The sequence below is a fragment of the Lathyrus oleraceus genome, chromosome 1 (assembly GCF_024323335.1).
Source record: "Lathyrus oleraceus cultivar Zhongwan6 chromosome 1, CAAS_Psat_ZW6_1.0, whole genome shotgun sequence".
NCBI lineage: Eukaryota > Viridiplantae > Streptophyta > Magnoliopsida > Fabales > Fabaceae > Lathyrus > Lathyrus oleraceus.
In genome coordinates this window covers 172782982-172855070 of record NC_066579.1, presented here as the reverse complement: position 1 = coordinate 172855070, position 72089 = coordinate 172782982, and the positions used below count along the sequence as shown (strand labels likewise).

Here is a 72089-nt window from a genome sequence, read left to right as displayed (position 1 = left end):
ACCATGGATCGATGCAAGGCTCGTATGGATCGATCCATAGAGCATTTTGCCTGTCCATGTATCGATACATGACTCGTATGCATCGATGCATACTAAACAAAAGAATTTTGTGATTTATAACATACTGTATGGATCGATGCATAGGATTATGTGTTGATGCATACTGACACAAAATGGATTTTATGAGTTCTTTTAAAGAGATGTATCAATGTAGGTCTTTATGTACAGTCACGCAACAATAGAATGGAATAAAAACACAATAAAAACACAAATGTATCATGTAAGGTAATGCACAACCAACATTTGGATGATGATCACACAATTTGCTATCATTCAAAATTTATTCAAAGTAAAGAATTTTCTCACAAACTCCCCTTTTTTGATGATGGCAAATTTTTGGCAACATGTGTGATACTCCCCTTGAGTTTGTGCATATCTGCATTTCTCCCCCTTTGTCAACATCAAAAAGAGGAAGAAACAGGTTTATCAAGGCAACATAAAAAAGAGTTTGTAGTAGGACATGGCAAAAATTGATAAAAAAGCTAGCAATCACAAAGAAGGAAGTTTCAAGGTAAAGAATCACTCACAAAGAATGACAAATAAGGGCAATAACAGTAGACGTAAACAGAAAGTGAAAAGCATTTGAGGATTCGAACGAGTTTAATAATTACATAAGCTAAACCATATATTGTGCAACAAAATAAGACGTGAGCAATATGAGATGAAATGCAGTGAAATGAAATGATGATGGGTTAATGGGGATTGTGGCCACCACAGGACTCCTCATCATCTCTATCATGATCTCTGTAGCTTGGCGGAGGCGGAGGAGGAGGCATGGTGATGAGAGATTTAGGGTTTTAGAATGAGGGATGATGAGGAAGATTAGGGTTCGCCGCTGGTTTTGGGGTTTATGAGTACTGATGATATGAAGTATTGGGATAGGAAGTGATAAGGGTGGCTGATGTGTCGATGCATGAGAGAGAAAAAATATGCATTTAATTCAAATAGCATCAGTATGTGTCGATGCATGTGGCCATGGGTCGATGCATATCAGACATTTTTGTTTTAAACAGGTCTATGTATCGATGCATGCGACGGATGGATCGATGCTCCTGAACTAGTTTTGAAAAATTTGAAATGCAGAAGATATGAATCGATGCATACATGTTTGGATCGATACATGCTGATGCCAAAGCAGATTTTAATGAATTTTTATGCAGTATGGATATGCATTATGAAGTATGTCATGATGGTTATGCCCAAGAATAATTCACAAATCAGATTGTTAATGTGCAAACAGTATAGGCAGACAATATATGCATCCAAATTTACCTCAATGGGAGTAAGAACTTTGGTTCTAACATACACAACTACTTAGTAGTAAAAGAATTGTAGAAGGGAGTGATATTACCTCTGTTGACGTAATCTTGTGATGGATAAATGATATCTAAGACGAATCTCATCAACCAAGGTGAGGCATAATATAATTAAGAACCAACATGCTTAAGACATCAAATGAGAAAGATCTAGGATCCCTAATTCACGACGAATGTTGAAGAATGGTTCCGTTGCCAAAGGTTTAGTGAATATATCAGCAAGCTGATTTTTGGAGTCAACATGCTCAAATACAACGTCTTCTTTTTCAACATGGTCGCGAAGAAAGTGATGTCTAATCTCTATGTGTTTAGTGCGTGAGTGTAAAACAGGGTTTTTAGTAAGGTTTATGGCACTAGTGTTGTCACATTTTATAGGAATACGTTTGAGTTGAATGTTAAAGTCTTGTAGTTGCTGCTTTAGCCATAAAATCTGAGCGCAACAACTACCGACTGCAACGTATTCTGCCTCTGCAGTTGACAAAGCCACAGAAACCTGCTTTTTGCTATGCCAACTTACCAAGGAATTTAAAAACAGGTGACATGTACCACTTGTGCTTTTCCTATCTGATTTGCAGCCAGCAAAATCAGAATCGGAGTACCCTACTAAACTACAATCACTTCCTTTGGAATACCAAAGCCCATATTTAGGTGTTCTGTGAAGATATCTAAATATGCGCTTAACAGCTTTTAGGTGTGATTCCTTAGGATTTGATTGATAGCGTGCACACATACAAACACTAAACATGATGTCAGGTCTAGAAGAAGAAAGATACAAGAGAGATCCAATCATACCTCTGAACTTTTTGACATCTACACACTTACCATGCTCATCCTTACCTAGATTTCCGTTGGTAGGCATAGGTGTGTCAATCGATTTTGAGTCATTCATTCCAAAGCGCTTGAGTAGTTCTTTGCAGTATTTTGTTTGACATACTGCAGTACCCTCATCAAGTTGCTTAATTTGCAGTCCTAGGAAGTAATTCAGCTCCCCCATGAGACTCATCTCAAATTCACCCTGCATAACCTCAGAGAATTCTTCGACCAAGTGTATGTTAGTTGAACCAAAAGTTATATCGTCTACATAGACTTGGACTAGAAGTATGTGCTTTCCCTTGTGTTTAATAAAGAGAGTATTATCCATCTTACCTCTTGAATATCCATGATCAATTAGAAATTTGCTAAGCCTTTCATACCAAACCCGAGGGGCTTGTTTAAGACCATACAAGGCTCGTTTTAATTTGTAGACATAATCTGGATTTTCAGCATTTTCAAAACCAGGAGGTTGTGAGACATATACCTCTTCATTTATGACACCATTAAGAAAAGCACTCTTTACGTCCATTTGGTAAAGCTTAAAATCATTAGAACACGCATAGGCAAGCAAGAGACGTATAACTTCAAGGCGAGCAACTGGAGCATAAGTTTCCTCATAGTCTATGCCCTCCTCTTGGTTATACCCTTGTGCTACTAAACGTGCCTTGTTCCTAGTTATCACTCCGTTTTCATCAAGCTTATATCTAAAAACCCATTTAGTACCTATGATATGATGATCTCACGGACGAGGGACAAGTTCCCAAACGTCATTTCTTTTAAATTGATTAAGCTCTTCTTGCATGGCCATTAGCCAAAATTCATCAATCAAGGCCTCTTTGGCATTTTTAGGCTCTACTTGTGAAACAAAAGCGAAGTGAGAACAAAAATTACTTATCTTAGAACGAGTCATTACTCCCTTTGAAATGTCTCCCAAGATGTTGTCAATAGGATGGTCTTTTGAGGATTTCCAAGCTGTTGGAAGATCATTCACTTCAGCTGTCTTTTCTTCCTCATTTTCTTCATGACTAGTATCTTCCTCCTTCTCTTCTTGACTAGTATCTTCCTCCTTCTCATGGGCAGCTGTTTTGGACTGATCAGTTTCCTCAACAGCTTCCTTGAGTATGTCTTCAGTAGATACACCTGCGTCATCAAAAGAAATACCTTTTCCGACATTTTTCGGATAAGACTCATCAAAAGAAACATGAACAGATTCTTCAACAGTAAGTAAACGCTTATTATACACTCTATATGCTTTACTTGACAGTGAGTAACCAAGAAAGATACCTTCATCTGCTTTTGCATCAAACTTCCCAATATTTTCCTTACCGTTATTCAAAACAAAACACTTACAACCGAATACGTGAAGATGTGACAGGTTTGGCTTTCTTCCTTTTAAAAGTTCATAAGGAGTTTTATTTAAAGTAGTGCGAATTAAGATTCTGTTTAAAACATAACAAGTTGTGCTAACAGCATCAGCCCAAAAGTATTTTGGTAATCCACCCTCATTTAGCATTGTTCTTGCCAACTCCTCTAAAACACGATTTTTACGCTCCACAACTCCATTTTGTTGTGGAGTTCGAGGAGCTGAAAAGTTATGCTCAATACCATACTTGTCACAGTACTTCTCAAAGTGATAGTTTTGAAATTCACCACCATGATCGCTACGAATTGTAACTATTTTGGAATTCATTTTGTTTTGGGACAGATTTGCAAAATTCTTGAAAGCAGAAAAAGTTTCATCTTTGCTATGAAGGAATATAGTCCAAGTAAATCTAGAGTAGTCATCAACTATTACAAAGCCATAGTAATTTCCACCTAGGCTCTTTGTCCTAGAAGGTCCAAAGAGATCCATATGGAGAAGCTCAAGGGGTCATGAAGTTGAAATTATATTTTTAGATTTAAAAGAGACCCTCGTTTGCTTTCCCATTTGGCACGCGTCACATAGGTGGTCTTTTGAAAATTTCATTTTTGGAAGACCGACTACTAGATCCTTAGATACAACCTTGTTAAGCAAATCGAAATTAACTGGCGCTAGACGTCTATGCCAAAGCCAAGAATCATCATTCAAGGTGACTAGACACTTAGTACTTGTTAAAGATACATCAAAAAGGTCAAGCATATAGATATTGTTTACTCTTATTCCCTTAAACACAACGTTCTGTTCAGCATGTTCAATTATGCAGCAAGTTTTTGTGAAAGAAACTTTATAGCCCATGTCACACAATTGACTTATGCTTAACAAATTATGTTTAAGTCCCTCTACTAGGTGGACATTAGAAATAGTAGTGGTGGAGGGATTACCTACACTACCTTTGCCGAGTATATCTCCTTTGTTATTGTCTCCATAAGTAACATATCCCTTCTTCTTTGCTTTGAAGTCTATGAAAAGCGATATGTCACCGGTCATGTGCCTTGAGCAACCGCTGTCAAGAAACCATCTTCTATCTACGAAAGCAAGACACTCATCCTACAATATCAAAAGAGAGAAGTTGGTACCCAATTTTCATTGGGTCCAAGTGGGTAAGTGCTAACATGGTTGCCTTTTGGCTTCCATTGATAAATACCTTTAGGAACAAGAAATCTCCTAAACTTGCATTTCTCAATGGTATGGCCAGCAGGACAACAATAATGACATAAACCATGATGATGTGTTTGTTGTTTCTTGTTCAATAAATCCTTTAGAATAAAAGAGTATTTTGCATATGGTGGATTTAATGACTTCTTAAACAACCTAGAGTCAACGACATAAGTAACTTTAGGTTGTAAGGCTTTTTCCAATTTGACCTTGAGAGTGTTTACCTCTTTTTGCCAAATGTGACAAGCTTCACAGTACCTAACTTTACTACATCCGTCAATGTCAATAACTTTTGAATTTTCTGCAATACTAGCTTTTAACCTTTCTAAATCTGTTTCAGCTTTGTATACTTTACCTTCCAAAAATGAAAAAATCTGTTTATCGGAAGATAGTCTTTTAAAAGCATCTACAGCTTCGTTATGCAGTTTTTCAAAAGCTATTTTCAATTCGGAAAAAGACATAGAAGAGAAATTATTATAATAGGCTTGTTTTACCTTTTTATCATTGATTTTCTTCTTGTGGTAGGACAGATTTTTTGTGTGAGCCATAAGACACAGATTTGCGGCTTCATCACCATCACTTGAGCTTTGTGTGCTTGATGAATCACTATCACTTTCCCATGCAATGTACACTCTTCTTTGTTTGTTGTACCCTTTTGGTGAAGCTTTTCTTTGATCCTTATATTTCATAGGGCAGTCCGTTTTATAATGTCCAGATTTACCACAACTAAAACAAGATCCCCTTCCTCTACTCTTCTTGTTCTCTTCCTGTTTCGAATCGGTAGATTGTCTTCGAAACTTCATGAGGTTTTTGTCGGAATGCTTGACTCCATTCTTTTGAATGAATCTATTATATCTCCTTACAAACAGTCCCATTTCCTCATCATCTGAATCTTTGTCACTACTTGAATCATTGTCGCTTTGCTCTTTTCGTGAGGACTTAGAGCTAGAGGCCACAAGAGCTATTGGCTTCTTCTCTCCCTCTTTGTCTCTTTTCTTCTCCTTTTCTTTCTTACTCTTGTTCTCAAACTTTTCAAGACTTTCTAATGCTTGCTGATGTTCTTCCAGCTTTCCAAATAGAGTTGTGATTGTAAGTCTCGTTAGATCGTTGGCTTCCTTAATTGCTGTTACTTTAGGTTGCCATTCCCTGCTAAGACACCTCAGAATTTTATTAGTAGAAATTTCATTGGAAACAGGTTTTCCAAGAGCATTCAACCTATTAGTGAGATGAGTGAATCTCTTTTGCATGTCGGAGATAGATTCTCCTTGTTTCATGCGAAAGAGCTCAAACTCTTGATTGAGTGTGTTAATGCGGGACTGTTTTACTTCAGTAGTACCCTCATGGGCAACTTCTAAGGCATCCCACATTTCTTTAGCTGTCGTGCAATGGGATACCCGATAATACTCATCAACACCAAGTGCTGAAATTAGCATGTTTCGAGCTCTCCAATCACACAACCACTTTTTCTCATCTTTCTCATTCCAATCATCTTCTGGTTTAGGAACTATGGCGCCAGCCGCATTTGTCATAGTAATTTGAAAAGGACCATTTTCAATGGCAGCCCATACTAGCCTATCCACAGAATTTATTTGAACTCGCATGCAGTCTTTCCAGTAGCCATAATTTTCACCGTTGAAAATAGGCGCTCTATTATACGCCCCCTTTGGTTCAGAATCCATACTGTTACAGGCAGCCACAGAGCACCAGCGAACCGGCGCTCTGATACCACTTGTTAGACGGTGTGGCTAGTGATCGAGAGGGGGGGGTGAATAGGTCACCTTTTTAAAATTGAACGGATTTAAAATTTTATCAGAGTTTTTAAACTTGGCGGAAAATTTCAGTCCCGAATCGACTTCCGTCTATTCTGAACCGCTACTAGAAAACCGGACACGCGAGTTTAATGCTGGATTTGGATAAGAATGACAAAAATTATTAACACCAGAATCTTAGCTAGTTGAATGCACTTATCATTAAAGTCTATTTCCAATGAATAAAACCTGACTAACAATTTTGTCAAACAGTTGGTGTGTATGTGCTTAATGATGAACAATGGTGGACTTTAGTTTGAAGGTTTTCTTGCCACTATTGTATTGCAAAGGGTTCAGCCACAACACACAAACTGATATTGCAAAACTGATGAAAACGTAAAGAAAAGTAAGGAAAGAATACGATACGCAGAGATTTGGTAAGGAAGTTCCCCACGTCGTCCTCGTGTGTGGGTACGTCTCCCTCTCAATTTCAAATGAAATTGAGAACTTTGATTATCAATTATGCCGAATTCGTAGATACAAGGTTACGATACACAGACAGAATTCTAAATTCCAAGAACTTCTTCTTGTATGAAACCTCCACTTGATCTGAGCACGATCAAGAATTTCCTGCACGAAATTGCAAACAATTCACCGGTTCCACGACCTGTTTGCGAAATCCCCCGATCTCCAAACGCAACGCTGCAGCTGAATCTGTTCTGTAAACGTGACTTACAAACCCGCAAGAACACTCCAGTTCTTGAAGGACAAACCAGTAGGTTTTTCCTCGAAACCCCCTTCAATCTTCAACTCAGCTAGATCCTCGATCGTTCCACTGAAAACCTCAGCTAGATCCTTGATCGCACCACTGAACGTTATCTCGTTGATCCTTTAATCCAAAGAACAAGAATGATTATGTGTTGATGTTCTTGAAGAAAAGTGATTGAGAAGATGAAGAAGATGAAGTCTCTTTCAGGTTTCTGATTGCTCCAAAAACAATTGCTGCTACACTCTTTTGATCTTGTGTTCAACTGTTTTTCTTCTCAGAATTCGTGAATGCCCCTGCTGTCACAACATTTCTTATATATGCAAAAACAGAAGTTGTTAGAACATAAAACAGACTTACGCATTGATACCTGAGGGTATGCATCGATGCATACTGTAAGATAAGTGAGTTTTTGGTGAATTTAAGTGAGCATGGATCGATGCATAATTCGTATGTATTGATGCATATGACATTTCCACTAACATGGATCGATGCATAATTCGCATGCATTGATACATAGGACATTTCAACTAATCATGGATCGATGCAAGGCTCGTATGGATCGATCCATAGAGCATTTTTCCTGTCCATGTATCGATACATGACTCGTATGCATCGATGCATACTGAACAAAAGAATTTTGTGATTTACAACATACTGTATGGATCGATGCATAGGATTATGTGTTGATGCATACTGACACAAAATGGATTTTATGAGTTCTTTTAAAGAGATGTATCAATGTAGGTCTTTATGTACAGTCACGCAACAATAGAATGGAATAAAAACACAATAAAAACACAAATGTATCATGTAAGGTAATGCACAGCCAACATTTGGATGATGATCACACAATTTGCTATCATTCAAAATTTATTCAAAGTAAAGAATTTTCTCACAGCTCTTTCCTTTTCGTGAACAGTGGACGCGCCCCCTCTTTTATACCCACCCTGTTAGGGTTTTGGATTTTGCTATGGAGATAAAAAAGGCATCCCTTTGGAAGTCCTTTAAGGTGCTCACAGTTGTCTACCTCATTTGGTGTTTGGTCTGGAAAAGGTAACATGAGCTCTATACTTTCTTTTTTTTGAATTTGTCTCAATTCCTCTTTTGGACTTTTACCGCCTTGCTGAGTTAATGTGTCTTTTTACTGTAGTGAAACGCGAGCAAATGAATGGAGAGGTGTCTTTGCAATGCATTGAGGTTCGGTGTTGCTTTACGACGAGTGCAGGTCTTTGGTCGAGTTTGGCTTTGATTTTTCGTGTTAATGCTGTGATTTTGTGTTGAAGTGATGAAATTGCCTTGATTGAGTAACAGTTGGGTTATATATGTTGAAGCTTGTGCATCATGATTTTCCATTGGTTATGATGTAGTAGTGTTAACTGATGCAAATTGTTGGCAATGTTGCAGGATCGTGCTATAATGAGAGACCAGATATAACATCTTCACTTCTTGTTGTTTGTTCCGGGAAAGTGATGTCATGAAAAATTTGTGAAATTCTAAATGAATTGTTATCATTATTAACCAGTTGGGTCTAGGACTCCTTTTGCATCCATGAAGAACCTCTGCCGATTATTTTTGGAGTCGTCTTGTGCTGAGTTTCAGCAGGTTCTTCTAGCACTGGTGAATTGGTAGATTGAGATTCAGTATGCTCTTCTACCACATGTGCATTGGTAGGTTTAGATTCATCACTTTCCATGTCTTCAGGTTGGGTTTATGTTTCTTTCTTTCACCATTTTCAATCATTACATTGGTAACTCTTTGCTATTGCGTAATTTGTTTTGTAGGTTCACAACCATACTCGCGGTTGACTTATCACTGCTGAATTTGCTTGGATATGACTTTATTGTTTTGCTTTTTCTTACTGCAGTAACGACTATGAAACGAGAACGACTCATTGCCACGCTCTCCTTATCTTTTCTATTCGAACTTCCTTTTACAATCCGTGTCTTCTGTTACTTTGCTGACTTGAGATAAACCACTTTGTTACAGGAGAATGCTATATGACGTGCCTATCATCATTAGCGGTATCTTCATCCGTCGCTGTAGAGGAACTAATGTCCACTGAATATGGAGATTTAACAAAAGCCAAATCCTACTCAGACTTTGAGGCAAATAACTGTATCCTGAACGGTGTTCCTTCCTTGTCCAATGGGAATTGAGCCAACATAACTGGATTGAGCTGGACTATTCACACTGTTTGTTTTGGAAGTTTTATGAGTCTTATCTGTTGTATTCGTCTTTTGATGTGGCAAACAGATTTTATCTTCATGGCGTACCAGAGTTTGATGTGGAAAATGCTTCTCATCAGCATAGTGTGCCAGCATAGTGTATTGTTGTGGTTAATATCGTGCAGGAGGTTTGTTGGAAGAAAATGAATCAGTTCCTGAATCAAAGGCTGGAACTCTAGGGAGAGAAGCTTATCAGCCTCGTCCAAAACCAGCATCGAGCAATGCTTAAGAAATGCAAACACCCTTCTTAGTAAGATCCAATATCCTTCCTGCAGTACCGACAAGCAGATGAACTGGTTGATATAAGTGCATTATGTCGTCTTTTAGACTGGTACCTCCTGTTGTAACCATAACTTGGATTTTCAAATGCTTTCCAAACTCTTTACACACTTGAGATGTTTGCAAAGCCAACTCACGGGACCAAAATAACAACTTGAATAACATTATTATCCTGATCAATTTTTTCAATGCAGGAATGCAAAATGCAGCTGTTATTATGCAGGATTATGGATGATAGAACTGCAAAAAAGGATTGCATATGTTGCCTCTTCAAGTGTCAGGCTTTTAGTGTTTCCTGCACCTAGATATTCCACTGTAACCGTTGATTCTTCAGATCCATGGGACTCAGGTGCACTGAGCTCTGAATCAGAAGCAGTGTGACAATCATTGGAAAGATTTCGAGCAGAAAGTTTGATGTTGTAAATGAATTTTCCAGAATCCTCCATTTTCTTTCCTGTGTGCTTTCTCTCTGATACTTGTTTATCTCGGCTTCTATAGGGTATGCTAGAAGTTTTAAGTTGTTGCATGCAGCAAGTGCGGCATTGACTTGTTCAGTCGTCTTAATATCTTTTGTATGCCTTCTTCTGCATGACACCAACATCCTGCAATGCTGGCTCTAATACTTCAAATAGTAAATCAATATCCTTCACATCTAATCCAGGCAACAATGAAACTGCGAAATCAAGAAGTCGTGCCTTGAGAACTGGTTGAGACACGTCATTTGATGCACTGTCAATCTGCATAGATCTTTCTGAATCATCTACCTTTGAGGATATCTCTCGTGCCTTCAAATTTCTGTTGCAACCTGTTGCAAGTAATTAAACAAAATATGTTTTTTGCCATATCTTGCTCAATAATGTCCTCGTCATTCGAGTCCTTACCTTGCTTTGTGTAATTAGAAACTATAAACTAGTTCATGTTATTCTATGAATATCAACTTCTTCTTTTACTTTAATACGTAAATGTTTCTCTAGAACTTTGAAACTCTCAGCTGTGTCCGAAGGATAGTTGCAAAACAAAGGGTAGCTAGAAAAAACTCCTTTGTAAAATGTTTTATACTCGCACCAACAAAATTCTATTTTAGATTTGGGAAAAAAGCCATGTGTTTGCAACAGATAAATCTTCAGCTTCCAAATTCAATGGTATAAGGGATAACAACGTTTCAGGTCCCATTACGGCAAGAGCTGATCCAAGGCACACATGAAGTTGTTTCCTAAAGGGAAAATCTTCACCAGGCAGCTTCTGCATATCTTCCAAGTTTTTTCGAGAAGACCTTTCATGAAGTAAGGAGAGTCACTTCCTAAGTTGTGAAACATAGCTGAAACAACATCAAATACTCTATCCCATGCAACAACATAGTGATAATCAAGTAAGCACTCAACAATTGCACACATTCTCTCAATAATGGTTGGTCATGCGATCCTTGATTCATCCAAAGTTATCTGACCCACACCTTGTTTAATCAATGTCCCATCCATGCAATAATTGATCACGCTCTTGAGTGCATCAGCATCAAGTAAGCGGGCATCAAAAGTTATTCCATCCTCAAGCATCAGATTCGATGAGGTAGAAAGAGTCGGTAACGGGCATAACACTTCAAGTAGCACTTCAGGAAAAACTTCTTGAACATGAATGAAGTAATCGAGACATGAACGAGTAGGTGGGAATTCTTGAATATGCATGCAAAATTTCTCAATGTGAATGAAGAAACATGAATGCAAATTTGGATGTGAAAACGTAAAAAAATATGAAATAGTAAATATGAACATGAATGATGAAGTATGTATGGAATTTCTTTGAATTATGAATGAATGAGAAAATGAATATGAATGATGACCCAAAACCAAATGTTATGCACTTTACATAGGAATTCATTAAAAGAGTGGGTGAGAATTAAAAAATATACCAATGAAAAATGAATGGTACATGGATGAATAATTGTAATAAAAGATGAATAATGTTTTATGAGGGAGACAAAATATGGATTGAAATTGGACATGAGAATGAAAGTCATGACATTCCAACTGATTCTGTCAACATCTAAAGCCAAATAGAGAGGTAAAAATCTAATAGTCATGGAATGGCAAGTAGTGGCAATGTCTAAACAATCAGTGTAGGTGGATAGATTCATGACCGGATGAAATGGTCATGAGGAAGAAAGAAAATGAATGATTGATGAAAAAAATACAGGACCAAAATCAGGGTATGACAGGATGCCATTTCATATATCTCGACTGAGATGTCCAAGATACTATTCAGACGACTCACAGAAAGTCTTGACTATTCCATTTTACTGTAGGATAATGTCTTTTGCCATTTCTCACCGCATTTTCTTCCTATATTTTCTTCCTTACACTTCCTAGGACAAAATTTGGGTTTTCTTCTATTTAATTATCTCCCACCGTGAATGCACGAAGCCTGCTGTCATTCTTACTTTCCGGTTTAAGGTAATTAAATAGGGGCAGCTGTCATACCCCAATTTTGTCCGGGTAAGAAAAAATATTCAACCAACATTCACTACCCAATGTTATAAGACATGTATTTTATCTTAAGACACAAGCTTCATCTTAAAGTTTTCTCAGCCCTTAGTGACAGCAAATCTTCAGTGATATTTTCATTTGTTAAAATCCTTAAGAAGACATTTGTTGCTTTTGTCTACTATGGCTATTAAACTGAAGCATGGGATAGTATGTGCACTTTGAGACTTTTTGGTTAGCAAATCCCATTTTAGTTTATCCATGAGAACTTTTGGTTTAAAAAAGGGAGTCCATTCACATGATTAATATTGCAAAGTGTAGTGTGAATCTTTTACATGACTAATCCAAAATCATTTGATTATTAGTAAGTATTAAGAGTCATGGACATTTTTTTTATGATCATTTGTTTAAGCTCATTTCCACATGTTTAGGCCAAAGTTTCAATCCTTCATAAATCTCAAAATTCAAATTGCATTTTTAAACATATATTTGTTTTAAGCTAAGGTGGATTGTTGAAAAACTATGACAATGGACAATGTTTTAAAGCTCACTTTGGAATTGTTTCTTTTATTGCTTATGATGCACATTTCATATTGATTCATTTAAGTAAATAATAAGCATGATTAGAAGTGACCAAGTGGAAAGTCCAATTTTAATTGATATGGCCCAATCCATTTTTCAGTTTGAGTTAGAATTTAGGCATTTTTGGTTAACACATACAGAATAGTTAAGACAAAGTTCAAATGTTAATGGCATAATTAATTTTAATCCAAATGTTACATAATAACCCAAAAGTATCTACATAAATACCAAAAAAGCTTAAATTAAAATTATGCAAAATTTGCAAATAATCCAAAGGGTTACACGCCTAACCCAATTTTTTACAGTTTAAGATATCCTAACTAATTCCAAATTCCTAATTATCCAAAACAGTTACATAACTATCCAAAAAAAGAAGTTTCAAATTGAATTCCTACGTATTACAAACAGTCCCTAACTTCACAATCCAAAAGTCTCTGTTACATCAGAAATAATTTTTTTTTAAAATTGAATAAGCTGTAAAATACAGCAGTTTGAAGCAATTCTCCAAAGATTTTTCCAGGAGCTCTTCTTGCAGCGCCTCCCCAATTCAAAAAGCTGGTGCCACCCCCTTTCTCAAATCAACATCACTTCACCTGCAAAACCAATTCAAAATTAAAAACAGCTTATCAAATAAGCACTTAAAGAACTAGAAAATAAATGGTAAAATAAACAGATTAATTGGTTACACGATGAATCAAAGAAAACACCCAAGGCCACATTCCAATATCCAATCAAACAACCTTAAATCCATAAGGAAATTATCCCACAAAATCTGGAAACAAGATCCAACAAGTTATAAAAAACAACAACATTCATATATAACAACAAATCAATTAACAGTAAAAAAAGGAGGAGAACATTTTGAAAATCCAGAAGAAATTGTCAAAATATTTTTTCTCTGATAACCACAAACCAAATAGAAAACAAGTTTTGAATATCCCAAAAGAAATCATCAAAGTGCTTTTTGTTAACATCCAACATTGAACAACAAACACGTTCTTTTTCAGATCCAACAGAACAATCAAAAAAATAGTTCACAAAACATACAAAACCCTAACAGTAAAACGAAGCAACAACAACAACACTGAAAGCAAAAATAAAGGAAAACAGAGAATAGAAAGAGACGAAGGACTTATCTTAAAGGAGGGGAGCGTCGCCGGAGTTTGACTTCGAAAAAAGTAAGTCTTCCATTCTCGTTCATCTTTCCATGCCATCATCCCCGCATCTTCGCGTGGATTAAAACCCCTCTTTCAATTTCTTTAAAACACGACTGTAGAACTTTGAATCTTGAATTTTAGGGTTAGGTTTTGGACGAATGAGTTTTGTTGTTTAGGTTAAGAACGAAATAGGTTTCGTTTGGCCATGTGAGAGAGAGATTGAATTAGGGTTTAGGTTTTCTCTTCCTTTTGAGTACCGATCCAGACGTTTGAGAGGGAGTTTGAATAAAACAAGGCCGAATTTGGAATCTCCGGCCAAAATAAGGTAGGGTTTATGTTTGTTTTTTTTGGATTGGGGTTGTTGGTCACCAGAGGAGACGGCGGCGGCGCCGCGGTTGGCCGGCCCCCACCGTCTTCTCCGGCAAGGTTGGCCGTGAGGTAGGACAACGGTGATGATGAAAAGTTGCAGAGCAACTTGAATTTGGAAACGAAGAGAGAGAGTGGGAATGAGAGAATGATTCTCTCTCTCTCAAAATTGGGTTTTTATATGGTGGAGTTGGTCGCATGGGCGCCACATGGCCCCTTCTGATGACGCCATTTGGATGGTTGACCCTGAGTCAACCATGGGATCCTGTGTGGATCCCCTCACCACATGGTGGTGTACCCTCACGCACCTCCTTTGATCTTTTGACCAAGTCAAAGTATGCTGATCATGTGGCCCATATTTCTCCCTGTTTAGTCATTATTTGACCAAGCCATTTAGGGCTTTGGTATTTTTGTTTGGGCCAACTCTGGTTGGGTCCAAAGACCTTTTCTCTATTCAAACTCCCAGTTCTATTTCCAGCAGCGCCCAGTGTTGGGCTTTTCTTTTACTTGGCCCATTTTCTTTCATTTTTTAATTTATTTCACTTATTTTATCTTATTTATATACATATAAAAAATATATAATAGATTTGTATGGATATCAAACAAAAATAAAACAATATTTTATTTTACTTACTTTCTTTCAAAATTATAATTATATTATTATTATTATTATTATTATTATTATTATTATTATTATTAATATTTAATAGTAAATATGCAATTATATTGTTATTGTTATTACTAATATTTAATAGTAAATATGCAGTTATTTGGTTATATCATCATTTTTTAATTACTCATTATTTAATCAAAATAATCTACTAAATATTTAATTAATTAATTATATTATTGTTAATGTCATTTATAACTTAGATGTTTGTTTATTTTTGTGGAGTGTATGTGCATGATTATTCTTTATTTATTTATTTATACCGAGCCTTGAGTGCACATGGATGGCATGTTATAATTGTGACAAAATTCTATCGTTTTCACCGATTTAAAATCATTCGAGCCAATTTCAAAAATAAATCACATACTTCTCGATTCAAAGTTGAGCCCATTTTCAAAACACCTTTGTAAGTTGATTACTTGTAAAAGTATCGCCATCAACCTCACATGGCTTACTCTTGGGCCTTCTTACAATGAGACCTATTCGGTTTTTATTAATCGATTAGATGAACTATTCACTAAATAAATTCAATTCATTCATAAAAAATACAAATATAAAACCTCGATCCAACATCGAGCATTCTTTATTAAGAATTAAAAACACCTAATCACAATCGAATACTATTTTACTTAAGAATAAAAGAGACAGTGGTTTTGAGTTTTCAACTCCTATCCTCGATTATTTAAACACAAACTCTTGTACTCGATTAATCGAACAACCGTCATTTCTAATCCACCTAAGTGCGAATAAATCAAATCCTTCTACATTAAGGAATAAAAAGGGAGATGACTTTGAGTCTTCAATTTTTATCCTCGACTATTTGAGTACAAGTTCTCTTACTTGGTTAGTCAAATAGTTGTCGTTCCTCTACAAATCTCCAAACCCCGATTAAATCAAAATATTTTCACAGTAAGTTAAATGAAAAAGGAGTTGACTTTGAGTTTTCAACTTCACTCCTCAATTGGTCGAATACGAGTTCTCTTACTCGGTCAGTCGAACAATTGTCATTTCTCCACAAACATACAACTTAATCAAATCACTTTCATAACAAATTATACAAAAAGGGAGATGGTCTTGAGCCTTCGATTCCTCTCCTCAAAGGCTTGGATATGAGTTAATTTACTCAGTCATTCAAGTATTTGTCATTCATTATAAAAATATGTCAACCATATACACCCTTATTTTCATAAATACTCAGATGAAGCAGAGAGCGGTTTAGAGTCTTCTATTCCCTTTCTCGATTATTAGGATACGAGTTGTCTTACTCGATTATCCGAGTATTCGTCAGCCTTCCAAAACACCTTAACTATTATCATATCTTTCCCATAATTAAAGATGAAAAAGAAAGTGGTCTAGAGTCTTCTACTCCCTTTCCCGATGGTTAGGATACAAGTTGTCTTACTCGATTATCCGAGTGATCGTTATTTAACCAAAAACATCTCAACCAATCAAAACATCCAATATATTAATCTAACTTGTCACCCTCGTGTGATCAAAACTCTTTTCAGAAAGAACATCGTTTAATCCTTTCTAATGCGCACAACAAACTAGCGCTTAAGCCTCCGCCGAGAGTAGACAAGCCAACGTTTAGCCTCTAGGATACGATCTAAACCATTTTTCATTAAAAAACACCAACCAACCGTAGTTCCCCGAACTACGAATGCTCTGTTTTCCTTATTGCACCATAAGGATACGTAGGCAGGAGATTGCTGTATCTTCGCGAGTACACTAATAAAAAACCTCCTTTTTCCCCTTTCTGAGGTTCTCATCCATTTCTATTTTCAATATTTTATAACCCAGAGATAAACAAACAAACATAAATTAACACTCAAAACACAAATTAGAACTAAAAGGTTCCCGTTGAGTACAACAGACGTAAGTGGTGCTAATACCTCCCTCTTACGTAATCCACTCCCGAACCCGAATATGGTTGCGACGACCATTATTCTATTTCTAAAGGTTTTATCGATATTTTCCTATTCCTTCATTGGGATAAATAAAGTTCGGTGGAGACTCTATTCGAACACAATTTTTCCGCGACCATCGCGAGGAATCGTATTTTTCGAGATGCGATAGATGGCAACTCTGTTGGGGATTAGCTCCAGGCAAAAGAGAGTGAAGCCTAATTTAGTTCAGTTGACGTATTGTGTGTTAATTTTATGTATCTGTTTGTTATTTAATCTGTTATTCTTATGTTGTCATAAATATTGTATGATGTTTTATTGACTATGTATTATTGGGGTTCTCTGGTTGGTGATACTTTGTGAGATAGGCTCTCCACCCGAGTCTGAGAAAAACCATAAGATTAAGTTGTTGGTTGCGTAGTGAGCGCCCACAAGGAGTCTTCCTTGTTGGGAAGATACGAAGACCCCGCCTAGAGGAGATTCTCTTGAAATATTATTGCCCGACGAGTTTTCGTCACGACGATAGTATTCTCAAGCTGGATCAATGACTCTAGGGACCTTTTAACCCATTATATCCGGTGGTTATGTAGTATCTACCTGAAAAGTCCCAGACTTATTAGGTTAATACGAAAGCCCCAATCATATGAGATCCCTTGGGCATATTACTACCTTACAGTGGTATTCCCAACCTCGATCTATGACTCGGAGAACCTTGGTGTCATACCCTGATTTTGGTCCTGAATTTTTTCCATTTTTTATTTTTATTTGGCACTTAGCCTAAAGTTCATTTGCATACATTCATTCCCAAATCCATATTTTTGTTACACATTGGTCATTGTCTAGGCCTTTTTGATCATGGTGCTTTTGATTATGAAATGGATTTTAATTACTTGACTTTTTAATTTTCAATTTGATTTTAATTTCGAATTAAGTTTAATTCCAAATTTCAATTTAATCTTAATTGTTTATTTTACTAATGATTCAAACTCTAATCGATTTTAATTTTCAAATAAATGTTAGAATTGATATCAAAGTAATTTTAACAAATTATAGAAAAATCAGGGATAAAGAAAATCAATCAAAAGAGGTCACCAAAACCCTCAACAAAACAAAAAAAATAAGGTTATTGCCATTTCAAGAAAATTCGTCTTGAATCCTCATCACACCTTCGAACCCTCTTGGAAGTCGAATGCGTGTATTTGAATTAACTGAACATAGGAACTGGAGATCATCAAGAAGAAGGGGTGGGTAAAAATAAATTTCGAGCCTTATATCCTTTTGTTTCAAAAAAGCCGTGAACCAGACCACGTTACAACCCTTAAAAGACCTAATTGAGGCAGGGTTTATTTTGAAAGCATACTATAACAAGGTTGTGTTAACTTGACTCCAAACGATTTTTGTTAATCATGTGATGGCACCAACTTGCATACTGTGAATGACTTGATCACCATTGTGTTCTTATCAACGACTCGTTCACTGTATTTCACCCATTCATATCAATAAACTTTGATTTCAAATTTTTGCATAAGCACTGCATTAAAATCACCATTTTTGAATGAACAATCTTATTTGCAAGTCAACACTTAGCATCAAGAAATTCCAATTACAATTGAGGAACTTGATAAAGTGAAAGAAGTCTAGTCAGGGGCAAATCACTTTGAGCATCAGTTAATTCGAGCTAATCACCCTAAGGGTCATCTCGCCAAGACTATTTTGTTTCAAGACTTAGACCGGGGCAAGCCACCTCAGAGCTCAATGAGTCCAATTATCCAAAGGAAAGTCGACCAAGAGTATACCATTCCAACATTTGGTTAGCCAAGTTCAGACCATTACAAGTTTCAAACACTTGGGGAAAGCCATCTCGAGGTAGTCTCATGGAAAGTTGTTTCCAAATCCACTTTCAAGGTGAACATTTCCAAAGACCCAACAAACTGGGGCAAGATGAGCCACAGAGGGGAATAACCTCTTTCTTCGTGCTTTCAAACTGCTCAAACAAATTCTGCCATACGTCAACAACTATTGAGTTTAAGACGAGTGCCCGAAAATTATGCTAGCACGATTCATTAATCCTCCAAAAGGATCCATTGGCTAAGCTGTGGCTATCAAACTGGATAGAATCCTCCTTTGACAACATCTATCATAAAATATTTGGTTGAGTTCTCGGTGTTGAGGAATCATGAGCTTCCATAAAAAGCCTTTACAAACTCCCAGTCTGCCCAGTGTCAGCATTCTCATAATCATGATCATTCATATATCATGCATAAAAGGAAATTCAAATCATGCATAGCCGAAATGTACTTCGTGCTCATTTTGCATTGACCCAGGTCTTGTTGTCGATCCTAGATCCTTTGACCTTTGATTCCAGTTTGTATTTGGAGCCCTTAAACCCACATCCGGTTTTCGTAGTCATTTTCAAATCCAATTTTTGTTCAATACTATTCAGGTCATATATGAACCTGTTGTTGAGTTTTATTCCGGGGTCAGGTCATACTTGACCCTGCTCTGAAGAGTTTTTCCAATTTTTGTTCAATACTATTCAGGTCATATGTGAACCTGTTGTTGAGCTTTTATTCCGGGGTCAGGTCATACTTGAACCTGCTCTGAAGAGTTTTTCCAATTTTTGTTCAATACTATTCAGGTCATATGTGAACCTTTTGTTGAGCTTTTATTCCGGGGTCAGGTCATACTTGAACCTGCTCTGAAGAGTTTTTCCATTTTTTGTTCAATACTATTCAAATCATATATGAACCTGTTGTTGAGCTTTTATTCCGGGGTCAGGTCATACTTGAACCTGCTCTGAAGAGTTTTTCCAATTTTTGTTCAATACTATTCAGGTCATATATGAACCTGTTGTTGAGTTTTATTCCGGGGTCAGGTCATACTTGAACCTGCTCTGAAGAGTTTTTCCAATTTTTGTTCAATACTATTCAGGTCATATGTGAACCTATTGTTGAGCTTTTATTCTGGGGTCAGGTCATACTTGAACCTGCTCTGAAGAGTTTTTCCAATTTTTGTTCAATACTATTCAGGTCATATGTGAACCTGTTGTTGAGCTTTTATTCCGGGGTCAGGTCATACTTGAACCTGCTCTGAAGAGTTTTTCCAATTTTTGTTCAATACTATTCAGGTCATATATGAACCTGTTGTTGAGTTTTATTCCGGGGTCAGGTCATACTTGAACCTGCTCTGAAGAGTTTTTCTAATTTTTGTTCAATACTATTCAGGTCATGTATGAACCTGTTGTTGAGCTTTATTCCGGGATTCAGGTCATACATGAACCTGTACTGAAGATTTTTTTCCCTATGTTTGTTCAATACTATTCAGGTCATATATGAACCTGTTGTTGAGCTTTATTCCGGTGTCAGGTCATACATGAACCTGTACTGAAGATTTTTTTCCCTATGTTTGTTCAATACTATTCAGGTCATATATGAACCTGTTGTTGAGCTTTATTCCGGTGTCAGGTCATATATGAACTTGTTCTGAAGATTTTTTCTCTGTTTGTTCAATACTATTCAGGTCATATATGAACCTGTTGTTGAGCTTTATTCCGGTGTCAGGTCATACATGAACCTGTACTAAAGATTTTTTTTCCCTATGTTTGTTCAATACTATTCAGGTCATATATGAACCTGTTGTTGAGCTTTATTTCGGTGTCAGGTCATACATGAACCTGTACTGAAGATTTTTTTCCCTATGTTTGTTCAATACTATTCAGGTCATATATGAACCTGTTGTTGAGCTTTATTCCGGTGTCAGGTCATATATGAACTTGTTCTGAAGATTTTTTCTCTGTTTGTTCAATACTATTCAGGTCATATATGAACCTGTTGTTGAGCTTTATTCCGGTGTCAGGTCATACATGAACCTGTACTGAAGATTTTTTTTCCCTATGTTTGTTCAATACTATTCAGGTCATATATGAACCTGTTGTTGAGCTTTATTCCGGTGTCAGGTCATATATGAACCTGTTCTGAAGAGTTTTTTCCCTTTGTTTGTTCGATACTATTCAGGTCATATATGAACTTGTTGTTGAACCTTATTCCAGTGTCAGGTCATATATGAACCTGTTCTGAAGAGTCTTTCTCTATGATTGTTTCAGTGTTGTCAAGTCATATATGAACCTGCTGATGAGCTTTCATTCCAGTATTACCAGATCATATATGAACCTGTTGATACACTCTTCTTGAATTTTTCTAAGTTTGTTAGGTCATACCTGAACCTGCTGTCAGAACTTCTTGATATTCCCCAGCGTTGTCAGGTCATATGTGAACTGGTTGTAGCATCTTTTCCTTTATTCGGGTTAGTAAGTCATATGTGAACTTACTACCGAAACCTCTTGTATTCCAAGTATCGATTATCAAATGTCACTTTGAGTACTCCCCGTTGTGTCTGATTCTCCAGCCGGATTTTTCTTCCCCAGCGAGTTTGTTTTTTTTACCATTTGTCTATCTCCCTGTGGACCACCAACATTCCCCACAGATTGGTCTATCTAGTAGCATCTCCTGTCAAGGGTCCATCATATCCCTAGCAGATAAAAATTACAAAAAGAGAATCCTGCATCCATGCATATCATATCCTACCATATCATATCATATCACATCATGTCATAGGGATTCAGGATCAAAATTCGGGTCTTCTTAGTATTTAACCATCTCCCACTATGATCATATGAAGAGTGTCCTGCTTCATATTCTCTAGTTGAAGATACTTAAATAGGGGCAACTGTCATACCCTGATTTTGGTCCTGAATTTTTTCCATTTTTTATTTTTATTTGGCACTTAGCCTAAAGTTCATTTGCATACATTCATTCCCAAATCCATATTTTTGTTACACATTGGTCATTGTCTAGGCCTTTTTGATCATGGTGCTTTTGATTATGAAATGGATTTTAATTACTTGACTTTTTAATTTTCAATTTGATTTTAATTTCGAATTAAGTTTAATTCCAAATTTCAATTTAATCTTAATTGTTTATTTTACTAATGATTCAAACTCTAATCGGTTTTAATTTTCAAATAAATGTTAGAATTGATATCAAAGTAATTTTAACAAATTATAGATTAATTTGATGTTAATTTGTTTTTTTACTGATTTTTTATTATTATTTAAATTGATATTTAAATTAGTCTTGGATTATTTCTAAAAATCCATTTTATAACCAAACATGATCCATTTCCCATCCATAATGCATTTCAAATCAAAATAGTACATACACTCATTTCATAACATTCAGTAATATTTAACTTTCACACATTTCCAAACTCATTTTCATACATACATTTTCATTTAACATTCAAGCATAACAATGCATCACATCCATATCCTACAGCTAACTTCTACGTTACAACCAATTCCCAAATTTCATCAAAAAAAGAAAAATCACAACCAAGATATAACCATAATTCACATCTAATCCCAATTCCAATCCAATTTCAAATCCAAGTCCTCCATTGTCGTAATCAACCATCCTCAATTTCTCGGATTTCTATCTAAGAAGAATAAAGCCTCAAAGTCTAGTCAACCTTTGCATTGGAGTTCTTGGAAGACATTTGGAGGATATTATTGAAGATTTGGAAGAGATTGCTATCGGCTTGCCGGGTGATATTAAGTTAGCAGTGGCAGCTATTGCTAGACGAAGAAAGTTGCTGAGTGATGATGTCTTGATTGCGTTAGCTGATGCTTCCTGGGAAATCCTTGATGTCTCTGGCTCAGATGTTTCGGATTTTGGCTTGATAAAAGCAGCTGAAAGATGTAGAAAAGGCTACTTCTAATTTTACAACGATCATTGGCCATGGAGCATTTGGTTCTGTTTACAAAGCATAAATGCCTACAGGTGAGACGGTTGCAGTTAAAGTTCTTGGTGCTAATTCAAGACAAGGAGAACAAGAATTTTTAACTGAGGTTCTGTTACTTGGAAGATTACATCACAAAAACCTTGTGGCTTTGGTGGAATATGCTGCGGAAAGAGGACGACATATGCTCCTTTACATTTACATGAGCAATGGCAGTCTTGCTTCTCATTTATATGGAAAAGATTATGAGCCATTAAGCTGGGATTTGAGACTTAGCATAGCACTAGATGTTGCAAGGGTGCTGGAATATCTACATTATGGGGCTGATCCACCTATTGTGCACCATGACTCATTCAAACCAAAGCCATTGTGTCATTTCACGGACTTTTGATTACAATGTTTGAAACGAAATGCAAAATTCAAACCAACACATTCACATCTCAAAGCTGCTACAACCTTGGACAATCCCCGAAATTACAGCGGATTCTCATTTGTTACATCGAATTTTCAAATTCACAAAATAGAACCTTCATGACAATACAACACACAAAAAGCTTACACAAATAATCCTAAATCTAGCAACTTTGCCGCCTACCAAATTCAGAGTTACTAATCCTAACCATGGTCATGCTCAACAAGCCGTTTACGAGCCACGCCAGTTCTGCGGTAACTAGACAGCAGTGTAACAACAGGTTTGGTTTTAGATGGCACCAAACTGTCTTCCAAATACCTGCAATCAGCTTCTGAGTGACTCCAACAAGGACTGCCGGTCTTCCGCAAAGTTCTGTTGGAATGCTTCCAGCTCCATCATCAGCAGCAGTACCCAAAACCAAATTTCAAATGAAGATTCAAAGATTTATTAGTAGAAATAAAAAAGAGAAAATCCCATAAAAGTGTAAGGAAGGGTCATGTTCAGTTCAGGAATCAAACATAGAAATTTGTAGAGCCATTGCTGAGTCACTGAGAGAGAAACTCAGTGTTTTCTTAGCGCGCTTCTCGTGAGTGACACACCGCTATTCCTCTTCCTCAACGGACCAATGGATTCAGCAATGTTTTCAACTTGTGCATCTTTTCAAAGAGTTGGTAGAAGTAGAACAAGAAACACTGTCTTCTTAGGTGATACTTCAAGGTTCTGTACCATTCAATCATTCAAAACTTCACAATCTTACTTCATCCTTGACCTGCCAATAATAAGTGCAGACATTACATTTATAGGGCCATCGACATTCATACAGAAGTAATCAATACAACAATAAAGTGTGAAAAATATTTTGCAAGAAAAGTGTGATAATGGCAGAAGGAAAAGGAAGAGTTTGTGTCACAGGAGATCTAGTCCAGGGCAGAAGAAAGATGTTAGCTTCCTCACAAATCTTCCAGGAGCATCTGAAAAGTTAAACATTTTCAATGCCGATCCTAGCAGTCCAGAAAGTCTTAATGTAGCAATTGAAGGGTGTGTTGGAATATTTCACACCGCCACTCCGGTTGATTTTGAAGTGAACGAACCGGAAGAAGTAGTGACAAAAAGTACCAATCTAATGGAGCCGATGCAAATGCATTTTCACCAGCTACTCAAAATAATGGTCCTTTATCAGTCTCAAGCTTTAGCCAACTGGGTGCTCACTGAACACTGGTTTTGGAAGGCCCTCTGCACCACAAGTGACCCCTCCAGCGCAGCCTAATTCCTTTGGAAATGGAGGAAAACTTTTCTCAAAACAACGACCCCTTTTCTACTCCTACGGAGTTGACAATGTTTCCAGGATCAACCTCCCAATTCCAACAACTCGATCGTCAATGGTGCAGCAACAACCTGCAATAACAGCACAGTTCACATCATCCACAATGAGTACATCAAACAATTGATTTGTAATAAAGTGCATAATGTCGGAGGTTGTACACTTAGCTCCAAAACATGTTCAGATGTTACAGAATATTTGAGCACCATTGGCTCTTGGCGACGTTGAGACTGAGATAACTGATAATTTGATTTCAGCATTAATCCCACCTGAAGCCAATGAAAAAAAAGCTTAAACTAAAAATTCCAAAACCTCATAAAAAGCGAACCCGCAGTATACACTATAACCACCGTTTGCTTACCTTGCTTAAAAACTTGGGAGAGGCCGAGTTCAAGCCAACTGTCGCTTTACTCACTGGTTCAACCTCACTAAAACAATCGTGGGTGATTCGTAAGGGTATCCAGACTGGAGAAATTTCAATGGCCATTGGAACCCGGTTTGATAGCAGAAAATGTGGAATCCTCAGCCTTACGTATTGCTGTGATGGATGAGCAGCGTCACTTTGTTGAGATTCAAAGAGGAAGATTTAACAGAAGAATTCATGTTCAAACATACACCATTGAAGGAAATGACAAAGGATTCGAGGAGGCCTACAAAGATGATGATGGACGAGTTGAAAGATGGTGGGAAAGTTTACCTTGTCTACCCAATTATCGAGCTTTCGGAGCAGCTACCTCAGCTTCGTGCTGCTTCTGCGGATCTTAAATCTATCTCAGACCGGTTTCCCAGATACAATTGTGGTTTATTACATGGAAGGATGAGAGATAAAGAGGAATCAACCATATAACCTTCAGCCTGGGTAGAAACAGAAGAGGATCCGGAGCCACACAAGCCATGTGAAGATAGCACATTCCAGCCTGCATCATCAAACCAATACTCCAATCTTCACTGCGGTAAAAAAAACACATAATAGTTAGCCAAGGCAGTAAAGATTCGAAAATACCTGAAATGGAATTAAGACAAAATTTAAAGAGAAAGCATGAGTGCATGTTACCGTTTCTGATTTAGCATCGAATAAGGTCAATCCCAACTGAGCACATCAAAGAGGATTTTACAGAGATACTCTTTTGGAACACCAAAGACACCAATTGAAACCCTAATTCGTGAGAGATAAATAGGAAGAGAGAGCGAATCAGTGAGGACGAAAAATCGGTGGCTACAATTCAAAAAAGAAAAAACCCTAAAAGATCAAGAAGAGGAGAAGGTAGAACGAGAGATAACCGGCAGAGCGAAAATACTCACTTCAGATACACTTTCCAATCGTAAGCCTCCGGTAAAGTTTTATCTCTTTCATTTCTTTCTTCTAACCTCCAAGAAGGTAGAAACTCCGCTTTGCTTTATTGATTCTTGGTTTTTCGTTTGTTTGCTTTGTCGGCGCCCTGCTTGCGATTCGAGCGAATTCTTGAGTCATAGCTCGCTCTCCTTTTAGATCCAGAAGGTTGTGTCTGTGTTGAAGTTTGTTTTGAGAACTCTCAATACCGGTTTTTATGATTGGTGGTGTACGAATCTAGCTGGTTTTATCAACAATCACTGTTTTAATCCTGTGAATATTGGGAGGAGGATTTGTGTTTTGGGACTGGCACCATAGCATTAATGTCATTGATGACATTCATCTCCCTTGCTAACCCTTCATATCTCGCCAGATTAACCGTATCCCTTGTTCCGTCACCCAACAGCCATGCGGCTAGGGTGACCGTTGGGATCTTTTTTTTTTCCTCGTTCACACGAGGGGATATTTTGGAATGGGCCTCTTTTGACCCGAGTTTGGAGCTTAGGATTTTTGGGCTTTAGTTACTCCCAGCCCAGTGGCTTATGCTTGGGCCTTGTCGTTTTCTTCCTTGGGGAGTTCTCGGTTAGATTTTAGTTTTGTTTGGTCTTAATATAGCAGTAAGCAAGTCATGGTTTGGTGGAGGTGGAGATAACCCTCTTCCTCTTTGGTCCTGGGTTCGATACCCAGGTGTGTTTGTTTTGGTTTTTTTTTAACATTTTGGATTTTCTCGCATTTTCTTTAATTCTCACATTTGATTATATGGTCTTATTACTTAACTAACATGTTTCTATTGTTTATTCATTATTATTATTATTATTTTTTTCATTATTATTTTTAATATAACTTAGGTGATTATTCTTTCTTTACTCGTGCTTGCTACTTCGTTTGTACAAATCATTTATTTTTATGTGTGAGTTGTGTTTTAATCATGATAAATCATCTCAATTTCATTGATAAAAAAAAACCATTCAAAAAAGATTATGATAAATATCATTTAATTCTCGATTCAATGTCGAGCCCATTTCCATGCCCCTTGTGAGTCGATTGCTTTTAAGCATCGCCATCAACCTCACATGGCTTATTCTTGGGCCTTCTTACAATGAGCTCTTAAGCAACATCAACTTAACTTTCAATAATTTCAAACCTCGGTACTTTAATTATTTTAATTTAATATTCAAATTGTTTTCTAAATAAAACGTGAAGAAAAAGATTACCTGGATGGAATGTCCAGTCGTAATCCCGAATATTAGGCTCAAGCTGTAAGAGCTTGCAAGCCATAAATATTCGTCTTCTCTCCAAAACACCTGTAAATATCTCAAACCATCTTCTTAATAAAGTTGGAAGAAAAAGATTACCTGGAGGGAATATCCAGTTGTAATCCCGAATATTAGGCTCAAGCTGTAAGAGCTTGCAAGCCATAAATATTCGTCTTCCCTCCAAAACATTCTTAAATATTCGAATCATTTTCTTAGCAATATTGGAAAGAAACAGACTGCCTGGGTGGAATATCCAGACGTAGTCCCGAGTATTAGACCCAAGCTGTAAGAGCTTGTAGGTCACAAGTACTCGTCTTTCAAACTTCAAAATACCTAATTCCTACCTTAATACTTTTTCAATAAAGATGGAAATGGAACATGGTGTATACCGTGCACTCCTGAGACTAGGATTCGAGATGTATATCTCGCTCATCCAAGTCCTCCCCATCATTCAAAATACATCTAACCAATCAAACTCTTTTCTCGCCGCCGTGCGACTAATCAGAAAACCTTTTTCATAAACAAAAGATATATTGTCTTAAGTGATACAAAACAATGTTTCGGCCATGATTGTTGAGTAGAGATAGATGACGCTTTTCCGAATGCAGATTTATAAATCCGTTCGATGTGTGGTATGTGTCCACTCCTCATCTGTTTTGGGTAAAATAATGTTTTCGTCGATTAATACAGTATAGCTTTCGCTAAAATCGACTAACAAACAAACATTTTTCTACCCAGAACTACGTAAGCCTTGATTTCTCTTTTGAGATACGTAGGAGCAGTATTTTTAAATCTTGTCAGGCCCACTAATAAAAAACTTAGGTATAGTCCTTTGTTAAAAATCCAAAAACATTTCTCTTCTATTCTTTCTTTCCCACCTAATAATTCGAAAAGCCTAACATTTCAAACTAACACTAACGCACACAACTGACCTAATGGTTCCCGTTGAGTACAACGGACGTGAGGGGTGCTAATACCTTCCCCTTGCGTAATCGACTACCGAACCCTGATATTGGTTGCGATGACCATATCTTATCCTTTCTTTTGTCTTGGGTTTTATCGATATTTCCCCTTTCCTTTTTAGGAATAAATAAAGTTCGGTGGCGACTCTGTTCAGTCCATCATTGCAGGCGTGCGATCGCGCTTCGCTTTGTAGTCGTATCCCCATTTTTCGAGGTGTGACACTTGGACTCGAGAGTTGTGTAGTATGGGACCACTAGGAGTCTTCCTCTTTGGAACCATACGAAGGCCTCACCCAAACGAGACTTTGTTTGGGGATGTTATTTGCATATGAGTTTTCATCATGATAATAACTTTCCTAAATATTGATTGATGACTTTGGGAACCTTTTAACTTTAGCATCCTCCCAAAAGGTTTTTGTTTAGTAACCAAGAATACCCACTCTCACAACCTGTATATTAACCTACATGTGGCACACATAATATCATTCATAGCATAACATTCATATTATTTTATTTCCAAGGAATCTGAGTATCATGAGTTGCAGGAATTCAAGAAACATGGAATCAAGCAAAAGAAACATTTACTCTTTCAAGTTCAAGGATCCCGATCTAAAGAGCTTATGTGACTTGGTCTCTCAGATGCACCCGGTATACAGAATCAACTTTGGGAAGAATTATGGCAATCTGCTCAGCATCCTCAATCAACAAGTGGACCATACAACTTTAATCACTTTGGCCCAATTCTATGACCTACCTTTAAGATGCTTCATATTCCAGGACTTCCAGCTAGTGCCGACGTTGGAAGAATTCGAGCGTCTTGTTAGGATTCCTATGAAGAACAAGCCATTATTTGAAGGGACAGATGAATCTTTTCCCCTTGAGACCATTGCTAGCATGCTTCACATGGATGAAAAGGAGGTGGAGGCTAACCTAGAGACCAAAGGGAATACCAAGGGATTTTTGCTAAATTTTCTCTTAGAAAGAGCTCATACCCTATTGAAAGCAGAAAGTTGGGATGCTTGTTACTCTGCTATTGCGTTGGCCATCTATGGTGTCGTCCTGTTCCCGAATATGGATGGTTTCGTAGACATGGCTGCCATTTGTGTTTTCCTTACTGGAAACCCAGTACCCACTTTATTAGCCGATGTCTACTATTACATAAGTCATAGGTATACTAAGAAGAAGGGATTGATTGCTTGTTGTTCTCCTTTATTATATCAGTGGTTTCTAGAACATCTTCCGAAGACAGGTGCTTGGGTTGAACAAACAAATGTTAGTTGGCCTCAGAGATTGGGATCACTCCGATCTGAGGATCTCTCTTGGTACTCCAAATAATACATCAACGTAGACATCATATTCAGCTATGGGGATTTCCCTAATCTACCACTTATTGGAGCTCAAGGGTGTGTGAATGCTAACCCGATTCTATCACTCAGACAACTTGGCTACCCAATGGAAGGTCCTCCAGAGGCAAAATCTTTGGAAGCTTTCTTGTTACTTGACTTTGGGGTTGAGAATCCTAGCTTATCCCAACGAATCAAAGAAGCTTGTAAGAATGTCAATCGAAAGGGGAAAGTTGATTTAGGGAGAGCAAATCGGATTACAAAAGAACCATATTTCCAGTGGGTAAAGGAAAGGGTGGAGATGATCAAAATGCCATTAGTTATTCGAGCACCTGTACCTCTTCCTGAACCTAAGCTCACCCATGTCCCTATTGAAGAAGTGGAGGAACTTAAGACCACCATGGCAAGGTTAGAAAAAGAGAATGAAGAGTTGCAGATGAAACTCCAACAAACCATCAATGAGAAAAACAATATGAAGTGGGAGCTTGAGAGAAAATAGGCACAACTTCAAGCCCATGTTGAAAAGTTCAACAAGGAGGAGCATAAGAGGAAAAAGATCAAAGTGGGATTAGAGAAAGATGATCATTGTTTAGATACTCTTAAGGGTCAACTACGACAAGCTCAGAAAGAATGTCAAGACAATGAGCGTTGGTGGCATCTAACCACGAAGGAAAACAAGATGATAAGGGATACACTTGGGGCTCAGATAAAAGAGCTCACCAATTTTGTTCGTCATGCAAAGGCTGAAGTAGATCAGGAGTGTCGACTCAAGAATATAGCCACCGAAGCTTCTAGGGTTTCACCCATGATATGGGAGGAAAAGTGTAGAGAAGTATGAGATGCAAGGGAGTCTGACAACTATTGAAAGAACCAGCTAGAGTCACTACGCCAAGACAACTCCATATGGTTGAAAGAGCGAGACTATGTGATTGAGGATTATGAATCCTTTAAGAAGACCATAGACTTCTTACAAGGAGATAGGGATAAATTTCGTGCAAAACTCGATGGGCTAGTAGGGTTCTGTAATTGGGCGGCTAAAGAATTACCATGGAAGTTGAGAGACGCAGTCGAAGAGTTGAAAGAAGATAGCACTCCTCCATCCATAATCAATTTCATTCTGCTCTGTAAAGGGTTACTGAAGAGATTCAATGAGGAACTAGAAGAGCTTCAGGCCAGGAAACCAGCTGTTTAATTTGCATTTGTCTTGTATTTTGTTCCTTTAACAAATGTACTTTCGAACTATGACCTTCTATAATGTCATTCAATTGCTTCTTGTTCATAATGCTTTTTATGTGAGATACTATTTTAATCTGATTTTGGGCATATAGGGAATAATGACCATTAGTCTATGTGTTAAACCTAGGGAATTGTTGTACTTATGTTGGTTGAATAGAAATAGGAGACCCCGAGTAGAGGCATAGGAAATTAACGTTTTATACATCGTCTAACCATGCTTATGCTGGTGGACTAGAGATAGAAAGCTCCGAGTAGTGGTTATTGAGTTATTTCGTGAGGGATCAACTATAACGGTTTTGTTAATTCGTTGTGGTCTTATGGTGATAAGATCATTCATGCATGGCATCAATCATCAACAATAGAGAAATAGGGGATTATAGAACACAACCTAACCTCTTTTATGATATTGTTTAATCGTTTATTTACTTTTCGCACTGAAACTCGAAAGTGCCTTCTTACTAGTTTTCTATATATTGCACACATATTGTCTTGCTTGAAGGTAGTCCCTGTGGATTCGATCTTTTTACTATTGCGAAATTATCGGTACACTTATCGAGAAGTCATCAGTATCAAATGCTAAACAAAAACTATCAAACGATGTAGTTTTTCATCATCAAAAAGAGGGAGATTGTGAAGAAGGTGTCTCTTATAATCTTGGTTAAATTTTTATAAATACAACCATATCAACAAATAAGAAAAATGAAAGGACCTTAAATATCAAAAGCACAAAATGACAAACTCATTAGTTAAAGTCAAACGTCTTTAAAGTATTTCTCTTTACATTTGATAGATTACCTTTTAAGTTAAAATATCACTTCAAGACTTATAAAAACTTATAAAATCAAAAAATAACTTTTGCATAAGAAATTTACACATTTATAAGTGGTTATTCAAATTTTCAAGTATTGAAAATTTTATCAAATATTCTGAAATCTGAAAGTTTTGAGCCTTAAAATGATATTATTCTGAAAAGTGATATTGATAAGGATTATATTTTAATGTTAGGTTTTGGATTCTTCAGTCTATAAAAGATTATTCTTCATCTCTTAAGATTTAATGTGATTCTTAGTTCATCATAGTGTATCATGAAAGATTATGTAAAATAGAAAGTGGTGTGCTTTCTTGTTTGAGTATTAAGTGTTCATTGTGAAGAGTCTTGATATGAAGATTGTAATTAAAAATCTTGATTCATAGTGAGAAATCCTCTAATAAAAAAAGGGACTAGATGTACCATTCAGTTGGAGAAAGCAAACGAGAATATATATCCTTGTTTAATTTACACATTTATAAGTGGTTATTCAAATTTTCAAGTATTGAAAATTTTATCAAACACTCTGAAATCCGAAAGTTCTGAGTCTTAAAGTGATATTATTCTGAAAAGTAATATTGTTAAGGATTATATTTTCATGTTAGGTTTGGAATTTTGCAACCTATAAAAGATTATTCTTCATCTCTTAAGAATTAATGTGATTCTTAATTCATCAGTGTTTGGTGAAAGGTGATATAAAATAGAAAGTGGTGTGCTTTCTTGCTTGGGTATTAAGTTTTCATTATGAAGAGTCAGTGTATTAAGTGTTCATTGTTCAGAGTCTTGATATGAGGCTTGTAATTAAAAATCTTGATACATAGTGAAAATTTCTCTAATAAAAAAAAGGGACTAGATATACCATTCAGTTGAAGAAAGCAAACCAAAATATATATGGTTTGTGTTTCTCTTCTCCCTTACATTTTATATTCCACATTTTACTTATTATTATTTTTGGATTAATTATAACTTCACAAACCAGCCACCACTAAAGTAAATTGTCATAAATAAGCACTTAAATAAAAAAAATCTAGCTTCTTATATTTTTTTTGTTTAAAAACCATGTCAAACAATTATATATATGTTATCAAATTAATTAAAAAGCTTTTTTTATTCGTACCCATTTTTAATGATAGTGCAAGAAAGCTAGGGAAAACATAAAGGAGGTTGGATTTTTATTTTCAATTTTCACGTGCAAGACCTTTTCTAAGTTGTTTCTAAATACTTATATGCTTCCTAATGCTATGATGCACATAAAGAATCCGAGGATACCCTCCAATATACATTAATGTTAAAGTATCGTAATTTTGACATCATACAAAACATATCTAACGGAAGTCGCACTCACACATATTTCTATATTGTTGGATTCTATGTTGATTTAACCACTATATGAACCTTTTGATCTATAATGTCATTCAATTGCTTCTTTTTCATAATGCTTTTTATGTGAGATACTCTTTTAATCTGATTTTGGGCATATAGGGAATAATGACCATTAGTCTATGTGTTAAACCTAGGAAATTGTTGTACTTATATTGGTTGAATAGAAATAGGAGAACCCGAGTAGAGGCATAGGAAATTAACGTTTTATACATCGTCTAACCATGCTTACGCTGGTGGACTAGAGATAGAAAGCTCCGAGTAGTGATTATTGAGTTATTTCGTGAGGGATCGACTATAACGATTTTGGTAATTCGTTTCGGTGTTATGGTGATAAGATCATTCATACATGACATCAATTATCAACAATAGAGAAGTAGGGGATTATAGAACACAACCTAACCTCTTTTATGATATTGTTTAATCGTTTATTTACTTTTCGCACTGAAACTTGAAAACGCCTTCTTACTAGTTTTCTATATATTGCACACATATTGTCTTGCTTGAAGGTAGTCCCTGTGGGTTCGATCTTTTTACTATTGCGAAATTATCGGTACACTTATCGAGAAGTCATCAGTATCAAATGCTAAACAAAAACTATCAAACGATGTAGTTTTTCATCATCAAAAAGAGGGAGATTGTGGAGAAGGTGTCTCTTATAATCTTGGTTGAATTTTATAAATACAACCATATCAACAAATAAGAAAAATGAAAGGACCTTAAATATCAAAAGCACAAAATGACAAACTCATTAGTTAAAGTCAAACGTCTTTAAAGTATTTGTCTTTACATTTGATAGATTACCTTTTAAGTTCAAATATCACTTCAAGACTTATAAAAACTTATAAAATCAAAAAATAACTTGTTTCCAACATACAAAAAGAGAAGATAAAAATAAGTATGGTAATATATTATCATACATAATCAATTACATGTTGGTGTAACTTATTTTCAACATAAAAGAGGTAAAAACACAATGGTAATCGATTACCATATATGTTTAATCGATTACATGATGTTGGATATGTATTTTTTTCTCACATTAAAAACATGTAATCGATTACATCAGTCTGACAACCTATTTTTTCACGAACTAATGTCTTTTTATGCATTATTCAAGTTGTGCAGTGGTTCATCATACCTCTTCAAAGTATAATAATGATTCATGGTGTCTTCTTAAAGTCTATAAATTCTTGTTTAATTTCTAAACACTTTTAACTTTTACATAAGAAATTTACACATTTATAAGTGGTTATTCAAATTTTTGACTATTGAAAATTTTATCAAACATTCTGAAACTCGAAATTCCTGAGCTTTAAAGTGATATTGTTCTGAAAAATAATATTGATAAGGATTATATTTTCATGTTAGGTTTGGGATTCTTCGGCCTATAAAAGATTATTCTTCATCTTTTAAGAATTTGTGTGATTCTTAATTCACCAGTGTTTGGTGAAAGATGATATAAAATAAAAAAGTGGTGTACTTTCTTGTTTGAATATTAAGTGTTCATTGTAAAGAGTATGAGTATTAAGTGTTCATTAAGAATAATCTTCGTGTGAGACTTGTAATTAAAAATCTTGATACATAACAAAAAAAATCCTCTAAAAAAGGACTAGACATACCATTCAGATGGAGAAAACAAACCAAAATATATATCATTTGTGTTTCTAGCTTCTTAATTTTTTTCGTTTGAAAAACATGTCAAACAATCATATATATATATATATATATATATATATATATATATATATATATATATATATATATATATATATTATCAAATTAATTTAAAAAAAACGTTTTTTATTCATAGCCATTTTTAGTGATAGTGCAAGAAAGCTAGGGAAAACATAAAGGAGGATGGATTTTTATTTTCAATTTTCATGTGCAAGACCAAATTATTTATTACTGGAATGACAAATTATGAAACAATTTTCAAATGCAAAAAGATGTTTAACTGTTAAATTGGTAACAACCATTCATCAACATAACTTTTAAGATAATTATGATAAATATCAAACATCTTGAATGATCAACAATTATTATGATTAACTAAGAATGTAAACACTCTGCATTGACAGTATATAAATAAACAATAATGGATGTCAAGATTGTATTGTATAATTTCAGAAAACATATTTTTCAATAAAAGAGGTTAGATTGTGATGCAACCAGCATTCAAATCAAAGAAACCTTACTAGAATTACTGCCAAGTAATCAAACAAGATAAAAACTATTTTCAGATTCCAAAGACGGCCTTGCTGATAAAGTATATGTTCTACACTGACATCAATACTACAAAATATATCATTTTGGTAAGCAATTGAAAGAATCGCTGCAAGTAAAGTATAGAGATGCAATGGATTCACTTACACAACATTCCTTCATCATCACCGGCAAACTGCAAAAGAACAAGTTGCATTGTATAAGATTAAGTACTTGGAGTTGGAGGTTTGTTAAATTCTACGACTCAAAATTACATGTGACGACGTCAGATATCAATTCAGCTGTAATAACTCCAATACAAATTTTAATCAGACGAGTGTAATACTCACAAGTAATTGATTTAGTTTTAATCTTCAAGGTTGTTGAAATTTTTTGAAATGCCAATCAAAAAATTATTTACGACAATGAATGCTTACGATCTGATTCTTTGTCTTCGTCATACCATCTTAGGTTTGACATAATAATTCTATTAATGGTGACGCACACTTGAAAAGAAGCTTACTTGGCAATCCAATTTAGAAGCTAAAAATGGAACTCACATACAAAACAGAAATACTAATCTTATCTTAAATTAACAGCACGCCAAATTTAACAAAACAAAAATGGATTACAGAGAGAGAAAAAGTTACAGTAAAAACTAACAAAATCATTCCAGATCCAACTTTCTGTCCATTACCTAAAAATAGCAATTAATAATATTTCATTACTGTATATAAAATCCAAAACTCAAATTTCAAATCTATCAACTTTCTCAAAACATCAAAATCCCAGGACTCTATCTATCTATCCTATTCCAAGATATGGCGTCTTCATCGCAAAAGATACTTGTAACCGGCGGGGCCGGTTTCATTGGCGCTCACACTGTTGTTCAGCTTCTCAAAGACGGGTTTCATGTTTCCATCATTGATAATTTTGATAATTCTGCTATGGAAGCAGTGGACCGTGTTCGTGAAATTGTTGGTCCAAACCTTTCACAGAATCTTGAATTCACACTGGGAGATCTCAGGAATAAAGATGATTTGGATAAACTTTTCTCAAAAACTAAATTCGATGCTGTCATTCATTTTGCTGGGTTAAAAGCAGTTGGTGAAAGTGTTGCAAATCCTCGTCGTTATTTTGATAATAATCTTGTTGGCACCATCAACCTCTATGAAGTTATGGCTAAGCACAATTGCAAAAACATGGTTTTCTCATCGTCTGCCACTGTTTATGGCCAACCTAAAAAGATGCCATGTGTGGAGGATTTTGAGTTACAAGCAACGAACCCTTATGGACGGACGAAGCTTTTCCTTGAAGAAATCGCACGAGATATTTCGAAAGCTGAGCCGGAATGGAGAATCATTTTACTGAGATACTTTAATCCAGTTGGGACACATGAAAGTGGTAAACTGGGTGAAGATCCTAGAGGCATCCCAAATAACCTCATGCCTTATATACAGCAAGTAGCCGTTGGAAGATTACCCGAGCTCAATGTATATGGTCATGATTATCCTACAAGGGATGGCTCTGCGGTACGGGACTATATCCACGTGATGGACTTAGCAAATGGTCACATTGCCGCCCTGAGAAAGCTTTTCGCAACGGAAAACATAGGTTGTACGGCTTATAATTTGGGAACCGGTCGCGGTACATCTGTGCTTGAAATGGTTGACGCATTTAATAAAGCTTCTGGTAAGAAAATCGCATTGAAATTGTGTCCGAGAAGGCCAGGAGATGTTATAGAGGTTTATGCATCTACAGAGAAAGCAGAGAGAGAACTCGGTTGGAAGGCCAAGTATGGTGTGGAGGAGATGTGCAGGGATCAGTGGAATTGGGCAAAGAATAACCCATGGGGTTACTCGGGAAAGCCTTGAATCAGCTAGACAAATACACTACTCATCTACCGATATTTTGTATACAAATAGGCCTCCCATTGTTAAAGAGTACTTGAAGCATGTATATGTCAAACACTAATTTTAACCGCTAATTGAAACCAACATTCAATAACTAATAAAACTAAATTACTTAAATGTCTCAAATGGCTCAAAATTCTGAAACGTAATAGGGTTTTACAAAATGTTGTTAAACTACAATCTAAGCCGCGACATCAAAGGTTTCTAACATCTCTGCAATGTAACCATAATTGAAACCCTAACAGTAGTCTTTGAATGTGATTCATAGCGATATATCAAATTCCGCGATTTAAAAACCAACATTCAATTGCCTAATAAACACAAACTGTTTAAATGACTATGAATATTGAAACTTCACAGGGTTTACAAACAAATGAGTCAACAAGATATCATAAAATTTCATTTGTTTCTTCTTCGCTATTACAAAGCTATGATTTTGATGGTTGAAACGAATGTAGCAAAGACAATAGTAACATAAAATTGAAATGGGGCAAGTTCAAGTGTAATGACACAAACTCAAGCACAAGGCGTAAATCAAACGCCACAAGAATCGAATGTACATACAATCATTCATCAAAGATAAAAAAAAAAAAAATACAAGAGCATACACAACATTTACATCACACCTCCACAATAAAATAATCGGAAAAGTAAAATAAAAATAAAAATGCATGGATTAAAATCATGACGCAAAGACGCAAAGTCGCCACAAAAAATTTAATTCAATTTAAACATAACGATGTTAGATCGTTGTTCTTACACAAATCGAAACATACAAATTGCTAACGCATAAGCAGTCATTGCAAGTCGAATCAAGAAAAAATAATATAATAAAATCAAATTAAAACACAAAGTTTCAAATCGAAACGCGAATTGGTAGGCACACACAAAAAGGCGGATTGCCGCTATGCTAAACCATCGGACGCGTGTAAAATCAAAATACAACAATAAACAAATATAGAACCGCACATAAATTAATAAAAATCAACCATTAGCTTGCTACACTTAACGTGATCATCGTAATATGGATCAAAATCGTGCGGATCTAAATTTATCAAAAAGAAAGGCAAAGGAAAAATGAAATAAAATGTGTTAAAACAAAAAAAAAATCTAAAAATATTGCTAACACAAGAATGTGATTATAGCAACCGGATCGAATCAACAAAAATGTCACGCATCATACACACCAATATGTAAATAGCCTATCGACACAATTCAATCCGAACTATATATATATATATATATATATATATATATATATATATATATATATATATATATATATATATATATATATATATATATATATATATATATATATATATATATATATATATATATATACTCCCTCCCACTAAGATGCATATATGTTAACATAATTAAAAAAACAAGTTACTTCAAATTCAGCGGTACAGCGAAAGAATGGAAATAACGTGTATGTTGTTGTTATGCTATTATGGCTGCTGCATGGTGTTTTAGCTTTTTCTCTTTTTTTAGTGCTTTCTCCTCTCAGCATCACTAGTATATATACATGTCACTTTAAAGTCTTTAGTAATTTTGAAAATCCACAAATGTCCTTGATACTTATTTTAGAGACAAACTTAAATAATATTAACTAAAATTAAATAAAATTAAATACTAAAAAATAACAAAAACAAAAATATAATAAAATATCAATAATTCTATTTAATTTTTCTAGACACTCTGGAAAAAATACAAAAATAAAAAGCCTCAAAATAAAAAAAAGTCGGGCACAAAAATGCTCGGAAAAATAAATTGACTGCACCAAAATGATCAGCGTAAAATAAACTTCTCGAAAATATACAACGTTTGATTTAATTTTGAAATAAACTTTGATAGGTTAAAAGACTCAGACTGATCAAAATGCGACTGAAACAGTAGTCGAAAAATAAAGCGAGCATGTCAAATTAAACTATGTGAAACATAGACTAATATAATTGACGTCTACAAGCTCGATTTTGAAATTTTTCGTCTATTGATTTTACGCACAGTTGAGGTTCAGTTTGACTAGTCTGTTTGTAAATCCAAAAAAATATTCTGACTGGAAATTTGGATATTGTGAGAGACAAAATGCATGTTACGATATGCATATGATTTTAATGATTCGATGAATGCATTGATTCAGCGATTCAGGGTCAAAATTGGGGTATGACAGTTGCCCCTATTTAAATATCTTTACCAAATGGTATGAGCGATGACAATCCTTATAGTATCCCAGTGAAAGATATTTAAATACAGAAGACTCAAATTTTGTCCCAAAATATCGATGACAGGATATGGTATGTTATGCATGCATGAATGATTATTTTATTTTATTTTTGGTTCGCTGGGGTTATGATGTGAGATGAACCCTAACATGATTTTTTTATGATGGATGATGGACAGACCTGTGGGGAATGATGGAGATACAGTAGTGGTGATTCGCAGGAAATGTCAAAGACAATGGGTGAAGGCTCACTGGGGATGACAAATTGATGGGGAAAGGATACTAGGGAATATTCAAAGTACGTTTTATCAATAGGTTCAGACATGACCTGACACTTTAGAATATGTATGACAGTTCTGGAGATTTCTCATAAGAAATTCATCTGATCAGAGATTTCACTACGCCAAAAGAGGGAAAAGAGGGCGCTTTTTTTGGCCTATAACAGCGCTTTAAAGCGCCCTCTAATATAGCGCTGGCATAGGTAAAGACAGCGCTTTTTATCCTGGTGAAAGCGCTGTCTAAAGTGGCTATTTAAGCCCTTTAAGGGCCACTTTAGAGGGCGCTTTCTGTAAAAAGCGCCCTCTAAAGTGGAAACATTTAAGGGTTTAGAGGGCGCTTTTACTGGAAAGCGCCCTCTAAAGTGGAAACATTTAAGGGTTTAGAGGGCGCTTTTACTGGAAAGCGCCCTCTAAAGTGGAAACTTTTAATGGGTTTAGAGGGCGCTTTTACTGGAAAGCGCCCTCTAAAGTGGAAACTTTTAAGGGTTTAGAGGGCGCTTTTACTGGAAAGCGCCCTCTAAAGTGGAAATTTAAAGGGTTTAGAGGGCGCTTATTTTGGGAAGCTCCCTCTAAAGTGGGTGGTTATTTAAATTTTTTTTTAAAAAAAAGCGCTATATTTTTTTATTTATTTTAGACAACCTGTATATTGAAGCAGTACACCCAAAACTGTATAATTTGAAGCCCTTTTTCACACATTGCATTCAACAAGCCTTATATACAACAATCCATACATATACAACAATCCACTGATATATAATTGTTTAACTTCTAAAGATTCTAAATATACAACCAATTCATAACTTAAAAAGAAATAAAACTAAGTAGCAAAAGCATCTCTGAGATGTATATTTTTTTTGCTAGCAGCAGTCTTCTTAGCAACAACCTCTTTTTGTTCAATATCAATAGCATGAACCTAAAATATCATAAAATTAGTTAGGTGATGTATAAGATCAAGAATTAACATTTTCTATGCATAAATATCATATAATTGTGTTTATACCTTTTTTTTTATGCAACTGACTCGATTTGCTGCGTAATCCCCTTATATTTTTTGTCTCTTATCTTTTGAAGATAGAATTGATATTTGTTTAGATGGACATGTTCCATTGTCGTAGAGGGATACTTTCAAATATCCAGCATCATCATCTACGCGAATGAGGCTTGACGACAATGGAACATCTCCATCTAAACAAATATCAATTGATACTTTCGAGTATCCCTTGCCCCTTGCACGAATGATTGACTTCATAATAGCCATTTTACCTGTAATAAAGAAAACAATTAAAATCAGATGACAAATGTAAAAACAATTAAAATCATAAAAGTCATTTTACCTGTAATAAAGAAAACAATTAAAATCATTTGACCTGTACCTTTTTCACTAAGTTCTCTTTCTTTTCTTGGTTGGAATATGTTCTACATGTCTCTTAACAACACGGACGGTTGGATTGATCCAAATACCCTCATTATGATCATTTCTAATATATGAATCATTTGATATAATATTCTCATCTTGATCATTTCTGGTAAACGATTCAATCTCAACATCAATATCACCTTGATCTCCAGTGTTTTCATCAATTACTTTGTTGGAAAAAAGAACTATAGACCATTTCGTACTTTTCGGATCATTGACATAGAACACTTGTCTAGCTTGAGAGGCTAGAATAAAAGACTCATCTTTGTATCCCACCCTATTAAGATCCACTTGCAAAAATCCTGACTTATCCATTCGAATGCCGTTATTATTTTCAACCCACTTGCAACCAAATATAGGAATCTGAAACTTCTCATAATCAAACACCCAAATGCGCTCGATAACATCAAAATACGACAGATTTGCAAATTTGGGGTTTAAGTCCTTCACACTTGATATGTGCATTGCTTCAGCTACCACGGTGACACCACTATTCTGCATAGTACTTTTATCATCTTGTTCTTTGGTATAAAATGTGTATCCATTAATCGCGTATGCGCTATAAGAAAAAACATGGAAACTTGGACCATATGCTAAGCATCTCAACCTTTCTGTTATTGAAGCGGGATCTGAATAATACTTTGAATAAATATGATCCTTAAACCAAGGTATAAAACATCGATTGTGCTCTCGTACTATCCAATTTTCATTTCTATTGGGATTTAAACCTCGGAGAACATCCTTGTGAATTTCAACATACGGCTCAACCTCATTCTCATTGTGCAGAACATACAAATGCACTTGATCCCGTTCGACCCTTGATACTGCCACGATTTTATTTCCAATTAGATTTTTTCCTTCTTTCTTTTCGACAAGCTGAGACTTGGGGAGTCCGATTGACTGAACATTAGACAAATATTCAGTACAAAACTCAATCGCTTCTTCAACAATGTATCTTTCAACCATACAACCTTCTGGTCGACTTCGGTTCTTCACGTACCCTTTTAATATTTTCATATAACGTTCAACAGGGTACATCCATCTCATATAAGCTGGTCCACACAATTGTGTCTCTTTCACAAGATGAACAACTAGATGTACCATTATGTCAAAAAATAATCACAATTTTCATAATAATCATAATAATCACAGGCCATGTACTGTGTGAGATACTCTGGATACCGTGTGGGTTCATTCCATCAGTAGATAATGCCAAGCGAAGGTTTCTTGATTCTTCTCCAAATTCAGGATAATCATTATCAATTTTCAACCACTGTGGTGAATCTGCCGGATGTCGATACTTTCCATCTATAATTCTTTCATCTGCATGCCAGGTCAAGTGTCTTGAATCGGTTTCACTACGAAACATGCGTCTAAATCTCAGAATAACAGGAAAATACCACAAGACTTTTGCTGGAGACAACTTGTTCTTATATCGCGAGACACCGCATTTAGGACACTCATTTAACGATGCATACTCATTTCGAAACAAAACGCAATCGTTTGGACATGCATGTATCTTATCATAGCTCATGCCAATAGAGCACAACATCTTTTTGGTCTCATATGTTCGATTGGGAAGAACATTATCCTCAGGAAGCATATCTTTCAAAAGGGCTAATAACTCTGTGAAACTTTTATCCGACCATCCATTGCCCGCCTTTAAGTTGTACAACTTTAATACCGCAGACAATCTTGTGAATTTAGTGCAACCATCTTACAAAGGTTTCTCTGCATCACTTACCAACCTCTCAAACATTTCGGGACAATCCTTAAGATCTCCTTCAAGTGCTTCTGCAATCTCTTCAAATCGATCACAATCGTATGTATCTGCGCCACTATAGTTTGAGGCATAGGTCGTACTATCCCCCGGTTCAACATTCTCGTTACTTTTCTCACCATGCAAATTCCAACATGTATAACTTCGATCAATTCCATGCCTCATTAGATGCGATGTCAACTGAACTGCGTCAACCCGTTTCCCATAACAACAACCCAAGCAAGGACATATCATTCTACTGGGGTCTTCAGCGTGCGCAACGGCAAACTTAACGAATTCTGATACCCCATTCTCGTACTCTCTCGACAATCGATTGGAAGACATCCATGTATTATCCATTACTAATTAGAATAAACAAAAAACAATTTCAGAAGAGTTCAAACACATTCGGACCTAGGTTTCTAATGATACTGGTGTTGACACAAAATCATATGTTCATAGGTCGTATAACCCTAACTACTGGGTAATGTAGTCCCATTGCATGCGCTATCATGGTCACTAAAAACCAACCGTCAATTTCCTATTGCATGCGCTATCATGGTCGAAACAAACGTAGCATAGACAACAATAACATAAAACAGAAATTGGGCAAAGCTAAAACAAAGCAATAACATAAAACAGAAATTGGGCAAAGCGTGTACCTTTGATTGGTAGAAGGAGGAAACGCGCAGTAATAATGTAGATCTAACAGAGGTGGAAGGAAAACGCCTTAGAACCCTAACGTGAAAAAGAACGAAAATAACAGATAGTGAAATAACAAAACGCGCAGTATGTTATAATTTTAATGTTTACTAAAGGGGACATTCGAGGGCGCTTGTGGAAAAAAAGCGCCCTCTAAAGGGGGCCTAAGAGGGCGCTTATGGAAGCGCTCTCTAAGGCTTTCCAGAAGCACTTTATAAGCTGGAAATGCACATGGACTTATAACAGCGCTTTATTAAAAGCGCCCTCTAAGGGTAACCTTAGAGGGCGCTTTCTAAAAAGCGCCATGTATTGTTGTCCCTCTATTTCCTCCTTATTTTTTCGTTTCACCTTAGAGGGCGCTTGTGGAAAAAAAGCGCCCTCTAAAGGGGGCCTAAGAGGGCGCTTATGGAAGCGCTCTCTAAGGCTTTCCAGAAGGGCTTTATAAGCTAGAAATGCACATGGACTTATAACAGCGCTTTAGTAAAAGCGCCCTCTAAGGATAACCTTAGAGGGCGCTTTCTAAAAAGCGCCATGTATTGTTGTCCCTCTATCTCCTCCTTATTTTTTCGCTTCACCTTAGAGGGCGCTTTATTACAAAAGCGCCCTCTAAAGTGCGCTGTCTATTGCTCCTTATTTTTCGCTTCACTTTAGAGAGCGCTTTTGTAATAAAGCGCCCTCTAAGGTGCGCTGTCTATTCCAGTTTTTGGCGTAGTGTTTTGGGGATTCCTAACAGGGAATTTATCCACGAAGAAAAATAAAACAAATTGGGGTCTTCTCACTAGAAGATCACCTAAAGAACAAGACATTAGAATTTTCTTACTAGAAAATCACCCACACAAAACGTTAGAGTTTTCTTATCAGAAAATCATCCACACAAAACCAAATTAAGAACCTTATTATGAGAAAATCATCCATGTAAATGTCTAAGACGATCTTTTATGAAGAAATCAATCAAGACAAACATCATTGTAGTTTTTTTCCTAACTAGAATAACATCCAAGCTTCTAGGAATCCTTAAGATGAATAGTCAGACATGACTTTCTAGGAACCATCTGGAAAAAATAGGGTAATCAAACTCTCTGTATGTGCCAATAAAAGTTGGATTTTGACCGTAAGTATTGATTACAACCAGTTTCTAACGGATTGGTCCAGTTACAACTGGAATTTTAAATGATGTTAGCGACAACCAAACTCTAGGTATCAATTATGATTTGATTTGCAAATGGAATGCCAATTATGACTGACTTTTGGAGGATGCTAATAACAATTGAACTTTGAGGACAAACTGCCAACGACAACTGGTCTTTTGGGTCAAAGGACAACAATCAATGACAAGACCTAGGTCAATGCAAAATGAGCACGGAGTACACTTCGGACCATGCATGATTGGATTTTGCTTTTATGCATAATATATGAATGATCATGATATACAAATGCTAACTATATACAGACTGGAGTTTATGGAGACTCTTTATGGAGATTTTAATTACTCAACACCAATAACTCGACCAAATGCCTTGTGATGGATGTTGCTAAGTGAAAATTCATCAAGCTTGATAATTGTTTTTGTTCAATAGATCATTCCAGAAGGTTGACAAATTATGCCCCATGGAGATCTTTGTCACGGTGATCTATTGGTGCTTCTGCAAACTTGAGACTTTCGAGACAACAAATGTTTTCCTTTTAATCTTCCCATATGTCAAAGAAAAATTATGTTTTTTCAATATGTGTTAAAAAATCTATTCAAGTTTAAAATCTCATTATTAACAAATAAATGGTGTTTTGCATAACAAAGAAAAGAAAAGAAAAAACACGGCAGACAATATTGATAGACAAATTTTGTATTTATTCAAGAATGGAAGCGCGCAAATGGCAGAACTCAATGGAATATTACAATTTTAAAAATGACAACGTGGAAGGGTTTACATTGAATCCAACAAGGCCTATTATCCCTAATAACCATGACTCCACAAAGCCTTGCTTCTGAAAAGAGCAGTTGGATTGATCTTCCACCTTAGGCTCTTCTTATATTGATTAGCATTATCTGATGCAGTCTTTGCCTTTAGTCCCTAATTTTTGCCTGGACCGTCCTTTCAGATTTTTAGTCCACCAGGATGCTCTTTTTTGCCTAAGCTGCCCTTTTAGGTTTTCAACTTAGTGAGCTATCATTTTTCTGTTTTATCCCTAATTTTTGCTTGGATCTCCCTTTCGGGTTTTCAATCCACCGGAATACCCATTTTTTCCTAAGTCGCTTTTTCAAGTTTTCGACTTAGCGGACTTTTATTAGGCATAATATTTTTTGACTACATCAGAATTCATGGGGTGTGAGAGCTCTTCCTCATCCATAGTTGTAAGAATTAGGGCACCTCCGGAGAAGGATTTTTTTTACAACATATGGGCCTTCATAGTTAGGAGTCCACTTCCCACGTAAATCTTTGTACACTGGCAGAATCTTCTTGAGCACGAGATCTCCTTCTTTGAATTCCCGAAGACGTACTTTCTTATCAAACTCCCTTTTAAGTCGTTTCTGGTACAACTGTCCATGGCACATAGCGGTCATACACTTCTCATCAACGAGGTTCAACTAGTCATATCTGTTCTGAACCCATTCAGCTTCTTCCAACTTGGTTTCCATCAAGATTCTCATAGAAGGTATCTCTACTTTAATTGGGAGAATTGCTTCCATCCCATATACTAAAGAGAAAGGGGTTGCCCATGTTGAAGTACAGACTGAGGTCTGATATCCATGTAGTGCGAAAGGTAGCATTTCGTGCCAATCCCTATAAGTTTTCACCATCTCCTGTAGGATCTTCTTGATGTTTTTATTAGCGGCTTCAACAACGCCGTTCATGTTTGGATGATAGGGGGAAGAGTTATGATGCTCAATCTTGAAGTTCTCGCACAACTTTTTCATTGTTTTGTTGTTAAAATTCGTCCCATTATATGTGATGATCCGACTTGGAATTCCATAGCAGTGTAAGACCCCAAATTTTGACCCTAAGATCCCTCATGTTATCTCATCATATGCATTAGCTTTGGGATCACACCTTGGTATCCTCCTCACCCCTTATTCATTGGGTTTGCATTGGGAGATATCACCAAGAACTTTTGATTGTATCATACTTTGTTTTTCATGATTTACTAACCAAAATACCAAAAATATGTCAATGTATAGTTTGCTGCTTTTGTAGGTAGTGTGTGTGTTCACCCATGCTATATCAAGCTCATATCTAGGGTTTAAGACCCTCAATGCAAGGAGTTAAATCAAGAGATGGTTCACATTGACTCTAGACATCATATATGGATCCCCATGGTCCTAAAATATCATTTTGATCAAGAAATCATCAAGAGTTTGGAGCTTGTTTGCCTTGGAAACCCTAATTCATCTGGGTATCTTGTGTGACTTCCTCAACAAGTTTCTTCAAAATTTGATCAAATATTTAAATGGATACTTCACATTACATCATACATCACATATATGATTATCCATTAGTCCCAAAGATCAAGAGAATATCAAGCTAGCAAGATGGTTCATGGTGGTTGACCAGAGAAAGTCAACTTGTCAAAACTGGGGTTCCCTAGACCCTATCTCCTACAATTTTGTCATATGAAAATGATTACAAGAGCCAAGTTACTCAAAATGACATTCCAAACAACTTTCATGTTGAAGTCTATATCTAGTTTTGCTTGGAAAGACTTTTTTTATGGTGATAGATTATATGTCATTTTATCTGAACCCTAGTTTGGAGGTCAACATCCCAAGACCATAACTTGCTCATTTTTTATGATATGAAATCCATTCAAATTCCATGATCAAAGTCAATATGTCTAATTCAACTTTTATGTTTGGATTAAGTTCAAATTCAACTTTAAAATGCATGTGCCAAGAGGAAATATTTTAGGTCATTTTGGGCCAATACCATTGAACAAGTGATTTTCCTCAACTTCTAAAATGCATAACTCCTTCATGCCAAATCCAAATGAGGTCAAATTTATGACCAAATTTAAGAGGTTCTAAATTTCTACAACCTTGATGAAGGAAAGTTTTTCATTTGAAGTCTATAGAAAAAGTTATTCAAGGGGGAAGAAGTGAACATTTGACTTGGGACTTAGAAAATTTCAAATATGTTTGATTTCCCAAACTTCCACCTCAAAATTCATCATGACCCAAGCTTCAAATGAAAAAATGTTCAAATGAAAGTTGTTCCCCTTAATCTCACCTTACCAAAAAGTACAAGATCATCTTATTTGGCCAAATAATGAAGGACTTACGCATGGGTGAAATGTGAGGTACCATTTGGATGATTTTCACTTCCACATTTCAAACACAAACGCATGGCCACATGACATGATTTCAGCATGATTCTCACTCATTTTTGGACCTGAATACATCACTAAGTGGGCCTATCACACGCCCATACAAGCATGTAAGGTGAATTACTAAAATTGGCAATTTTTGGAAGTGTGCGGAAATGAATCTCTTTGGCTATAAATACAACCCCCATTGCTCAGAATTAAGGATCTCATGCCAAAGCTTTGAACCTGAAATCCAAACCCTCACCATTAAAGGATGATCTTGAAGGTTTTCATTTGAAAATCAAGCTTCAAATCTCCTTCTGTTTTGAGATTGAAACTCTAAGATTCCAAACCATTTCTTGATCCTAATCACTTCCTCCAATCTTCTGAAACAAGGCCAAGAACAATTGGAATCAAGATTAAGCAGGGTTAAAGCTCCCTCGAAGGTAATTTTTCAGAATTTTCATCTCTTAGATTCTCTCTTGATTCTTCATTATTCTTTATGATTTTTGGTTGGCTGAAGTCCTACCAATGTAGGCAAGAAGATTGAGTTGCTTTGAGATCAAATCGAAGCAACTCAGTTCATGATCCTCAAAATTCAAATCCATGTATCTTTTTATATATTTGGAATTGGAGAAAATTGAGGCCAGATTCGAGCTCCTAAGCATTTTTTCTTTAAATTCATGTCCTTGTTTTTCATTTTTGTGGTGGTTGGTGGTGGATCAGTCTGGTGAGGTCCACCAGAGAAGACAACCGGAGCCCTAGCTCCGGTGGTGTGGTGGCTTGCTCCTATCCATCAGATCTTCCCTTCACATTCTAATCTTGAGCGTCCAATGTGATTACCAACCCTGCCACGCGTTTGACTCAAGTGTTGGTGGAATGTGCGCTTGAGACCATCAGATCTGCCACCTCAATTAATGAGGGAGATCTGATAGCCCTTGTTTTTTTTTAAATTTTATTTTATTTTCTGATTTTTCATTTAATTGTGTTATTTTGACTAATTCATATTAATTTCATTTTTAATCCAAAAATATGGGACTTTCACCAAATATATTTAAATATTTTCCTCTTTTATTTTCTAAATTAAAATTATTTTTTGGATCAATTTTGATATTTTTCATGAATTAATTGTTTTTGTGCATATTTTAAGTTGTTTAAAGATACTTTTGACTTTTCAAAAATCATGAAAAACTTTGTTTAGGGTCCTTTGACCTTGTTTGACCTAGGATAAATCTCTTGGCTATTTATTTGGTGTTTTGAAGAGGTTTTAGGTTTTGACCAAACTAAATTTAATTTAAATGCATTTTTAATTTGATTTTTAATAGATTAATTGTATAGAAATTATGTTGAGCCATTTTTATTGACTTGTGATGTTTGACTATGTGTTTGGACCTTGGTCAAGGTTGATTTGACTTTTGTTAAGTTAAAATAATTGGACTTAGGAGATTGATGAAATGTATATTTCATCTCCCAAAATGAATGAATGATTTTAATTCGATAAAATTCCTCTCATAACCAATTTGTGTTTCTCTTATCTCCCCTCCTCCCTCTTTATCTTCAATCCCATTCGTTCCCATCCTTTTCATTGACCAATGAAGTCTCGATATCCTAAGGCTAATTGGTTCATCAATAACCTTGTGTTAGATGAACCAATACAAGTATGGATGAGATATGTCCATCCCTTTTGATCTTTTCTTTTAGTGTGTGGTATGTTTTAGGAGTTTGATTCATTATACCAAATCTCTAACAAGCATTATCACCTAAATTTTTATTGCCCGACGTCAGATAGTTGTGACTTTTACATAAGTCCAATTACGATTGCTTAACATAGAGCTAAATCTTGACCCTAAAGTCATAACATTCTAGTAAGTGAAATTGTAAGTCTCCCATCTTTCATGGTATTATGTGGAAACTTGGCCTTTTTTCCTTCCTTTGGAAGATGTCTTGGTTCAAGGACCCATGCTTGTGAATAGATGGTTCAGTGTTCTCCAAAGAATGACTTAATCAATTGAAAAGAAAAACACCACTAACATCTAATCAACTAACATTTAACTAACTTGTATTAATATTGCTCTTAAATTCAAGTCATTTACTTTATGCAATTTAAAATTCAAGTCATTTACTATATCAATTTAAAATTTAAGTAATTTACCATTCATTATGTCATTTTCACTTTGCTCATTTGAGCCTTATATTGTGATTGTATATATTTGGTTGTGTACTTTGTTTGTATTTGGGGTCTTAAGACCTTAAAATACTTAATAATTTACAAAAACCCTAAAAAATGTTTGTGTGTGTCGCATCCGCGAAAAAAACAACCGGCGGGACTCAAATAAAAACACACATAGAGCCGCCACTGCGCGTTATTTATCCCAAGATAGGGAAAGGAAACGCTCAGAGAAACCTGGAAAGGAAATGGTCTCGCGACCAAAGAGAAAGGGTAAGGGAGTCGGTTACGCAAGGGGAAGGTATTAGCACCCCTCACGTCCGTCGTACTCGACGGGATCCACGTTCTAAGAAAAGAAAAGGTTGCTAAACATCACACACACACACAAGGAACGCAGGTGGGGTTAGGAGAAGGGAGCTCGATAGGACATCGCATCCTATGCCTACATATCTCGTCTGGAACGAGAATCAGAGCCACTGTAGTTCGGCTTACGCACGCCAAACAACACAAAACGCACAAACAGATGGCAAACCTGGAGCCCGGCAACCACTCGATGGAATTACGTCAGCATCCGAACCAAAACACACGCAAAAGGGCAAACGTGGAGCCCGACAGCCAATCACTGGACTTACGTCGGCATCTGAACCAAACACACAATCAGATAACAGGTAAACACACACAAAAAGAAAAAAAGTGCCCGGAGAGGTCTCGCACGACCTCCTGCCTACATACCTCGTCTGGCACGAGGATCAGGGCGATGTAGTTCCCCCTCAAGGGAAAGAAACTCTAGCCAGAAACCAAGGGAAGACACACTACCAGGGAGCTGTACTCGAGCCTAGTGTTGTCATGCATCATTGCCCTACGTTCAAGTTTCTACCTACTTGCACAACTGCAAGCTACTCCTATCCAGGAAAGAAGCAAGCATACAAGCATATAATCAAAACAAGCATTTCAAGCAAACATGTCAAACAAATATTCACATAGCACACACTATAACCAGTCAAGTGGGCTCAAACAATGGGTTTGACTGCCGAAGCAAGTCGTCTGTACATGGGTATTATTCGCTCTTAACCTTGCCATTACGAGGCTAAGGTGAAGCAGATGAAAAGGTGAAGTGAGGATGAGACCTCACAGCTCTTATCCCTGGCCAGGGAGAGCTTTTAGACAAAGGAGCGTGGGTCCAGAATGGAGGGACCCTTCTACGCTCAAAGACTCTGACTCGATTGTGCAACAGCACAGGATCTTGGGTTTGTGTCCCAATGCATCAACACACAGCCGTGTGAGCAAAGGGACGACTCACAGAATAGTGGGGGATAGATTGCATATCCCTTGGCTTCCACCAATTGCCTCATAGAGGACTTCACCTGCTTAGGCACAATATTAAACAATCACAAACATCGCCTCTTAAGGAGGACTTCAGACAGTTTGTCCGGCCAAATAACAGACCGGGTCTCCAGACTACATGAAGAATAGAAGTCCTACCTCAAGTGGTTTAAAAACCAAGCAGCAGCAAGCAAGTTCTTAAAGAACTGTAAGCAACTAAATGCACCTGAAATCAATCAAGTATCATCAGTACTCAGACAACAACAATAAACAGCAAATGTTAATCAGTCAAACTATACAAGCTAATGCACACAAAAGCAAGCTATAAGCTCAAGCCCAAACTTCACAACCTACAAAACAAATCCCAATTAGTTCTCAACATCAAACAATGTCAATTTAATCCACTTGGTTCAATCTCCTTAATCATGGTGCTTTTCATCCTGAAAAATCAAGCAAATGTGAGAGACAAGACCACTAGGCCAAGCCTAGGGTCCAAAAGTGAGAAAAAAATCTAAACAGCAAGGGATTCTCAACCAAAATCAAATTCAAACAAATCAAAAGCAAGGGCAATTGATCCCATACTCATATCATTTACCATATTCATTTCATGACCAAAACAAGTCAAACTAGGTCAAACATAACACCAAACATCCAAACAGAATGACTTCAACCAAATCCATATCAAAACAATTCCAAAAATCCTCAAATAATTTACACCTAAACAGGACATATTCAAGGTACATCATGTCAGTTTTCAGCTCAATTGGACAAAAGGAACTATGTCAATCAAAATCAAGAAAAACAGACACAAATATTCAAGCCAAACCATATCATCAACACATGCATTCACTTCACAAATTCATAAATCAATGAAAACAGTTAATAAATGAATGGGACCAAAACAGGGATGTCCTACAATGTGTCTACAACCAGCATACCAAATTTCACATTCATCTAAAACCATATGAGGATTTCACATTAGATTTACAAACATGTGTCATACAAGCTTGCACAATTAACCAACAGAGATGAAAAATATCAATCAAATTGAAAATGCCATAGAAAAATCCAGAAAAATTCACATAGCATCTTAACATGTTAGTGATCACACATATAAAATTTCAAGTCATTTCAACAAGCCTAGGTCATGAAAATAAATCCAGAAAGTTGACCTAGCTAGGTGTGACACAAATTGTCACACCTAGATTCAAAAATTCATAACTCAATAATCAGGTATCAAAAATTCACAAACTTTATATGTAAATCACCAGCAACATGTCCACAATCACCACAAAAAATTTCAAGAATTTCTTTTAAGGCAGCAGAATTTCACAATGGAAATGGCAAAATGTGTCAAAATTGCATACAAGTCAAACATCCCTAAGCAAAGTCAACAATTCACCATGCACAATTTCTAAAATTATGTCCATAAAATTCTAGAGAGAAAATGGGAACTATAGAAAAAATCCTCACATTTTTCTGATCATTAATTATTTTTTTATGATTTTCCTAAGATTTGTGTGATTTATTAAATATTTATTCAATGTTTTATTAAATTAAATAGAAGCAGTGGCAATTGTGTAATTCTCTTTTCCCAGACCAAAACGCGGTCGTTTCAATAATTCGGTGGTGGCGTGCGATTGGTCAGTTTTCGCGCTAAACATGAATTCAAATTGGAAAGGCAATGAAACGGATCAAACACAAGAAATGTCCAGAAATTTCATCAACATCTTCATACATTTTCTAGAATTCCATGAACACGAAGAACAACAACTCTCAATGAAAATTAACAAACGAATATGCGTTGGGAAGGTCTGATCATGCGGAATCCAAATATCATCATAAAAACGTCCAGAAATTCACACATGAAGCGAATCGATGGAATTAGGTTTTGCATTCACAACTTTCAAGCGCGATAACTCAAGCTATGCTTCATCATAATCCAAACTAAACCTAGCATTGCAATCTACATGGAACGAACTTTCAAATGCATATAACAATTAAGCAATTCATGAGATTCGATTTGTCACCTTATTTGGAAGGCAGTGATGGAATTCGATGTTTCAAGGCCTGTAGATCCAAAACAGATACAGAACAAGCTTCAAGAAGGTGAATGCAATGCTCAGGTTTGATTGATTTTGCTCCTAGTGCACGAAATTCTCAAAAGCCATGGCTGAACCAAACTTGGACAGTGATGAATGAAGCTCCTCTTGATCTTGCCTTCCCAAAACAGATGAAGCGGATGCTGAATGAAGCTCGAATCCAAAAGCACTTTGCCAAATGATCAAGAATTTGAAGAGATCTTTGGATTTTGGTGTGAAGTGTTCTTGAAGAATTTTCAGAAATTGGAGAATTTGAGATGTGATTTTGGGAATTGTGATTTTCTGTTGGAGTTAGTTAGGATTAACAATATATATCCCAGCTTAATCCATGCTTAATCACTTCAATTAACCAAAATGCCAATGATTAACAAATGTGTCATTTTCAAGCCAAGGGCAAAAATGTAATTTCATATGCCAGCTCATTGACAGCTCACACACTCTCAAAATGACATGTGTGAGCTGTTGCAACTTGTCTCATGTTGATTGGATGAGTATTTTGCATTTTCCACATGTGATGGCTATGTTATGCATTTTCAAGTCCATTTCAAAAGTCCATTCTCAAACCACAAGGCCTTGGCATGTTATGAGCATTCCAACAATTTTCAAATGTCATTTGTGAAGTGTTTCAAAAATCCCCATTCCAAAATTCTCATTATTTCTCAAGTTGGACAATTTTGCCCCTGTACTTTTAACTATACAGTTGAAATTTGACTTTTTGCATTGACCATTTTTGATAAAATCCAATTATGCACCATGAAAGTACATGTCAAATGGAGTTTGTGCATAAAAAGATCATCCAATTTGGACACTCCATGTGGAAGTTATGCCCTCCTGATTATGGGTCATTTTTGAAATTCCCTAGACCATATCTTGCCAACCATACATGGGATTTTCAAGTTCTTGGACTTTTTGGAAAGGTGAGACCAAGATCTACAACTTTCATGTTGAACAAATTTTCATTTGAAGCTTCCTTGGACATGTAATTTTGAGGTCAAAAACTTTCCATTTTTGGAAACTTCCATTACAAGTCACTTTCTATTTTTGGCAATTTTTGTCCCGACTTGATTTTCTCCATTCTTGAGCTTTGACATGTCAAATAACACTTGTTCCACCATGAATGAAGTGTATCCAACTCAATCCCACCTCCAAATCCATCAAATCATGCACAGTTGACCACAGTTGACTTTTCAACAGACAGATGAATTTGGCAATGCACTGATCAATCTGAACCCCAATCTCCTGATGAAATGGCTCAAGGGTGAAACCCTAGCCTCAATAATCTCAATAAAACCATAGAATTATCTCCATATCCATCATAGACCCCATCTCCTTGCTATGCCCTGATTGGCCTAATGCACCTGATTAGGGTTGACCAGAGGTCAAAACCCTAATCTCAAGGAATCTTGATCAACACTTGATGATGTCAAACCATGATGATGATGATGAATCATTTTGAACAAGATGAAGACCAATATCTTTTGAGAATCATGAAACCCCAATTTGGACCTCCACATCCTCAGATGATTGCTGACCAGTCTAATGAAACCCTAGCTTGCACTTGACCTCTTATCTTCTGATCAAGACTTGAGAGGATGACTTGCACAATGTAACCACATGATATGCAATATGCAATGACTAATGACCTAAAAATGATATGCAACATGATATGCTAGTCCCAAGAGAGGAGGGCAAATTTTGAGGTGTTACAGCTGCCCCTATTCAATCCACTGTGAACCTGTCGATATGAATAGCCTCGGCTTTCAGATGATCAGGATGAAGAGTGATTGAATACCCAGAACAGACGAACAATTTGCACTCTGATGGGAAAATAATTAACAACGCCTATCAGAATCGGCGAAGAACACAATCTTGAAGAAAAATCCGTCTGGAACGGAGAAAGTCGGCCTAATCACCGAAACATGTCGACCTGGATACCAAAATAAATGGTAATGCAGGGATAACCATGGCCTGATCACCACTCATCCGCTCGGGATTATTATTTCTTTTTTATTTTCTTGGACCCCGGAATTTTCTCTTCTTTTTTCATTTTCTTGGCCTGAACACCACTTTGGTCTGAACACCTCTTCGGTCTGGATACCACTTCGGTCTGGATACCGGGAAACTGGCCGGATTGCCGCAAGCTGCATCGATCTAATCATCATGAGCTTCTTCGATCTGGAAATCGGAACTGGCCGGAGTGCCACAAGTTCTTCGTCCTGACTGTTGAGAACCTCTTCGATCTGGAAATCGGAAACTGGCCGGAGTGCCACAAGTTCTTCGTCCTGACTGTTGAGAACCTCTTCGATCTGGAAATCGGAAACTGGCCGGAATGCCACAAGTTCTTCGTCCTGACTGTTGAGAACCTCTTCGATCTGGAAATCGGAAACTGGCCGGAATGCCACAAGTTCTTCGTCCTGACTGTTGAGAACCTCTTCGATCTGGAAATCGGAAACTGGCCGGAATGCCACAAGTTCTTCGTCCTGATGGTTGAGAACTTCTTCGATCTGGAAATCAGAAACTGGCCGAAGTGCCACAAGTTCTTCGTCCTGATGGTTGAGAACCTCTTCGATCTGGAAATCGGAAACTGGCCGGAATGCCACAAGTTCTTCGTCCTGATGGTTGAGAACCTCTTCGATCTGGAAATCGGAAACTGGCCGGAATGCCACAAGTTCTTCGTCCTGATTGTTGAGAACCTCTTCGATCTGGAAATCGGAAACTGGCCGGAATGCCACAACGACCCATGCTGAGGATGACAAGCCCTGAGCCGACTGCTCTCTATTCAACCCTGGCAGGCAAACACTTCGCGTTTAGCTGGGGATTATCTTCTTTCTTGTTTTTCTTGAACCCCGAAACTTTCTTGATTAACATTCCCATCTCTGCTCGACAGAAACTTACCCTCCAGTATCGTACTACTGGGGAATATCCTTGATTAAAACCATGATGCTAGACTCCTCGGAGTAACACCTTCACTGTCTGATAAAACCAATCCTCAAGCGGTAACCACGGCTTGAATCGCGCTGATCGTGTAACGTCCTCTGATTTTATTTCCATCTCTGTCCGACGGAAACATTTCCTCCAATATCGCACTACTGGGGAACATTGTTGATCTGACGTCATGATGCTAAACTCCACAGAGTAACATCTTCGCTTTCTGGCACAACCACCTCTCAAACGGTAACCACGGCTTGAGACTAGCTCTATGCTTGCAACAATGATGCATGATTGATTTTTCTGCGTAATGCTCCATAATTATGGAAATGCTACGCGATTTATTATTTTTCTATGCAATATGCTATGCTATTCTACATGATGAATGCATAAAAAGTATCCCCCTCAAGGGATTCTTCTGAGGAGCACGAGACACTCTGTTGAGGAACTCGTCAATACTCCGATTCCACCCTGCTGGGGAATTGCACTGTTGCTGGGAAAAAGCATCCCTTGCTGGGGAAAACCTCCTTTGCACCCAATCCGCTCGGGGAACTGCTGGGGATAAGAACCACCAACACTCTGTGGGGATACAGTCTTTTGACTTGCTGGGGATATCAATCCCGACTCTGCTTTGGGAACCCTCACAGATACCTGACGACTTCACTGGGAAATGCTCACAGATACTCCGTTGGGGAAACAGCCACCTTCAGGTCTGGCAACTGGGGAAGCATCAATCTGTCACCTGCTGGGGATAACCATCCTGACCCTGGTAGGGAAGCGAATGCCACTCCGCTGAGGATTACCCATGCAATCCACACGTAGGATCAACTCAACTGGGGATGCAAAAATCCGTCTGCTACGGAAACTCGTCCAATCCACTGGTAGGATGAACACTGCTGGAGATATATTTCATTGAAACCCGCTCCACTCGGGGAATAGCAACCTTCAGGCCTGGCTGCCGAGGAAACACCATTTTACCTGCCGAGGATAACCATCCTGACTCGGCTGGGGGAAATCACAGACTTTGGATCCGCTGGGAGTTGGTCCTCTACTCCTGCTTGGGGACCTCGCTGGGAAATGAGAAAAGTAGGTACAGAACACCCGTCGACTCGTCGAACCATGGTATCCACCTCCCAATCTCTTATCAGCTTTCCACTTTTGAGAACTCCCAGACTCGTCTGGACCTTTTCTGCTCCACCATCTTGTATTCCAAATCGCTCCGCGCTCGACGGAACGTACTCCCGGGAATTATATAGAAATTTCAATTTTCCGACTTTGAAGAGTCTTCTTGATTAATTTCAAGGGTTGTCGGACGTCTCAACGTCTTCCCATCGCTTCTCTTACCCATTCATCCATCACTGATCGGACCCTGCGGGGAATTTCAACAGACTTTCAAATCTTCCGACTTTGAAGAGTCTTCTTGATTAACATCAAGGATCATCGTACGTCTCAACGTCTTCGTCATCCTTTCATATTCTCTTGTCCCTGATTGGACTCCCTGGGGATTTGCTTTGTCAACAGCTTTCACACCACAACCTGCAAGTGAGTGAAAATATCTAACAGTACCTGCAAAACAGATCGTTAGATAAAACCGTGCCCCAGGCGTGTCAAGATTTCAACACTTGGGTCACTCAACCTTCCGAATGAGATTTCAAGCTTTCAATCTTATAAACATGCATTGGAAGGGACCTGTATGCCTTAAAATGCAAGATTCTTTATCAAAATAATCGGATGTTTTTGCAATCAAAGCGGTAATGAAAAACAAAAACAAAATTATTTGACTGAATATGCATTTTATTGATTGGAAAAGTGTGGCTCAAATTGAGCAATACAAAGGAAGCAATTCCTGAAAAGAGGTAATCGCGCACAAAAGGAAAAATCTATCCTAATGGCAATGTGAAAACCCGTGATCTCATCGAGTTCCAACTCGGTTACACCCCATATGTCCTCAGACTCTCCATGCTTTCTGCCTTCTGAACAAGACGTTTCTGATTGATCCCTGCCGGGTATTATCCATGATGCTTTAACCAAAGCGCAAACGATCATGCTAGACGTAGTTGTTCGTTTCAATCCCTCTTTTGCCTGGACCGCCCTTTCGGGTTTTCAGTCCACCGGGATACCCTTTTTTGCCCAAGTCGCCTTTTTAGGTTTTCGACTTGCCGGGTGTACATTTTTCATTTTTATCCCTAATTTTTGCCCGAACCTTTCTTTCTGTCTTTGGTTCGCCGGGATGCCCATTTTTGCCTGGACTATTTTGTTCTTTTCGTCCAGCGGGTCAATTATACGAAGTATTTTTTAACTGCGTCCGCATTCACAGGGGATGGAAAATCCTCGCCATCCATGGTCGTTAACAACAAGGCTCCGCCAGAGAAGACCTTCTTGACCACGAATGGACCTTCATAATTCGGTGTCCATTTGCCCCTTCGATCGTTTTGAGGAAGAAGGATCCTTTTCAGCACCATATCACCTACGTGATATACCCGAGGTCGCACCTTTCTGTCAAAAGCACGTTTCATCCTCTGCTGGTATAACTGCCCATGACAGATGGCTGCCAGCCTCTTTTCCTCTATCAGGCTCAACTCTTCGTACCGGGTCCTTACCCATTCCGCCTCTTGCAATTTCACGTCCCTCAGGACTCTCAAAGAGGGAAACTGAACCTCAACAGGTAATACAGCCTCCATTCCATATACCAATGAGAAAGGAGTTGCCCCAGTAGATGTACACACCGACGTTCGATACCCGGGATACAAAACTTCATACTCAATCACCATCGCGGGTGCACTCAACTGTCATCTAGGCAACAAAAGCTTATCCACCTTAACCTCCCCATCAGACATCAGAATCCGTTCGGATTCGGGGTCAGGCCCCTCCTCCGGGATCGGCTACTCTCAATCTTTCGATCGGAGCACCTCGAGATGTCCTCATCAGGGAACTCAAACTTCATCGGTTGATAATCCTCAATGGGTTGCAGAGAGATGTAATCAGGCAATACACCCCTTGATTGCTTTCTGAAAGTATCACAAATCAGTCAACATTATTTTGCTCTTCTCGCAACCCGTCCGGTCGATGCTGGATCCTCAAACCCATACTTGATCGGATCCTTCTTGGAAATCCACAAAGTGGCATGAACCAGCATATACTGTCTCAGTCGGCGAGCAGCCTATGCCAAAGTACATCAAGTTTTCTCGAACAGTGAATGTATTGTTTCACAGTCGGTAAACTTTTTGCTAAGGTAAATTGCATGCTCTTTTCGACCAGACTCGTCATGCTGACCCACTTCACCTCGTAGACCCCTCGAAGGCTGTCAAGTACAGATTAACAATTGTTCCTTCCACAGGAGGCATCAGAATCAGAGGTTCCTGCTAGTCATCATTTTTCTTATTTTTTCCATGCCCCTTTTGGCAATCATTATTTCACCTGACCGTTTGATCTTTCTTTTCAACATCCTGAATATGGGTTCGCACGTGGCTGTTAGATGAGATGTGAACCATGACAGGTAGTTCAATCTTTCTAAGAAACCACGAACCTCTTTCTTTATTTTTCTCGGTTCAGGCATTCTCTTATTGTTTTTTTTTTTGTTTTTTTTTTATTTTTTTTTTTTAGCAGGATCAACCTCGATTCCTCTCTTATAATGAACCCCACAGCTTACCGGATCGCACTCTGGTAGTGCACTTACTTGAATTCAACCTCAGTTTGAATTGTCTCAACCAGTCAACCGACTTGCCCCGGTCTGCCCGATGCCCCTCTTCTGTTTGGGACTTTGCTATCATGTCATCAACATAGCATTCAACTTCATGATGAATCATATCATGAAACAAAGTCACCATGGCTCTTTGATACAGGCACTGGCGTTCTGCTTCTTTAGAGGACAGTCTCCTTTCCACGGTACCTTGTGCGCAATGACACCGGTATCCGACCCTGGCATATCCTGACATGACCAGGCGAAGGTATCCACATGTCCCTTTCAACAGGGCTACCATTTTGCTTTCAACTCGCCTCTGAAGCGGCTCCCAATTTCACTTCCTTCCCGACCTCGGCGGTGCTTGGAATATCAATCTCGCATCGCCCCTCGAGCGGCTGAATCACCTTCTCCTCTTGTTTCGACAACCTGGCTAATTCCAGCAGATCACAATCTTCTTCGCCTTCTTCTTCAGCATGATAGATCGGATTGTCGAAGTCATATGAGGTGTAACCAAATTGTTGTCAACGAGATCCGGAGAATTATCTTTGAATTCGGAACAAGACAAATCAAAAAGGAAAAATGAAAATAAACATTGCCATTTTTATTTGTTTTTAAACTGCAAAAATAAATGAAAAACAGGGAACACCGCTTTTTGACTGAAAAACATCCATTTATTAATGATGCAAAATGTTGCAAATTTAAACATGAGGTGGCCCTTACAATGAACCATTGCGTGTCGGGAAACACGTACGGCTTTCATGCAAATAAAACTGAAAACAAGAAACATTACTCTTCCGGACGAGTGACAGTGCTGATCTGTTAGGCCTTCCAGCTTCCTGGTACGCACGGCTTTATCCAACCATCAAATTTGCAGTTACTGTCATTCTCTTCACCCATCACACAGACGTGATCTGAATCTTCAGTAATTGCACTCACCACTGCCTGACCATGTGCCGGCATGGGATTGGCATTAACATTCGGTGATGGCGCAAAATTGATAGCCTTGGAGTCTACCAGATCCTGGACAACATTCTTGAATGCTCTACAGCCCTCAATGTTATGCCCCCGTGTTCCAGAATGGAACTCACACCTGACATTCTCATCGTAACTGACAGGCCTCTGATCAGGTTTCAACAGAGTCAACATCCTCGACTGCACCAACCCAAGATCCTTCAACCTTCTAAACAGAGAGGCGTAAGTCACGGGCGGCTTATTGAAATGACGGTCTGTCGTCCTTCTTCTTACTTGGCCCCCAGCTCTTTGTGTCCTCTGTTGAGGTGACTGTTGCCGCTGTGGTGCAGATGAATCACCAACAGGAATGGTTACGGTGGCAGCATAAGGGTGGTAACGATCCTTACCGCATTCTCTTTTAATCTGCGCACCACCTGATTCAACCTTCTTCTTGGGCTGACCACTGTCAAGGGATTTCTTCACTACAGAGCCAGAGGGATTTGTTACTTCGGATGACAGAGCCTTTCCCTGAACTTTCTCCTTGATCAATCAGCCCTCAATCCTTTCCAATCTCTCGGCCATGGCTTTCTGCCCCCAAGGCAAGCCCTTGCACAACCCTGAACAAATCCCTCACCATCTCTTTCAGTTCGAGGATGTCGGCGTTGGGAGGATCCATCAGTTTGGATTTGTTACCCCTAGCAGGATATCTGAGCAAACAAGCTATGCGCACCGGTCGACACCTACAAAACAGCAAATGGGTTAATATGCATGAATGCAACATCTACCCATATGAGGAAGATTCCGTCCTTTGATTCTGGTTTCATCGAGACGGGTAATATTTCACCAATAACATTCTGACATCCGGATGTCTCTCAACCAGATTCTCAATCCATAATACTCCCCATATGGCTAGATGTAGGTTCGATGCAAATGAATGCAAAATGAGAATGATGCAGATGAATGAATGCAATGGGCCATCCTCCAAGTCATCTGATCATCAACTGTATAGAAGCCTCTGATCTCTGAACTGATCACAACCATCTGAGGGAACATGTAACCACAAATCCGACTCAAGGGTTCCGAAATAAACGGAAGACAGATACATCATCATCATCATCATCAGACAATCTCTGAGCAGATACCCATAACAATCTCTGAACACGGCCCGGGGAATCCTGAAATAAATGGATCCCCACTGATAAAATCGGCCCGGGGAATCCTGAAATAAACGGATCCCCACTGATAAATACCACGGACAGCACTCCGGCGTCTCGGAAAGAAATGGCCAGAAATCCGACTTATAAATAGGACTCTGCTCCACGGAACAATTAGTCACCATTTGAGTCACCATCTGAACATGCATCTGAAAGAATCACCCTCCCCTCACAGGTAAATTCTAATCAGGTCATCCTAAGGCGGATAATAGTCTCGACAATCGGGCAGAGATACTCAATGGGTTTGCCCTTTCGGGTGTGCCATTGTAGCTCTCCTGAGATCGTCTAAACCAAAGATCCGGGAAATGATCGGTCACCAGAGTCAACAGTTCAGATGAAGTAACTCAACCAAAGCGGAATATCCACAGAGGCAAGCACTATCAAATGAACCTCGTCCGGCTTGTGGTACATCATGCTGCCAGGCACATGTTGACTTAACATGAAAGAGGCAACATGAGACCACACTAATCCTAGGTGTATACTCGGGCCTGGGTTTTAGCCCCACTCAGAACACCCACCCCAAACAGAGGAACCACCTGCATAGAGGATAGCAACATGATAGTATGATGCATGCAAATATTTATGCAAATATATACACAGGTTAGAATAATAAATGCAATAAATAAAGCAAAACAAGCAACCTAAACTATCCTAGAACGCTAGGAGGGACTCACTTAGGGAAGATGGACCAGCACAGGTCTACATCCGTGATTTCCCCAGTGGAGTCGCCAGCTGTCGCATCCGCGAAAAAAACAACCGGCGGGACTCAAATAAAAACACACACAGAGCCGCCACTGCGCGTTATTTATCCCAAGATAGGGAAAGGAAACGCTCAGAGAAACCTGGAAAGGAAATGGTCTCGCGACCAAAGAGAAAGGGTAAGGGAGTCGGTTACGCAAGGGGAAGGTATTAGTGTAACACCCCGATTAAAATAAGAGAATTATTTAATTGAGTCAATATTATTTTATTAATTTAATTAAATAAAGTTGAATTATTGGATTATTTTTATTATTATTATAGATGTTATTTATTTTAATAATAATTAAATAATAAAATAAATGGAATATGAAGAGTGGAAGGGTAAAAGTGGAAATTGGATAAAAGAGGCCAAAGTGAGGACTCAGGTTTTTTCACGTGTTTTGCCTCAGAGTCAGAGAAAGGGGGAGAAACACTGAAGAGAAAGAGAAGGAAGAGGAAAAGGCCAAAGATTGCTCAGAGCTTCCTTCAATCCAAAGAGGTAAGGGGTCTGAACCTTATTAAACAATAATATGCTGAAAATGGTGAAATATTGGATGAACGAAATTGGGATTTTAATCGAATGAATTCGTAGCAATTATATGCAATGATGTTAGGATTTGTGAAATCGAATAGGGGACTATTGGTATTAGATGATATGAGTGATTTTGTGTGAAATTTGGACTGTGGAAGGATGAATTTGGATAGATCTCGTAGCAGAAAAAGCCATTGCAGATCTGGGAATCTGGTTTCTGGTCATACGCGTATGGCACTAGGCGATACGCGTATGAGATTGCTGATACGCGTATGGCACTAGGCAATACGCGTATGGATGAGGAAGATGATGTTTTGAACGTGTTTTGGTCTCTGTTGGTACGCGTATGGGAATGTGATACGCGTAGCATACGCGTATGGACATGGCAATACGCGTATGGATTTGGTCAGGCGTGGGTAATACGCGTATGGGCATAGGCAATACGCGTATGGGCAGACTTGTGGTCTTTCCTGGGCTGTTGTTGTGCAGTTTTTGGTTGGTTAGGCTGAGCGAGGTAACTTAGCTGATGCATGGTATACGAGGGATCATTTCCCGCTGCTTTGAGTGGTATAGATATTAGTAGAGTGTGATAATACTGTGTTTGATTATGTGGCATGATGTGATATGCTTTTGTGATAGAATGTGTTAATGATGATGATAACATGAATATATGATGCTGTTGTTGCTATGTTGATTATGATGCATGCTTGGTGTGCATGCATTCATGAAAGGCCGATGCCTAGTGATGAACGGACTGAGTTCCAATGATGTTGTTGACTCCGGGCTTGTTGAGAGGCTTGGTTCCTTGCGGGGAACTCGGATTCTATGGTGATGAATCTGGGAGTGGTGATCCTGTAGTTGGTCACAAAATGGGTATACCGAGTCGTGTTGAGTCATGCATGGGTGTGTGCATTGCATTTGATATGTTGTTTTGTTGATGTTCATGAATATGTTGATTATGATGATTATGATGAGCTGTGTTGGCATATGTGAAATATATTTATGTTTATATTTCTGTCGTTATATTATTATTTAATAATGTAATTCTCACCCCTTCTGCATGTGTTTATGTTCATCTATGATGAGCAATGTGCAGATAAAGAGGAGTAGCTATTGTTGAGGTTTGGAGAATAAGTGTAGAGTTATTCTACAGAGTCGAGTCAAATGCTCTGGTCATGTGACACCGGGGTTATGGGATTCGATAGATAATTGATTATTATTTACGTTGTTTATGATGACTAACATGTTGAGATGTTTTGTTGAGATAATGTTGAACCATTATTATGAATTGTTATATGATGAATGATAATATTAATGTTGTTGTCCGCTGCGAAATTTTAATAAAATAAATAATATGTTTTATGTTGTGATGCGATAATTGTTATGTTGTAAGAAATGTAAACTCTTCTACATGTTGTACTCTGATAATCTATTTAAATATGTCGTTTGGGTAGAAGGGTGTTACAATTAGCACCCCTCACGTCCGTCGTACTCGACGGGATCCACGTTCTAAGAAAAGAAAAGGTTGCTAAACATCACACACACACACAAGGAACGCAGGTGGGGTTAGGAGAAGGGAGCTCGATAGGACATCGCATCCTATGCCTACATATCTCGTCTGGAACGAGAATCAGAGCCACTGTAGTTCGGCTTACGCACGCCAAACAACACAAAACGCACAAACAGATGGCAAACCTGGAGCCCGGCAACCACTCGATGGAATTACGTCAGCATCCGAACCAAAACACACGCAAAAGGGCAAACGTGGAGCCCGACAGCCAATCACTGGACTTACGTCGGCATCCGAACCAAACACACAATCAGATAACAGGTAAACACACACAAAAAGAAAAAAAGTGCCTGGAGAGGTCTCGCACGACCTCCTGCCTACATACCTCGTCTGGCACGAGGATCAGGGCGATGTAGTTCCCCCTCAAGGGAAAGAAACTCTAGCCAGAAACCAAGGGAAGACACACTACCAGGGAGCTGTACTCGAGCCTAGTGTTGTCATGCATCATTGCCCTACGTTCAAGTTTCTACCTACTTGCACAACTGCAAGTTACTCCTATCCAGGAAAGAAGCAAGCATACAAGCATATAATCAAAACAAGCATTTCAAGCAAACATGTCAAACAAATATTCACATAGCACACACTATAACCAGTCAAGTGGGCTCAAACAATGGGTTTGACTGCCGAAGCAAGTCGTCTGTACATGGGTATTATTCGCTCTTAACCTTGCCATTACGAGGCTAAGGTGAAGCAGATGAAAAGGTGAAGTGAGGATGAGACCTCACAGCTCTTATCCCTGGCCAGGGAGAGCTTTTAGACAAAGGAGCGTGGGTCCAGAATGGAGGGACCCTTCTACGCTCAAAGACTCTGACTCGATTGTGCAACAGCACAGGATCTTGGGTTTGTGTCCCAATGCATCAACACACAGCCGTGTGAGCAGAGGGACGACTCACAGAATAGTGGGGGATAGATTGCATATCCCTTGGCTTCCACCAATTGCCTCATAGAGGACTTCACCTGCTTAGGCACAATATTAAACAATCACAAACATCGCCTCTTAAGGAGGACTTCAGACAGTTTGCCCGGCCAAATAACAGACCGGGTCTCCAGACTACATGAAGAATAGAAGTCCTACCTCAAGTGGTTTAAAAACCAAGCAGCAGCAAGCAAGTTCTTAAAGAACTGTAAGCAACTAAATGCACCTGAAATCAATCAAGTATCATCAGTACTCAGACAACAACAATAAACAGCAAATGTTAATCAGTCAAACTATACAAGCTAATGCACACAAAAGCAAGCTATAAGCTCAAGCCCAAACTTCACAACCTACAAAACAAATCCCAATTAGTTCTCAACATCAAACAATGTCAATTTAATCCACTTGGTTCAATCTCCTTAATCATGGTGCTTTTCATCCTGAAAAATCAAGCAAATGTGAGAGACAAGACCACTAGGCCAAGCCTAGGGTCCAAAAGTGAGAAAAAAATCTAAACAGCAAGGGATTCTCAACCAAAATCAAATTCAAACAAATCAAAAGCAAGGGCAATTGATCCCATACTCATATCATTTACCATATTCATTTCATGACCAAAACAAGTCAAACTAGGTCAAACATAACACCAAACATCCAAACAGAATGACTTCAACCAAATCCATATCAAAACAATTCCAAAAATCCTCAAATAATTTACACCTAAACAGGACATATTCAAGGTACATCATGTCAATTTTCAGCTCAATTGGACAAAAGGAACTATGTCAATGAAAATCAAGAAAAACAGACACAAATATTCAAGCCAAACCATATCATCAACACATGCATTCACTTCACAAATTCATAAATCAATGAAAACAGTTAATAAATGAATGGGACCAAAACAGGGATGTCCTACAATGTGTCTACAACCAGCATACCAAATTTCACATTCATCTAAAACTATATGAGGATTTCACATTAGATTTACAAACATGTGTCATACAAGCTTGCACAATTAACCAACAGAGATGAAAAATATCAATCAAATTGAAAATGCCATAGAAAAATCCAGAAAAATTCACATAGCATCTTAACATGTTAATGATCACACATATAAAATTTCAAGTCATTTCAACAAGCCTAGGTCATGAAAATAAATCCAGAAAGTTGACCTAGCTAGGTGTGACACAAATTGTCACACCTAGATTCAAAAATTCATAACTCAATCATCAGGTATCAAAAATTCACAAACTTTATATGTAAATCACCAGCAACATGTCCACAATCACCATAAAAAATTTCAAGAATTTCTTTTAAGGCAGCAGAATTTCACAATGGAAATGGCAAAATGTGTCAAAATTGCATACAAGTCAAACATCCCTAAGCAAAGTCAACAATTCACCATGCACAATTTCTAAAATTATGTCCATAAAATTCTAGAGAGAAAATGGGAACTATAGAAAAAATCCTCACATTTTTCTGATCATTAATTATTTTTTTATGATTTTCCTAAGATTTGCGTGATTTATTAAATATTTATTCAATGTTTTATTAAATTAAATAGAAGCAGTGGCAATTGTGTAATTCTCTCTTCCCAGACCAAAACGCGGTCGTTTCAATAATTCGGTGGTGGCGTGCGATTGGTCAGTTTTCGCGCTAAACATGAATTCAAATTGGAAAGGCAATGAAACGGATCAAACACAAGAAATGTCCAGAAATTTCATCAACATCTTCACACATTTTCCAGAATTCCATGAACACGAAGAACAACAACTCTCAATGAAAATTAACAAACGAATATGCGTTGGGAAGGTCTGATCATGAGGAATCCAAATATCATCATAAAAACGTCCAGAAATTCACACATGAAGCGAATCGATGGAATTAGGTTTTGCATTCACAACTTTCAAGCGCGATAACTCAAGCTATGCTTCATCATAATCCAAACTAAACCTAGCATTGCAATCTATATGGAACGAACTTTCAAATGCATATAACAATTAAGCAATTCATGAGATTCGATTTGTCACCTTATTTGGAAGGCAGTGATGGAATTCGATGTTTCAAGGCCTGTAGATCCAAAACAGATACAGAACAAGCTTCAAGAAGGTGAATGCAATGCTCAGGTTTGATTGATTTTGCTCCTAGTGCACGAAATTCTCAAAAGCCATGGCTGAACCAAACTTGGACAGTGATGAATGAAGCTCCTCTTGATCTTGCCTTCCCAAAACAGATGAAGCGGATGCTGAATGAAGCTCGAATCCAAAAGCACTTTGCCAAATGATCAAGAATTTGAAGAGATCTTTGGATTTTGGTGTGAAGTGTTCTTGAAGAATTTTCAGAAATTGGAGAATTTGAGATGTGATTTTGGGAATTGTGATTTTCTGTTGGAGTTAGTTAGGATTAACAATATATATCCCAGCTTAATCCATGCTTAATCACTTCAATTAACCAAAATGCCAATGATTAACAAATGTGTCATTTTCAAGCCAAGGGCAAAAATGTACTTTCATATGCCAGCCAATGCCAACTCATTGACAGCTCACACACTCTCAAAATGACATGTGTGAGCTGTTGCAACTTGTCTCATGTTGATCGGATGAGTATTTTGCATTTTCCACATGTGATGGCTATGTTATGCATTTTCAAGTCCATTTCAAAAGTCCATTCTCAAACCACAAGGCCTTGGCATGTTATGAGCATTCCAACAATTTTCAAATGTCATTTGTGAAGTGTTTCAAAAATCCCCATTCCAAAATTCTCATTATTTCTCAAGTTGGACAATTTTGCCCCTGTACTTTTAACTATACAGTTGAAATTTGACTTTTTGCATTGACCATTTTTGATAAAATCCAATTATGCACCATGAAAGTACATGTCAAATGGAGTTTGTGCATAAAAAGATCATCCAATTTGGACACTCCATGTGGAAGTTATGCCCTTCTGATTATGGGTCATTTTTGAAATTCCCTAGACCATATCTTGCCAACCATACATGGGATTTTCAAGTTCTTGGACTTTTTGGAAAGGTGAGACCAAGATCTACAACTTTCATGTTGAACAAATTTTCATTTGAAGCTTCCTTGGACATGTAATTTTGAGGTCAAAAACTTTCCATTTTTGGAAACTTCCATTACAAGTCACTTTCTATTTTTGGCAATTTTTGTCCCGACTTGATTTTCTCCATTCTTGAGCTTTGACATGTCAAATAACACTTGTTCCACCATGAATGAAGTGTATCCAACTCAATCCCACCTCCAAATCCATCAAATCATGCACAGTTGACCACAGTTGACTTTTCAACAAACAGATGAATTTGGCAATGCACTGATCAATCTGAACCCCAATCTCCTGATGAAATGGCTCAAGGGTGAAACCCTAGCCTCAATAATCTCAATAAAACCATAGAATTATCTCCATATCCATCATAGACCCCATCTCCTTGCTATGCCCTGATTGGCCTAATGCACCTGATTAGGGTTGACCAGAGGTCAAAACCCTAATCTCAAGGAATCTTGATCAACACTTGATGATGTCAAACCATGATGATGATGATGAATCATTTTGAACAAGATGAAGACCAATATCTTTTGAGAATCATGAAACCCCAATTTGGACCTCCACATCCTCAGATGATTGCTGACCAGTCTAATGAAACCCTAGCTTGCACTTGACCTCTTATCTTCTGATCAAGACTTGAGAGGATGACTTGCACAATGTAACCACATGATATGCAATATGCAATGACTAATGACCTAAAAATGATATGCAACATGATATGCTAGTCCCAAGAGAGGAGGGCAAATTTTGAGGTGTTACAGTGTGGACTGTTGGATTTGATATGAGCTTTTGGACTTAGAATTAGGCAACATTCCATATGCAAAAGGACTTGGCCAATGCCAATATTTCTGGGACCAAGTTATTGTGATTTGAGCTTTCATCTTATGCAAGTATTGGGATCCACTTGAGTTCATCTTCCATATGGTCTTGATGCAACTGTTAATTTGATCTCATGATACACCTTATTTTGAGCAAAAATCAAGAAGTATTTCATCTGATACATGAGAAGACTGTCAGCTACGGATCTGCTTGCTTGGATGTGGTCATCTTTATTTGATACCTTGCTCCTCATATTGTTGATTATTTCCTGATTCAAAGTCCAAAGTGAAAGTGGGTTTTTTGTATGACATTCTTGTCTGTTGGATTGCATCCCATTGGTCAAATCTTTTCAACTCTTAACTTTTAATTTTATGCTTAGGATTAGTCTCTTCATCTCCTCCCACTTCTTAAATTTCAAAATCTCTCCCCCTTTTCAAAAACTTTCTTTGCTTGTGATTTCAAAACTTAGACTTTATTGCAAATTAGAAACTTTGGCCTTATGCCATTGCCTTTTTAAACTCTTTTCCTAAATCAAACTTGTAAATAAACTTAACTATATTAACTTAAAAAATTAAAAAGACAAAAAGAACTAACACTCATTCAAACTTTTGGGTCTGTAGTGCCTCTTTTAAATTTAAATTTTGATTAAAAGCAATCCACACATTTTGAAATTGATACCACGAACTACAAGGTTTTAATCCCTCATTTTTATGTTGGTACGTAGGCACAAGTCTGAAGGTCTTGTCAAACACAAAAATATAATTAATGATGTCTTTTCTCCTCCCCACACTCTATTTATTGCAAACATATTTTATACCAACAACACATACACACATTAAAAAGAGCTCCCCAGGAGTACCTAGGACACTTTGGGTGCTAACACCTCCCCTCTGTGTAACCAACCCCCTTACCTGTAATCTCTGGAATTAATTTTGATTTGAAAACTTCTTATCTTTGGGTTTTGTTCGTACTTTTCCCTTTTTCCTTCGAAAACAATAAAAGCGCGGTGGCGACTCTGGTTTTATTGACGTTAAGTTTATCCATAGCTTAATGGTCATGAATTTACCGCTACAAAAATTAAGTGGAGACTCTGCTGGGGAGTAGTCCTCAGTGGGTTTAACATACTTTTTTCTGTATATATAATTGTATATTTGATTGTTTGTATATTTGTTTGTGTGATATAATATGTCTGTTGTGCTTGGTGATCTCTGAGTGGTGAGATAAGTTCTAACCCAAACTTGAGTGAAATTAAGATAAGAGGATGGTATAGTCATGTTCAACTTGTGTGGAGTAGTCCTTAACAAGTTGGATTGAGACCCATCTACTCAGCGGAGACCCTTTTGGAGTTATTGATGTCACACAAGTTATTTGTGGTTAGGCATTACTTTCTCTAACTTGGGGTTCGAGAAGCTGATAACCATATAACATTTAACCCAACTTGGCCTATTTAGGACGTAGTGCGGAGACTGTTCAGGTGTAGACCTGATAACACTTGTTACACGATACTACACTCATACGAGTTTCTCTTGAGAATATTATGGGTTGATGAGTCAGTCATCCTAACCTGTAATATTCGATAGATGGAATTAAGATTCTGGGAACTTTTTAGAACATGATTTACAAGTTTTTATCCTTAGTACACTCCTTTGGGATGGTTCTTAACCGACTCAATGCTCGTGACTCACAACAAACCCCTTTGATTTTTGGTTGATCCAATAAAGTCTTGTCAATATCAATGGAACTTGGGTGTTGATAAGGTGAAAACCATAATCCACCAAAATGGATGATTGATCTTGACAATGACTTGATTCATCCCTTGACCTTTGTTTATTTGCCTTGTGTGTGATTACTTATTTGTGATTGTTGCATTCATGCATCCATGTGCATCATGACATTCATCACAAGAAAATAATTTCAAGGAACTGAGGCCTTATTTGCAAATACTTTCAGACCATGGATTATGGATGAAGGAACACTAAGAAGTATAGTTTCAAATGTCCTGATTTGAAAGAGCTAAGGAAGTTGTCATCTTTTGTATTAGATCCCTTGGACTTCAAGCAACATCATAGGAAGTTTCTATCTGTGTTATCTACTGGTGTGGTTGACAGACTCTTGAGTGTGTTGGTCCAGTTCTATGACCCTCTCTATTGTTGCTTCACTTTTCCCGATAATCAGCTTATGCCTATGTTAGAGGAGTATGCCTATCTCTTGGGAATACTTGTTTCTGACAAGTTATCTTTTAGTGGATTGGAGGAGATTCCCATATCTCATATCATAGCTGAAGCTCTTCATCTGAAGAAGTCTGAGATTGAGGCTCATTGGGTGAAGAAAGGAAGAATGTTTGGATTGACTTCTGAGTTTCTCATTGGGAAAGCTATTGTCTTTGCTCAAGCCGGTAGTGTGAATGCTTTTGAAGCCATATTAGTGCTTCTCAACTATGGTTTAGCTTTGTTCCCTAACATTGACGGTTTTGTTGATGTTAACACCATTAGAATCTTCTTGATT

At 37.4% G+C, this 72089-nt stretch overlaps 2 protein-coding genes across 2 annotated transcripts; both read left to right on the top strand.

The window, feature by feature from the left end:
- Positions 1 to 28576: 28576 nt before the first annotated feature.
- LOC127097747 (uncharacterized) lies at positions 28577 to 29353 on the top strand. Its single transcript, XM_051036242.1, has one exon. It carries the CDS (start codon positions 28577 to 28579, stop codon positions 29351 to 29353), a length of 777 nt encoding a protein of 258 aa, XP_050892199.1.
- A 6458-nt stretch (positions 29354 to 35811) lies between these two features.
- LOC127125620 (bifunctional UDP-glucose 4-epimerase and UDP-xylose 4-epimerase 1-like) lies at positions 35812 to 36864 on the top strand. The gene has a single exon (XM_051054404.1). The coding sequence runs from the start codon at positions 35812 to 35814 to the stop codon at positions 36862 to 36864; it is 1053 nt and encodes a 350-aa protein (XP_050910361.1).
- Positions 36865 to 72089: the final 35225 nt, after the last annotated feature.

What these genes read in the sequence shown, in the direction of transcription:
- LOC127097747 (XM_051036242.1), top strand. Translation starts at nt 28,577, where the DNA reads ATGGAATCAAGCAAAAGAAACATTTACTCTTTCAAGTTCAAGGATCCC.
- LOC127125620 (XM_051054404.1), top strand. Translation starts at nt 35,812, where the DNA reads ATGGCGTCTTCATCGCAAAAGATACTTGTAACCGGCGGGGCCGGTTTC.